At 44.4% G+C, this 72,089-nt stretch overlaps 12 non-coding genes and 1 pseudogene across 12 annotated transcripts; 2 read left to right on the top strand and 11 right to left on the bottom strand.

The window, feature by feature from the left end:
• Positions 1–40,230: 40,230 nt before the first annotated feature.
• On the top strand, positions 40,231–40,394 carry LOC134950952 (U1 spliceosomal RNA). Its single transcript, XR_010183781.1, has one exon. It is a non-coding gene; the product is annotated as a U1 spliceosomal RNA (small nuclear RNA).
• A 152-nt stretch (positions 40,395–40,546) lies between these two features.
• On the top strand, positions 40,547–40,709 carry LOC134951998 (U1 spliceosomal RNA). Its single transcript, XR_010184626.1, has one exon. It is a non-coding gene; the product is annotated as a U1 spliceosomal RNA (small nuclear RNA).
• Positions 40,710–42,741: 2,032 nt separating this feature from the next.
• On the bottom strand, positions 42,742–42,905 carry LOC134950894 (U1 spliceosomal RNA). Its single transcript, XR_010183732.1, has one exon. It is a non-coding gene; the product is annotated as a U1 spliceosomal RNA (small nuclear RNA).
• Positions 42,906–43,576: 671 nt separating this feature from the next.
• Positions 43,577–43,738, bottom strand: LOC134952090 (U1 spliceosomal RNA). Its single transcript, XR_010184701.1, has one exon. It is a non-coding gene; the product is annotated as a U1 spliceosomal RNA (small nuclear RNA).
• Positions 43,739–43,890: 152 nt separating this feature from the next.
• Positions 43,891–44,054, bottom strand: LOC134951228 (U1 spliceosomal RNA). The gene has a single exon (XR_010184007.1). It is a non-coding gene; the product is annotated as a U1 spliceosomal RNA (small nuclear RNA).
• Positions 44,055–44,725: 671 nt separating this feature from the next.
• Positions 44,726–44,888, bottom strand: LOC134953001 (U1 spliceosomal RNA). The gene has a single exon (XR_010185352.1). It is a non-coding gene; the product is annotated as a U1 spliceosomal RNA (small nuclear RNA).
• Positions 44,889–45,040: 152 nt separating this feature from the next.
• On the bottom strand, positions 45,041–45,204 carry LOC134951606 (U1 spliceosomal RNA). Its single transcript, XR_010184315.1, has one exon. It is a non-coding gene; the product is annotated as a U1 spliceosomal RNA (small nuclear RNA).
• Positions 45,205–45,896: 692 nt separating this feature from the next.
• LOC134952707 (U1 spliceosomal RNA) lies at positions 45,897–46,038 on the bottom strand (annotated as a pseudogene).
• A 152-nt stretch (positions 46,039–46,190) lies between these two features.
• LOC134951518 (U1 spliceosomal RNA) lies at positions 46,191–46,354 on the bottom strand. Its single transcript, XR_010184244.1, has one exon. It is a non-coding gene; the product is annotated as a U1 spliceosomal RNA (small nuclear RNA).
• Positions 46,355–47,025: 671 nt separating this feature from the next.
• On the bottom strand, positions 47,026–47,188 carry LOC134952268 (U1 spliceosomal RNA). The gene has a single exon (XR_010184830.1). It is a non-coding gene; the product is annotated as a U1 spliceosomal RNA (small nuclear RNA).
• A 152-nt stretch (positions 47,189–47,340) lies between these two features.
• On the bottom strand, positions 47,341–47,505 carry LOC134952095 (U1 spliceosomal RNA). Its single transcript, XR_010184705.1, has one exon. It is a non-coding gene; the product is annotated as a U1 spliceosomal RNA (small nuclear RNA).
• Positions 47,506–48,178: 673 nt separating this feature from the next.
• LOC134952138 (U1 spliceosomal RNA) lies at positions 48,179–48,341 on the bottom strand. Its single transcript, XR_010184729.1, has one exon. It is a non-coding gene; the product is annotated as a U1 spliceosomal RNA (small nuclear RNA).
• Positions 48,342–48,494: 153 nt separating this feature from the next.
• Positions 48,495–48,658, bottom strand: LOC134950479 (U1 spliceosomal RNA). Its single transcript, XR_010183391.1, has one exon. It is a non-coding gene; the product is annotated as a U1 spliceosomal RNA (small nuclear RNA).
• Positions 48,659–72,089: the final 23,431 nt, after the last annotated feature.

The raw sequence follows: 72,089 nt of genomic DNA, 5'->3' as shown, positions 1-72,089 counted from the left end.
TCCATGCGGCGGGAAACCTAGTTTCCCACCCACCTGAGCAGTTGGAAATCGTCACAGCCCACCTGTATGAATCAACCTATGACCTTTTGTTATAATGCGAAGAGGAATTCCTGTGTCCAATGAACAATGAGATTGTAGGGACCATTGAATTGTATTGTGTGTGGGGCATAAATAGACAAGCCGATCACATCCAGCTCACTCTTCAACGGTTCTCATTGCTGATAATCGGGAGCTGGATGTCCAGAGGCGCATGCGATCGTTCCCCTTTGTGCGTAAGTTTTCTCCGCAATCATATTGTCTTTCTTGTTATTGTGAGCCATATCTCTCTCTCTCTCTCTTCTCCTCTTTCTCTCGTATTCTCTTAAACGTAATAGTATTGTATTGTATTTCCTGTGTAGTTACCTGGTTAGTTAGTCTGTGTTATATTGTAGTGTATGACTTGTACTGTATTATTCTTTTTGCAAGTATAAACATTCATATAAGGCGTTAGACCCTAAGCCCGGTAGTTGTGTATTTATTATAGTGTTAAGTATTCACAGAGCGTCGGTGACGCTCAAACAGCTTTTAAGTTAATAAGGTTACACTGTGTTGCATCTACACCCTATCTCTACACTAAGGTTTTACTGCATATTACATTGTTTATGGTTTAGAGATAAAGGTTTAACATTGTGAGCGTCTGCGCCGCTGGTGATCTCCTCGTGGTCCCGAGCGTCCGCTACGCTATAGCGAACCATTACGTTAGTCAGCAGCCAATAGCGTGCCTGCCTGTGATCTCTTGGCCGTGAGCGAACGTGACGCTTGAGCGTCTCGACCTCGGCTAAGCGATTGCTACGCAACGTGCGTACCCTTACGGTACTCCATACGTCAATAGCGTACAGTGGGGCAGATGTATTAAACTGGAGAAGGCATAAGGAAGTGATAAACCAGTGATATGTGCAAGGTGATAAAGGCAGCAGCCAATCAGATCCTAACTGTTAATTTACATATTGGAACTGATTGGCTGGTGCCTTTAACACCTTGCACATATCACTGGTTTATCACTTCCTTATGCCTCCTCCAGGTTAATACATCTGCCCCAGTGTTCTTAGGCCTCTTAAAGGGTTTTAAATAAGATAAATATTTAGCTTTATCAATTGGCGGCTCGTCCGTCCTTCACATATCTCTGCTAGGTAATTTCAGCAGACATTATCCAGCAGCAAAGGGCGGGAGGTCATATTCCTCGTAGTGCTGTTTGGATAAGCTTCTGCTTAGCTTAGTAAAGGGTGCTGAAGGAATCCGGAACCGGAGGTAAGAACAAAACGCTAGTGTCTTTTAAAACTGTTTATTTCTGTCTTGCGTACGCACGCACGCACATATCTGCATTTCTTTTTCATTCGTGTATTTTCATATCACTCTCCTGTTTGCCATTTTATAATTGATAAAACGTGCTAAGAGAGATTTGTCGCTATTTCATAGTTAAAGTGTAAAAGTAATATATAAAGGGATAAAGTGTAAAGCCCACACGCAACTCTACCTAAGGTATAAGGAGAGATTGGTGTGTTGCGCGGTAGACGATCGAGGATCATCTACATTGATAAACGTGTTAGTTGTGTTACGGTGGATATTTGCTTTGCGTACACGTGTCTCTAACAAAGGGTGAGACTCGCGTACGCAACTCAAAGGCCGACGCACGCAGCGTAAATTACGCAACGGAGCGTCCGGGTACGCCCACGTAACTCAAATCACACGGTAGTATTATCGTAACAGGCGAAAAGGTGGCAACGCGATAAATAGCGCAAGTTTATTTTAGTGTCCGAAATTTAGACTAACAGATCCTTCTCCAAATTCACAACACATCTGGTTTAAAGAAAATTTCTGCGCAGAAATAGAAATAGAAACAAAAGTATATATGTGGTGAGTGAGTGTTTTGTATATATAAGTTTATACAATTTCCAGGTTGAACCACAAGAAGTCGAGTTCTCGCAGAGGTACATGCATGTAAGTGTCGTACATGGTGGCGAGGGAGGCATCCTTTGTTAAATATAAAATTTGAGCAGTAGAGTATAGTAGACCAGGAGGTCATACTACAGACCAGGAGGTCCAGGTACAGCAGACTAAGAAGTCTGCCATAAATAAGAGAAAAGGGCACAACCCAGGGGGTTGGTGAAAAACCCATATAGGCCAATAAAGCTCTGGCTGAAGGAATTCGCAGCCGAAATTTTCGATTCCACTGGTCGCTCAGTACATAAGATTAGTTGCTTATGTGCTGAACGATTGTACCGCACGTAATTGTGTGCATTAGTTAGTCTGACCAGTACCATTTGTGTACGAACCCGGTCATAAAACTATTTGTACAATCTGACGTGATTTGTGTAATTTTTTATTTTCTGAAGGGAAGTTCGCTGGTCACTCAGGAATTGTCCAACAACCAATAGTTACTGAAAAGAGTAAGTGTTCTGCGGATATCCCTCGCATGTTCCAGTAAATAGAGGTTCATAGGGGCCCTGGGTCGAGTACGCCAGCGCTAAGGCAGTGTGTAGGTCGTATTGGTCGGCGTGGGCGAGTGAGTGGGGTACTCGGTAAACCGCCACCATCAGCCTATCGTGAACATTTTGGTTTTTGTAAGGGTTCGCTGAAGACCCTGATTGAAGGTCAGAGGTGGTGAAAGCAACGCCTGCAAGTTATGGGGGCCAATTGTTCAGGAAAGGGGCGATCAACCTCGGTTCGGGTTGATTCAGTAAACCGACCAGTCGGGTCGGCAAGGTACGTAATGTGTGAAAAATATGGTTCACACACAGAGGTTTTATGTGATGAATGGGAGAGAATGACAGTGCATGACGGGGAGAAATTCCCAAGAGTAGGTAGCTTTAGCCCAGAAGTGTTGCAAAATTTAAGGAGGAGGATATGTCTCATTAAATCAACAAAGAGACGAATCCAACATTATGATTATTTGCAGTTATGGCAACAGGAGGGTGAAATACAGAGAGGATTGGCTCTGGCGGCGGGATCTAATCCTATCAAGAAATTGGTAGCCACGGCCCCGCCGCCACCATACATATCAGGAGAGAAATTGGTTGCGGAGAATGACGCATTAGGGTGTAACAAACAAACACTTAGCAACTGTGTAAATGTTAATAAGTTAACAAATGCAAGTATTAACCCGTGCAAGTTGTACCCTGTTTTGAACTTTCCCCAGGAGTGTGATCAAGAGGACGAATCGGCAACAATATCGGCGCTCTCTCTAGCAGCCACCATAGCAGAGACAACAGTAGGCACGGCTCCACCCACGAGATTAGTAACAAAAGCCCCTAGCGGAGGGATAGGTGAGGTCGTATCTACAGGTAAGTACGGCACCATACACTATGCTGAAACCATTTCACCACAGGCTGTAGAACCTACACAGAATGATGTTAGTAGACTTAATCCTGTTAGGGTAATAGCAGTGCCAAATGGGAAAACTGACACGACAGGAATCACACCTGTTAGGAACATTGCCATGTACAGCCCATTTTCCCGAATGGAATTAAGAACCATAGTGTCAGAATTCCCTGACCCTAGGAAAGACTTAGTTGCTAGCCAGAAATACATCAGAGACCTAGGAAACACTTTAGAGCCCAATAACAAAGACTGGCAGATATTGCTGAGGGCATGTTTACCCTCCAATGTCGACGCAGCTCAATTTTTAGCTGACTGTGGATTGGATCAGGATGTACCTCTTACAGATGTGTACAACAAAGATAACGTAAAAAGAATAAGTTTACAGTTAAAGGAGTATTTTCCAGCGGTAGTTAAATGGAACAAGATTTTCTCCATTAAACAGAAAGAGTCAGAAACTGCTGCAGAATATTTTCACAGGGCATTACTAGAAATGGCAAAATACACAGGTATAGAGGACATTAAAACAAACATAAACCATCGAGAAGTAGCAGTATCTGTACTAATGGATGGTTTAAAAGAGACATTAAAGACAAGGGTACAGACCACGCAACCATGTTGGCGAGGTCTGTCGGTGGCTACTTTGAGAGAGGCTGCTATTGATCACGACCGGAATATCACCCGACACAGGGAGTCACAAGGTGATAAGTTAATGGCCGTAAGTATACAGGCCCTGACCACAAGGCAGCCTTTGTATAAATCACCAAACCCTGTGGGTAAGTCAAATGTGGTAACTTGTTTTTCTTGTCATAGACAGGGACACATGGCACGAGACTGTAGAGTGAAAAATTCACAAAACTCATATCAACCCCCTAGACAACGACACGACACACGACATTGGGAGCAGGGTCCGCAGAAACGGAGTTATGAGCCACATGCAGGGGAAACAAAAAGATACCCCCCGAACAGAGACTGGCAAGCCTCTGGCAGTTCCCATTTAACCCCTTCACAAGTAGTTGCTGCCAGCGGGATTCAGGGAGGTCACCATACCCAATAGGGGTGTGGCCATACCTGTAATCTGCAGCCAGTAAAATTGATTGCAAGTCTTGGGAGTGAACCCGAAATTGCAATAAATGTAGCTGGTAAATCATTAAACTTTCTTGTAGATACGGGGGCGGCCAAATCAGTGATAAATTCGACAGTGGGCATGAGAACCACTGGTAAGACAATTCCAGCCACGGGAGTAACGGGAGTAGTCCAGCACTACCCTGTTAGCAAACCAGCCGAGATTACAGTAGGGCCTTTACATACCAAGCATTCCTTTTTGCTGGCTGCATCGGCACCGACTAATCTCCTGGGAAGAGACTTATTGTGTAAAATGGGGTGCGTCATTTATTGTACTCCTGAAGGTGTATTCTTGGACATACCTGAGAATCACGCTCAGGAAGTGCAAGACATGTTAGACTCCCCATCAAAATTAATGTCACATACCATTATGACAAATAGGACTCCATCCCAAGTAGAAGAAATGACATCCCAGATACCAGAGTCACTGTGGACTAAAGACGGACAAGACACTGGATTGATGGCAAACGTAGCTCCAGTAGTTGTGCAAGTAAAAGATGGTAGGATAGCTCCAAAAATCCCACAGTACCCTCTGAAGCCAGAGGTGGAGTTAGGAGTTTACCCAGTAATAGAGCGCTTGCTACAACAGGGCATACTGGTAAGAACATCCAGCACTGCCAATAGTCCCATCTTCCCTGTTAAAAAGAGTGGGGGGAGGGGTTACAGGCTAGTGCAGGATCTAAGGGGGATTAACAAAATAGTTGAGAGTCAGTTCCCCGTAGTGCCAAATCCAGCTGTCATCCTTATGCAAATCCCTCCCACTGCGAAATTTTTCACTGTTATTGACCTCTGCTCCGCTTTCTTTTCGGTACCTCTGCACCCTGACAGCCAATATTTGTTTGCATTTACATACAGAGGAGTCCAATACACATGGACTCGATTACCACCAGGTTATATAGACAGTCCAAGTATATTTTCCCAGGCTTTGCATGATTGTTTACAGTCTTTCCAACCAGAGAGTGGATCAGTATTAATACAGTACGTGGATGATCTACTACTGTGTTCTGATTCATTGGAAGCATCCCTGAAGGATACGAAACAGCTCCTGTTTCATCTTTCAGACACTGGACACAAGGTTTCCAAAGACAAGTTGCAATTATGCCAAACTAAGGTAAAATATTTGGTACACTGTCTAACACAAGGACTGAGACACCTGACCGCTGATAGAATTCAAGCAATTAGAGACATGACTCTGCCACAAACCCAGCAACAGATCAGAACGTTTTTAGGAATGTGTGGGTATTGCCGTAACTGGATCCCAGGATTTTCCATTCTAGCATTACCTTTGCAGGAGATGGTTTCCTCAAACAAGCCTGATCGGATTTCGCACACAGACGAGTCCGAGATGGCATTTGAGAGACTTAAACAGTGCCTAACGCAGGCACCAGCATTAGGTATGCCAGACTATGGGAAACCCTTTGAGCTGTACGGAACAGAAAGTGCTGGTTGAGCGGCAGGCGTCCTAACCCAAAAACACGGTGATGCCAGCAGGCCAGTAGCATACTATAGCGCTCAACTAGATACGGTAGCGCGATCCCTCCCCACATGCTTGCGAAGCGTTGCTGCGATAGCATTGCTAGTAACGAAAAGCGAAGATGTAGTGCTAGGTCACAACCTCACAATTCATACACCACATGCAGTGTCAGCCTTGCTAAATTCTGCCCAAACCAGACACGTCTCATCAGCGCGGTTTACAAGATGGGAATTGGCACTAATGGCCCCCGTAAACATCACCATAAGGAGATGCAGTGCATTAAATCCTGCAACATATCTCCCAGGTGTGCCTGGACAGGCACAAAGGGTGGAGGATGAGAGTGGTGGGGAAGGAGGATTTAATACAAAGGATGACACACATGATTGTATGGAATATTTAACCCAAAATTTTACCGCAAGGCCTGACATCAGTGACAACCCACTGGAAGATGTAGATCTAACTTTCTACACGGACGGTAGTTGTCACAGACAGTCAGACTCGGGAGACTTGTGTACTGGATACGCAGTCGTAGATGACCAAGGCACCATAGAAGCGGAACCGCTAGGCCCACCTCACTCAGCCCAGGTTGCTGAACTGGTCGCCCTAACCAGAGCATGTGAATTGGCTAAGGGCAAATCAGCCAATATCTACACCGACTCTAGATACGCATTCGGGGTAGTCCATGATTTCGGAGCCCTATGGCGCCTCAGAAATTTCATGACGGCAGCTGGTACACCGGTAGCGCATGCAGCTCACATCAAAAGGCTTCTAACAGCGATACAGGAACCCGACAGAGTGGCTGTTATCAAGTGTAAAGCACACACATATAGCCAGGACCCAGTATCACTTGGTAACAGCCGAGCAGACGAAGCTGCTAAGTTAGCAGCTGGTACCCCCAGACAGACAGACACCACACAACTGATGGTATTTAATACCATCAACACACAGAAGCTGTGTGAAATGCAAAATTTGTGTTCCACACAGGAAAAGGCAGTCTGGAAGGCAAAGGGATATGGCCAGGAGTCCTCAGGACTCTGGACGGATGGACAAGGTAAACCAGTGGCCCCCAGAGCATATCTCCCATGTTTAGCTGAGGCAGCTCACGGGCTGACTCATCTGGGCAAGGAAGGAATGTGCAAGTTGGTAAGAGCATATTGGTGCGCCCCAGGATTTTCATCTCATGCAAGTAAGAGAGCAATGTCATGCCTTACATGCTTGAGAAAGAATATCGGAAAGGCAATACCAACAGAACCATCTCATATCCCACCTACAGGCGGTCCTTTTCAGGTAATACAGATTGACTTTATTCAATTACCCCCTTGTCGAAATTTGAAATATGTACTTGTTTGTATAGATGTGTTCTCAAATTGGGTCGAAGCATTTCCTGCGGCCACAAATACCGCTATGTTCACTGCTAAGAAAATTGTGCAGGAATTTGTATGTAGATATGGTATCCCTAGAATAATTGAAAGTGATAGGGGTACCCATTTTACAGGTGATGTCTTTCAAGGAATGTGTAAGTTGATGGGAATTGATAGCAAGCTGCACACTCCATACCGTCCACAGGCGAGTGCGAAGGTGGAAAGAGTGAACAGCACTATTAAAAATAAACTGAGCAAAGTCATGGCAGAAACAGGATTGACATGGCCAGAAGCTTTACCCATTGTACTATACAGCATCAGAACCACTCCCAGGTCCCCTCTTAATCTGTCTCCCTTTGAAATCTTGTTTGGCCGACAACCGCATGTTATGATTAACCCTCAGGATGATTTGAAGTGTAACAATGAAGTGACTGTAAAGTACCTGGTTAATATGAGTAAACAGCTAAGGAATCAAAATGACAATCTGAAGCTAGTGATTCCTGATTTACCAGATAGTAATTGTCATGACATTGGACCTGGGGATTATGTAATGATACGGAATTTTCTACGCTCAGGTTGCCTTATTGACAGATGGGAAGGACCATACCAAGGGGTATATTTACTAAGCTCCCGATTTTGACCGAGATGCCGTTTTTTCTTCAAAGTGTCATCTCGGTCATTTACTAAACACTAATCACGGCAGTGATGAGGGCATTCGTAATTTTTTGCAAGTTCAGGTAAAAAATTACGAATGAATACACCATCGGTCAAAACGCGGCTGTTTAAGTATGAATCTCGGTCATTTACTAAGAAGTGCAAAGCCAAAAAAGAACAAACACTGCCGTGAAAAATTACAACTCGTAAAAAAGTGCTAAAAAAAAACAGACCTTTTTTTTTTATTCGTGATTGGATAGGCATGCAGGGATCCATGAGATCCGTGCATGTATATCAGTGGGAAGGGGTGGGAAAGTGCTTATTTTTTCAAAAAAAATTGCGTGGGGTCCCCCCTCCTAAGCATAACCAGCCTCGGGCTCTTTGAGCCGATCCTGGTTGCAGAAATATGGTGAAAAAAATGACAGGGGTTCCCCCATATTTAAGCAACCAGCATCGGGCTCTGCGCCTGGTCCTGGTCCCAAAAATACGGGGGACAAAAAGAGTAGGGGTCCCCCGTATTTTTAAAACCAGCACCGGGCTCCACTAGCTGGACAGATAATGCCACAGCCGGGGGTCACTTTTATATAGTGCCCTGCGGCCGTGGCATCAAAAATCCAACTAGTCACCCCTGGCCGGGGTACCCTGGGGGAGTGGGGACCCCTTCAATCAAGGGGTCCCCCCCCCCAGCCACCCAAGGGCCAGGGGTGAAGCCCGAGGCTGTCCCCCCCCATCCAATGGGCTGCGGATGGGAGGGCTGATAGCCTTTGTTGTAAAATAAAAGATATTGTTTTTAGTAGCAGTACTACAAGTCCCAGCAAGCCTCCCCCGCATGCTGGTACTTGGAGAACCACAAGTACCAGCATGCGGCGGAAAAACGGGCCCGCTGGTACCTGTAGTACTACCACTAAAAAAATACCCAAAAAAACACAAGACACACACACCGTGAAAGTATAATTTTATTACATACATACACACATACATACATACTTACCTTATGTTCCCACGCAGGTCGGTCCTCTTCTCCAGTAGAATCCAAGGGGTACCTGTTGAATAAATTCTACTCACGAGATCCAGGGGTCCAGGCTCCTCGGCAAATCCAGGGATAATCCACGTACTTGAATAAAACAAAAAAACGGTTGCCCGACCACGAACTGAAAGGTGACCCATGTTTGCACATGGGTCACCTTCCCACGAATGCCAGAAACCCACTTTGCCTTCTGGCTAAGTGGGTTTCTTCAGCCAATCAGGGAGTGCCACGTTGTAGCACTCTCCTGATCAGCTGTGTGCTCCTGTCCTCACTGACAGGCGGCACACGGCAGTGTTACAATGTAGCGCCTATGCGCTACATTGTAACCAATGATGGGAACTTTCTGCCCTGCGGTTGACCTAAAGTGACGTCACCGCTGAGCAGAAAGTTCCCATCATTGGTTACAATGTAGCGCATAGGCGCTACATTGTAACACTGCCGCGTGCTGCCTGTCAGTGAGGACAGCAGCACACAGCTGATCAGGAGAGTGCTACAACGTGGCACTCCCTGATTGGCTGAAGAAACCCACTTAGCCAGAAGGCAAAGTGGGTTTCTGGCATTCGTGGGAAGGTGACCCATGTGCAAACATGGGTCACCTTTCAGTTCGTGGTCGGGCAACCGTTTTTTTGTTTTATTCAAGTACGTGGATTATCCCTGGATTTGCCGAGGAGCCTGGACCCCTGGATCTCGTGAGTAGAATTTATTCAACAGGTACCCCTTGGATTCTACTGGAGAAGAGGACCGACCTGCGTGGGAACATAAGGTAAGTATGTATGTATGTGTGTATGTATGTAATAAAATTATACTTTCACGGTGTGTGTGTCTTGTGTTTTTTTGGGTATTTTTTTAGTGGTAGTACTACAGGTACCAGCGGGCCCGTTTTTCCGCCGCATGCTGGTACTTGTGGTTCTCCAAGTACCAGCATGCGGGGGAGGCTTGCTGGGACTTGTAGTACTGCTACTAAAAACAATATCTTTTATTTTACAACAAAGGCTATCAGCCCTCCCATCCGCAGCCCATTGGATGGGGGGGGACAGCCTCGGGCTTCACCCCTGGCCCTTGGGTGGCTGGGGGGGGGGGGACCCCTTGATTGAAGGGGTTCCCACTCCCCCAGGGTACCCCGGCCAGGGGTGACTAGTTGGATTTTTGATGCCACGGCCGCAGGGCGCTGTATAAAAGTGACCCCCGGCTGTGGCATTATCTGTCCAGCTAGTGGAGCCCGGTGCTGGTTTTAAAAATACGGGGGACCCCTACTCTTTTTGTCCCCCGTATTTTTGGGACCAGGACCAGGCGCAGAGCCCGATGCTGGTTGCTTAAATATGGGGGAACCCCTGTCATTTTTTTGCCCATATTTCTGCAACCAGGATCGGCTCAAAGAGCCCGAGGCTGGTTATGCTTAGGAGGGGGGACCCCACGCATTTTTTTGGGGGATTTTACATTGTTTAATTAAAAATAAAATAAAAAAAGAACCCCAGCACGGATCACACAGATCCGGCCGAGATTGATTGTAAAAAAAAACGGCAGTGTTTTGCTAATCACTGCCGTAAAATTAGGTAAAAAAAAACGAATGACATCGACATCGGAAGAAAAGAAAAACACGAATACGACAGCTTAGTAAATCCATCGTAATAAATTCAAAAAGTTGCAGTTTTACACTGTCGATGTCATTCGTGATTGAACTTTGACCTATTTTCGGAAATTACGAATGTTAGTAAATGTACCCCTAAGTCTTATTGACTAGCACTACAGCATTGAAAGTTGCCGAGAGAGAGACTTGGGTTCATTCGTCCCATTGTAAGAAGGTTGCTGATCCAGGTTGCTGATCCAGTGATAAGGAACAGACGGTAGAGGAAGTTGTATCACTGGAGTGTCTGTTCCAGGAGGACTGAGGCGGCACCTGAGCATCGAGAATCACAAGATCAAAAGCAGTTGTCGATTCCCTGTTCCCTTTTATTGTTTTCCTCCACTTCCCATCCCCTCTCCCTCAAATTATTTTTCCCCCTTCTCATTCTTCTTCGTTTCCTCCTATAAGATGGACTTGCCCCAAGAGACTGTGATCCGGATTTTCCTGTTAACCATGATGTTGACCAGAGCAGTCTGTTCCGGCGAGAGTACCATGGAGGTCGAGAGAGGTTCTGGAATGGGTTCTGATGGCAGAGATGGAGGCGTAGTTTCCCAAGAACAACATAATCAACAAGCAAAGGCGAGTATCAGAAAACGATCCGATAGCATTGACCATAGAAGGAATTGTGAAGGATTGTTAGCTGAAGAAAACTGTATCTGTAGGCTCTGTGACAATGTAGTTGAGGATGGGTGCATCAAGAAATGCCAATCCAGTTTTAATATCCACATGGACCGGCATCCCTTGAGTGACTATCACTCCTTAGTGGGTAGTGTGTTAAATCAAACAGATTGTTGGGTATGCTCTCAAGTACCTCAAGGTCATAGCAAATCAGGACTAGTACCATTTCCTTTAACGATAGGGGAGGTACTTGAGCTAAGTGGTGGGAGGCCGGTGGACAGGAGGTTTAATATCTCCAGTCCTCCTAGTTTGAAGCTCCACCAATATCATGTGGATAGATCCCTAATATGTTTTAACATTTCCAATCCCCGAAAGCCGGGAAATTGGGAAGTGTCATGGAGTAACCAAACCATGACCTTTTCATATAGAGCAGATAGAATGCCGACAGATACAGAGCTTATACGCCACATAGCCAGTAGAGGAAAATCTTTCCGATATAGGTATACCCTAGGAAATAGGATTACGAGAGTTGGAGAGGTATCACCAGGATACTGTGCACATATCGTACAAGCTGATACGTGTACTAGACAGATGGGAGAATTAGGGTTAGGAGATTTCACATGGAAGATGTGTAATATGGTTATGTCCTACTCCGTCCCATATGTTCTCCCCGATGATGCATATTTCATATGCGGGAGGAAGGCGTATAAGTGGCTTGCCCCAAACTCTGAAGGATTGTGTTATATTGGAAAAGTACTGCCTGAAGTAATGACTGTATCACATGCCAAAATGAAAGATATTCACCGTGTTGCCCAAGCTCCTTATACTCATACTCATTACGAGCACGTAGTTAAACGGCACCTGATAGAAAGAACAGAGCATCCGGCCTCTGACATGATCCATGAATCCACCGGGATTCAGTTTCTAAGCGCGTTAGATATCACTCGCACCGCTAGAGGAGTGCTGAACTATAGATACATCTCTGCGCTTGCAAATTTGTTAGACAATATCACAGAAATGTATGATGACACGTTTAGGTATACTGGAAGAGAACTTCAAGCTTATAAAACAGAACTAGTTCAGCATAGAATGGTTCTTAATTATCTCACAGCAGTAACAGGTAGATATTGTGTCACACTGGCAACGCAGTACGGCGTGAAATGCTGCACATATATAACGAATAGTACCGAGGACCCGGTCGAGGTCATAGACCAAAAGATGGACGATATTCTCCAACTGAAGTGGGAATTTCGCAGGAGACACAATCTCACCCTTGCTGCTGTGAGTAATGAGCTGACTAGTTGGGTGTCATGGTTGAACCCGCGAAATTGGTTCTCTGGTTTAGGAGAATGGGCTCAAGGAGTCATAATGGATGTTGGGAAGTTTCTTCTATGTATCTTAGGTGTTGTCATAACGATTGGCTTGATATTTAGATGCGGTCAGGCTTTAATGAAGTGCAAACGTAGTACCAGGGTAATGAGTCTAAGGAGTGAGGAAATTGTAATTCCAATGGATTTGATTTATGACCCAACTATAGAAACAATGATGTGATGAAAATGCGATTTCTACGGTCCGTTTCTTTCACCTGTTTTTTTCCGGTTTCTCCAAGGTAACAAGACCGACGTTTGACGAGGAATTTGATGATCCTGTATACAGACAACGGATGGATTAAAGAAGAAGTTTTGACAACCTTATACACAGAGATTTGATGAACTATGCCATAGACCCCCAGTTTCCCTAGAAATTTTAAAATTACGCTAGCCCAACACTTTTGTAAGTCTATGGACATTGACAAAGCTTTTTGCCCACACGCCTTTTGGCAAAAGCACAAAGAAGACTGCATTCAACAGACACCGAACAAGACTTCAACCGACAAATGTTCATTAACCTGACATAGAATACCACTGCATTTTACCATAAGTGTTCTTTATCTTCATCTCTACAACCTTCAGGTAATTACTAGAGATGAGCGGGTTCGGTTTCTCTGAATCCGAACCCGCCAGAACTTCATGTTTTTTTTCACGGGTCCGAGCGACTCGGATCTTCCCGCCTTGCTCGGTTAACCCGAGCGCGCCCGAACGTCATCATGACGCTGTCGGATTCTCGCGAGGCTCGGATTCTATCGCGAGACTCGGATTCTATATAAGGAGCCGCGCGTCGCCGCCATTTTCACACGTGCATTGAGATTGATAGGGAGAGGACGTGGCTGGCGTCCTCTCCGTTTAGAATAGATTAGAGAGACACTTGATTTACTAATTTTGGGGAGCATTAGGAGTACTCAGTACAGTGCAGAGTTTTGCTGATAGTGACCAGTGACCACCAGTTTTATTTATAATCCGTTCTCTGCCTGAAAAAAGCGATACACAGCACACAGTGACTCAGTCACATACCATATCTGTGTGCACTGCTCAGGCTCAGGCCAGTGTGCTGCATCATCTATTATCTATATATAATATTATATATATCTGTCTGACTGCTCAGCTCACACAGCTTATAATTGTGGGGGAGACTGGGGAGCACTACTGCAGTGCCAGTTATAGGTTATAGCAGGAGCCAGGAGTACATAATATATTATATAGTGAGTGACCACCAGACACACAGTGCAGTTTATTTAATATATCCGTTCTCTGCCTGAAAAAAGCGATACACACAGTGACTCAGTCAGTCACATACCATATCTGTGTGCACTGCTCAGGCTCAGGCCAGTGTGCTGCATCATCTATATATATTATATATCTGTCTGACTGCTCAGCTCACACAGCTTATAATTGTGGGGGAGACTGGGGAGCACTACTGCAGTGCCAGTTATAGGTTATAGCAGGAGCCAGGAGTACATAATATTATATTAAAATTAAACAGTGCACACTTTTGCTGCAGGAGTGCCACTGCCAGTGTGACTAGTGACCAGTGACCTGACCACCAGTATATATAATATTAGTAGTATACTATCTCTTTATCAACCAGTCTATATTAGCAGCAGACACAGTACAGTGCGGTAGTTCACGGCTGTGGCTACCTCTGTGTCGGCACTCGGCAGCCCGTCCATAATTGTATATACCACCTAACCGTGGTTTTTTTTTCTTTCTTTATACATACATACTAGTTACGAGTATACTATCTCTTTATCAACCAGTCTATATATTAGCAGCAGACACAGTACAGTGCGGTAGTTCACGGCTGTGGCTACCTCTGTGTCGGCACTCGGCAGCCCGTCCATAATTGTATATACCACCTAACCGTGGTTTTTTTTTCTTTCTTTATACATACATACTAGTTACGAGTATACTATCTCTTTATCAACCAGTCTATATATTAGCAGCAGACACAGTACAGTGCGGTAGTTCACGGCTGTGGCTACCTCTGTGTCGGCACTCGGCAGCCCGTCCATAATTGTATATACCACCTAACCGTGGTTTTTTTTTCTTTCTTTATACATACATACTAGTTACGAGTATACTATCTCTTTATCAACCAGTCTATATATTAGCAGCAGACACAGTACAGTGCGGTAGTTCACGGCTGTGGCTACCTCTGTGTCGGCACTCGGCAGCCCGTCCATAATTGTATATACCACCTAACCGTGGTTTTTTTTTCTTTCTTTATACATACATACTAGTTACGAGTATACTATCTCTTTATCAACCAGTCTATATATTAGCAGCAGACACAGTACAGTGCGGTAGTTCACGGCTGTGGCTACCTCTGTGTCGGCACTCGGCAGCCCGTCCATAATTGTATATACCACCTAACCGTGGTTTTTTTTTCTTTCTTTATACATACATACTAGTTACGAGTATACTATCTCTTTATCAACCAGTCTATATATTAGCAGCAGACACAGTACAGTGCGGTAGTTCACGGCTGTGGCTACCTCTGTGTCGGCACTCGGCAGCCCGTCCATAATTGTATATACCACCTAACCGTGGTTTTTTTTTCTTTCTTTATACATACATACTAGTTACGAGTATACTATCTCTTTATCAACCAGTCTATATATTAGCAGCAGACACAGTACAGTGCGGTAGTTCACGGCTGTGGCTACCTCTGTGTCGGCACTCGGCAGCCCGTCCATAATTGTATATACCACCTAACCGTGGTTTTTTTTTCTTTCTTTATACATACATACTAGTTACGAGTATACTATCTCTTTATCAACCAGTCTATATATTAGCAGCAGACACAGTACAGTGCGGTAGTTCACGGCTGTGGCTACCTCTGTGTCGGCACTCGGCAGCCCGTCCATAATTGTATATACCACCTAACCGTGGTTTTTTTTTCTTTCTTTATACATACATACTAGTTACGAATATACTATCTCTTTATCAACCAGTCTATATATTAGCAGCAGACACAGTACAGTGCGGTAGTTCACGGCTGTGGCTACCTCTGTGTCGGCACTCGGCAGCCCGTCCATAATTGTATATACCACCTAACCGTGGTTTTTTTTTCTTTCTTTATACATACATACTAGTTACGAGTATACTATCTCTTTATCAACCAGTCTATATATTAGCAGCAGACACAGTACAGTGCGGTAGTTCACGGCTGTGGCTACCTCTGTGTCGGCACTCGGCAGCCCATCCATAATTGTATACTAGTATCCAATCCATCCATCTCCATTGTTTACCTGAGGTGCCTTTTAGTTGTGCCTATTAAAATATGGAGAACAAAAATGTTGAGGTTCCAAAATTAGGGAAAGATCAAGATCCACTTCCACCTCGTGCTGAAGCTGCTGCCACTAGTCATGGCCGAGACGATGAAATGCCAGCAACGTCGTCTGCCAAGGCCGATGCCCAATGTCATAGTACAGAGCATGTCAAATCCAAAACACCAAATATCAGTAAAAAAAGGACTCCAAAACCTAAAATAAAATTGTCGGAGGAGAAGCGTAAACTTGCCAATATGCCATTTACCACACGGAGTGGCAAGGAACGGCTGAGGCCCTGGCCTATGTTCATGGCTAGTGGTTCAGCTTCACATGAGGATGGAAGCACTCAGCCTCTCGCTAGAAAAATGAAAAGACTCAAGCTGGCAAAAGCAGCACAGCAAAGAACTGTGCATTCTTCGAAATCCCAAATCCACAAGGAGAGTCCAATTGTGTCGGTTGCGATGCCTGACCTTCCCAACACTGGACGTGAAGAGCATGCGCCTTCCACCATTTGCACGCCCCCTGCAAGTGCTGGAAGGAGCACCCGCAGTCCAGTTCCTGATAGTCAGATTGAAGATGTCAGTGTTGAAGTACACCAGGATGAGGAGGATATGGGTGTTGCTGGCGCTGGGGAGGAAATTGACCAGGAGGATTCTGATGGTGAGGTGGTTTGTTTAAGTCAGGCACCCGGGGAGACACCTGTTGTCCGTGGGAGGAATATGGCCGTTGACATGCCAGGTGAAAATACCAAAAAAATCAGCTCTTCGGTGTGGAGGTATTTCACCAGAAATGCGGACAACAGGTGTCAAGCCGTGTGTTCCCTTTGTCAAGCTGTAATAAGTAGGGGTAAGGACGTTAACCACCTCGGAACATCCTCCCTTATACGTCACCTGCAGCGCATTCATAATAAGTCAGTGACAAGTTCAAAAACTTTGGGTGACAGCGGAAGCAGTCCACTGACCAGTAAATCCCTTCCTCTTGTAACCAAGCTCACGCAAACCACCCCACCAACTCCCTCAGTGTCAATTTCCTCCTTCCCCAGGAATGCCAATAGTCCTGCAGGCCATGTCACTGGCAATTCTGACGAGTCCTCTCCTGCCTGGGATTCCTCCGATGCATCCTTGCGTGTAACGCCTACTGCTGCTGGCGCTGCTGTTGTTGCCGCTGGGAGTCGATGGTCATCCCAGAGGGGAAGTCGTAAGCCCACTTGTACTACTTCCAGTAAGCAATTGACTGTTCAACAGTCCTTTGCGAGGAAGATGAAATATCACAGCAGTCATCCTACTGCAAAGCGGATAACTGAGTCCTTGACAACTATGTTGGTGTTAGACGTGCGTCCGGTATCCGCCGTTAGTTCACAGGGAACTAGACAATTTATTGAGGCAGTGTGCCCCCGTTACCAAATACCATCTAGGTTCCACTTCTCTAGGCAGGCGATACCGAGAATGTACACGGACGTCAGAAAAAGACTCACCAGTGTCCTAAAAAATGCAGTTGTACCCAATGTCCACTTAACCACGGACATGTGGACAAGTGGAGCAGGGCAGGGTCAGGACTATATGACTGTGACAGCCCACTGGGTAGATGTATGGACTCCCGCCGCAAGAACAGCAGCGGCGGCACCAGTAGCAGCATCTCGCAAACGCCAACTCTTTCCTAGGCAGGCTACGCTTTGTATCACCGCTTTCCAGAATACGCACACAGCTGAAAACCTCTTACGGCAACTGAGGAAGATCATCGCGGAATGGCTTACCCCAATTGGACTCTCCTGTGGATTTGTGGCATCGGACAACGCCAGCAATATTGTGTGTGCATTAAATATGGGCAAATTCCAGCACGTCCCATGTTTTGCACATACCTTGAATTTGGTGGTGCAGAATTTTTTAAAAAACGACAGGGGCGTGCAAGAGATGCTGTCGGTGGCCAGAAAAATTGCGGGACACTTTCGGCGTACAGGCACCACGTACAGAAGACTGGAGCACCACCAAAAACTACTGAACCTGCCCTGCCATCATCTGAAGCAAGAAGTGGTAACGAGGTGGAATTCAACCCTCTATATGCTTCAGAGGTTGGAGGAGCAGCAAAAGGCCATTCAAGCCTATACAATTGAGCACGATATAGTAGGTGGAATGCACCTGTCTCAAGTGCAGTGGAGAATGATTTCAACGTTGTGCAAGGTTCTGATGCCCTTTGAACTTGCCACACGTGAAGTCAGTTCAGACACTGCCAGCCTGAGTCAGGTCATTCCCCTCATCAGGCTTTTGCAGAAGAAGCTGGAGGCATTGAAGAAGGAGCTAAAAGGGAGCGATTCCGCTAGGCATGTGGGACTTGTGGATGCAGCCCTTAATTCGCTTAACAAGGATTCACGGGTGGTCAATCTGTTGAAATCAGAGCACTACATTTTGGCCACCGTGCTCGATCCTAGATTTAAAGCCTACCTTGGATCTCTCTTTCCGGCAGACACAGGTCTGCTGGGGTTGAAAGACCTGCTGGTGACAAAATTGTCAAGTCAAGCGGAACGCGACCTGTCAACATCTCCTCCTTCACATTCTCCCGCAACTGGGGGTGCGAGGAAAAGGCTCAGAATTCCGAGCCCACCCGCTGGCGGTGATGCAGGGCAGTCTGGAGCGACTGCTGATGCTGACATCTGGTCCGGACTGAAGGACCTGACAACGATTACGGACATGTCGTCTACTGTCACTGCATATGATTCTCTCAACATTGATAGAATGGTGGAGGATTATATGAGTGACCGCATCCAAGTAGGCACGTCACACAGTCCGTACTTATACTGGCAGGAAAAAGAGGCAATTTGGAGGCCCTTGCACAAACTGGCTTTATTCTACCTAAGTTGCCCTCCCACAAGTGTGTACTCCGAAAGAGTGTTTAGTGCCGCCGCTCACCTTGTCAGCAATCGGCGTACGAGGTTACATCCAGAAAATGTGGAGAAGATGATGTTCATTAAAATGAATTATAATCAATTCCTCCGCGGAGACATTGACCAGCAGCAATTGCCTCCACAAAGTACACAGGGAGCTGAGATGGTGGATTCCAGTGGGGACGAATTGATAATCTGTGAGGAGGGGGATGTACACGGTGATATATCGGAGGGTGAAGATGAGGTGGACATCTTGCCTCTGTAGAGCCAGTTTGTGCAAGGAGAGATTAATTGCTTCTTTTTTGGGGGGGGTCCAAACCAACCCGTCATATCAGTCACAGTCGTGTGGCAGACCCTGTCACTGAAATGATGGGTTGGTTAAAGTGTGCATGTCCTGTTTTGTTTATACAACATAAGGGTGGGTGGGAGGGCCCAAGGACAATTCCATCTTGCACCTCTTTTTTCTTTTCTTTTTCTTTGCATCATGTGCTGATTGGGGAGGGTTTTTTGGAAGGGACATCCTGCGTGACACTGCAGTGCCACTCCTAGATGGGCCCGGTGTTTGTGTCGGCCACTAGGGTCGCTAATCTTACTCACACAGTCAGCTACCTCATTGCGCCTCTTTTTTTCTTTGCGTCATGTGCTGTTTGGGGAGGGTTTTTTGGAAGGGACATCCTGCGTGACACTGCAGTGCCACTCCTAGATGGGCCCGGTGTTTGTGTCGGCCACTAGGGTCGCTAATCTTACTCACACAGCTACCTCATTGCGCCTCTTTTTTTCTTTGCGTCATGTGCTGTTTGGGGAGGGTTTTTTGGAAGGGACATCCTGCGTGACACTGCAGTGCCACTCCTAGATGGGCCCGGTGTTTGTGTCGGCCACTAGGGTCGCTAATCTTACTCACACAGCTACCTCATTGCGCCTCTTTTTTTCTTTGCGTCATGTGCTGTTTGGGGAGGGTTTTTTGGAAGGGCCATCCTGCGTGACACTGCAGTGCCACTCCTAGATGGGCCCGGTGTTTGTGTCGGCCACTAGGGTCGCTAATCTTACTCACACAGCTACCTCATTGCGCCTCTTTTTTTCTTTGCGTCATGTGCTGTTTGGGGAGGGTTTTTTGGAAGGGACATCCTGCGTGACACTGCAGTGCCACTCCTAGATGGGCCCGGTGTTTGTGTCGGCCACTAGGGTCGCTTATCTTACTCACACAGCGACCTCGGTGCAAATTTTAGGACTAAAAATAATATTGTGAGGTGTGAGGTATTCAGAATAGACTGAAAATGAGTGTAAATTATGGTTTTTGAGGTTAATAATACTTTGGGATCAAAATGACCCCCAAATTCTATGATTTAAGCTGTTTTTTAGTGTTTTTTGAAAAAAACACCCGAATCCAAAACACACCCGAATCCGACAAAAAAAATTCGGTGAGGTTTTGCCAAAACGCGTTCGAACCCAAAACACGGCCGCGGAACCGAACCCAAAACCAAAACACAAAACCCGAAAAATTTCAGGCGCTCATCTCTAGTAATTACACACATAGTCGATAGGGAATACAGGCACAGATATCAGCAATCACATATTCCCCCATTCATGTATCATCAACTAAAATGTGCTCCCCATTTTGTTACAACCACAGCCGAAGAGAGCTCGGTAAAGTTTGACAGCCTATCCACAGACCCGTACCACGGGATAAGAAGGAATTCCAATGTATACTTCGCAATACCTCGAAGCTTGATTTAAAACACGTACGGCACGATGATACATGACCCCCAAACATGGATTCATACACACATGCTTCTGCTATCTCACTAGGTCATACCCTTTTCCTACTTTCTCCTCTCCTCCCCTACCCAACCATGGAAATGTATTTACACTTGACATATATTTTTCTCTTTTTGAAATGTTTTAGGAAGTGGCAGTTATTGTTGACTGCCAAAGGGTGGACTGTCAAAGTCAGAAAAATATCACGATGCACACTGCCATATTTGCACCTCATATGTGTCCCTGCTGCGCATGCGTGCGCTCTCCCGTGCGTGCGCATACTCGCTGTTGCGGGCACCCGCAGGCGCACGGTGTGCGCATTTACGGTAGAGATTGTATGCGTCTAGCGGGCGACTCGTTCATAACATATTTTAACTATATAATGTATTTTGTAGATTATGGTCCCTTTGATAGATTCTGAAAGTTTGGTTAATGTAGCATGTTCATGGACAGAGAAATCCCTCTTTGTTTGATACGAAGGGTCAGACAGGAGTAATACAGTGGTGTTTAGTATCCATCGGAAGAGTATTTAATTAGCAATATTCCGGTGTTGGTTTGAAACAGATTAATCGCTCGTGCGAATAGTTATGGACATAAGAAGTTTATGTCCATTTACTATTATTTGCACTTACTTATCCATGCGGCGGGAAACCTAGTTTCCCACCCACCTGAGCAGTTGGAAATCGTCACAGCCCACCTGTATGAATCAACCTATGACCTTTTGTTATAATGCGAAGAGGAATTCCTGTGTCCAATGAACAATGAGATTGTAGGGACCATTGAATTGTATTGTGTGTGGGGCATAAATAGACAAGCCGATCACATCCAGCTCACTCTTCAACGGTTCTCATTGCTGATAATCGGGAGCTGGATGTCCAGAGGCGCATGCGATCGTTCCCCTTTGTGCGTAAGTTTTCTCCGCAATCATATTGTCTTTCTTGTTATTGTGAGCCATATCTCTCTCTCTCTCTCTTCTCCTCTTTCTCTCGTATTCTCTTAAACGTAATAGTATTGTATTGTATTTCCTGTGTAGTTACCTGGTTAGTTAGTCTGTGTTATATTGTAGTGTATGACTTGTACTGTATTATTCTTTTTGCAAGTATAAACATTCATATAAGGCGTTAGACCCTAAGCCCGGTAGTTGTGTATTTATTATAGTGTTAAGTATTCACAGAGCGTCGGTGACGCTCAAACAGCTTTTAAGTTAATAAGGTTACACTGTGTTGCATCTACACCCTATCTCTACACTAAGGTTTTACTGCATATTACATTGTTTATGGTTTAGAGATAAAGGTTTAACATTGTGAGCGTCTGCGCCGCTGGTGATCTCCTCGTGGTCCTGAGCGTCCGCTACGCTATAGCGAACCATTACGTTAGTCAGCAGCCAATAGCGTGCCTGCCTGTGATCTCTTGGCCGTGAGCGAACGTGACGCTTGAGCGTCTCGACCTCGGCTAAGCGATTGCTACGCAACGTGCGTACCCTTACGGTAATCCATACGTCAATAGCGTACAGTGTTCTTAGGCCTCTTAAAGGGTTTTAAATAAGATAAATATTTAGCTTTATCAAGGTTGAGGGAAAGTGGAAGTAGGAGAGGAGACTGTAAGGCAATCCGAGCAGAAGAATTGCAGAAATGCAGGTGAGAAAAGCAGTGTAGGCTCAAGGGGTGTAGATTTAGTATGAAATGAGTCAAAAGCGTAGATAAAGTGGGTGCAGAAAAGTATTTGGAGTGTAAGAAATGAAAGGATTGTGAGAGGTTTAAGAAGCAATGGTAATTATGTTAGATGTTTTAAGTGTTTGCAGGTAAAATTGCATTGGTGCAGCTGTGCTTAAAAAACAAAATTACAATAATACAGATACAGGCATTTGTAGGTGAAATGGATGGTTTATGAAATGTCCAAGTAAGGTAGTTCTGTGCTATGTAATCAGATGCAACAATCAGGAGGTGAGTGATCTGAGGAGTAAGTGACTCACATTTGTTATTAGTTCTTCAGTTTTCTTTGTTTTGTTAGATTGGTGTGTTTCTGTTTTCCTTCTTTTTCACTTCGATTGAACGCTGATTGAACACTGCTGTTATGTGTCAATTTTATCACGCTTTGATAAAAATGCACGCTTAGATCAATAAATGCACAGCCAAATGGCTTTGCACAGCCTACACCATTGGACTTAAGTAGAAGACTATTACAAGTGAAACCAATAATTGAAATCTGTAACCACACCCCACCCCCTCAAATGCCAGGCAATAAATTACCTTAAAAACAACAACCAGGCATTCCACAAAGATTAAACTGAGTCTATATCATTCAAAACTTTAAAAAAGTACTTCAAAATCACATACTATGCAATAATGTTTCAATTTGCATTACCCAGCAGAATTAGCTTTGCATATATAGATATAGTGCAGCAGAATATATTGGTGGTTGTAGTCAATTGTAATTACTCAGCAGAATTAGCTTTGCATATATAGATATAGTGCAGCAGAATATATTGGTGGTTGTAGTCAATTGTAATTACCCAGCAGAATTAGCTTTGCAAATATAGATATAGTGCAGCAGAATATATTGGTGGTTGTAGTCAGTTGTAATTACCCAGCAGAATTAGCTTTGCATATATATAGTGCAGCAGAATATATTGGTGGTTGTAGTCAATTGTAATTACCCAGCAGCAGCTCTACTGCACTCAACATCACCAGTGCTCACAATATATATAATGCTATATACTATGCCATAGTGGTGCTTACTATATTACACCTCCTACTGCGTTCCCCCTGGCAATGAGCATGACACCCAGCACGTGAAACTCTTGGCATTGAGCAGTTTTTGTAAAAGTAATTAGAAGCTTTACTGTAGGGCATAGTGTATCACAGATATTGTGGTGAGTGACATAATATGTTCCAAAGGGCATTAATGTGTGGGGCTTAACATGGTGGAAATTACTGTACTTTTTTCCCTGTGGTGGCCGAGGTCTGTTGGTGCAGGGTCAAGAACTGGGGTGTAAGGTAGTCTTTGCCTGCAAGGCTACGCCCATTTTATGGAGACCATACCCATTTTTGCGAGGTCACGCCCCCCCATCCCGTCCGGAGCGCTCACGCAAATATAGTTTTTTTTATATATATATATATGGGGGAGGGGCACAATTTTTAATGCCAATGGTGGCGGGGGGCACGCATTTGAAGCCAAATTGTTTAGAAACACCCCTGCAAGAAAATATCTGCAAATCCAATGTTACCATAAGTGTGGCATATACCTGCGCTTGCTCGCGGGGTGAGAACATCTCCCTAATTGAATTCAGCGATATAAATAGAGGATGTGCAGCAGCCACAGAAAGGGTTAATCTCTGCAGCTTGTCACTAAATTACATTGTTGCAATTTTAGCTGGGAGCTGCAATAATTACTCTAATACATAACACAGCCAACACTTCTATATTCACACAATATACTGCATGGTGAATATAGAAGTGGTGCTTACTAAACAGCACCTCCTACTGCATTCCACATCACCGCTGGTCACACTCATATCAGGCTCATAATGCTGTATACTATGCCATAGTGGTGCTTACTATATAACACCAGGTGCTGTGCAGTGGTCAAAACACACTAACTGGTCCCATGCTGTTGTTGAACTAAAGGCCTATACACACGATGAGATTCGGTCTATGCTAATAGGTTTAAAAAGGTTACATAAAAGCTACTTTATGTATTTATTCATTAAAGTTTTTAAGTTGTATTTTACAACCATACAATGATATGATATATAATGTATCGTATAATCATTACATAATGTTGATGGCATTGAATTGTCTCTGCCTTGACTAGTGGCAGCAGCTTCAGCACTAGGTGGAAGTGGATCTTGATCTTTCCCTATTTTACCCTCCACCTTTTTGTTCTCCATTTTTTAATGTGTGGAATTATATGCCAGTAATATATCTGGAATTAGACGGTGGTAATGTCTGGAATTAGATACCACTAGATAGATACCAGATATCACTGCATACCCTCCAACATTTTACACACAAAAATCGGTACAAATTAGAAAAAGGGGCGTGGTCACGGGTAAAGGGGGGCGTGGCCACGCCCCTTTTCCTATACTTTCAATGGAAGTTTGGAGAGCCAAAAATAGGTACAGACCATGAAAAAAAGGTACTGTACCTATTAAAAAGGTACAGTTGGAGGGTATGTCACTGTGACTGGAATGATGACATATGCACAGTGACAGGACACTACCACAGCACCCTACAGCAGCCATATGCGGCACAAGACACTGGAGTATTAGTAATGTACTGTAGTATACTGAGCACCACAAGACAATGAGCAGTGATACGGAGCACTGATGAGATTACTAGAACTGACACTGAGCAGCCAGATGCAGCACTGGACTATTAGTAATGTTCTGTAGTATACTGAGCACCACAATGCAGCACAAAACAATGAGCAGTGATACTGAGCACTGATGAGGATACTAGAACTGACACTGAGCAGCAAGATGCAGCACTGGACTATTAGTAATGTACTCTAGTATACTGAGCACCACAATGCAGCACAAGACAATGAGCAGTGATACTGAGCACTGATGAGGATACTACTGAGAACTGACACTGAGCAGGAGAGACACACTACAATTTCATCTTGCGCCTCTTTTTTTATTTATCTTTGCATCATGTGCTGTTTGGGGCTATTTTTTTAAGTGCCATCCTGTCTGACACTGCAGTGCCACTCCTAGATGGGCCAGGTGTTTGTGCTGCCCACTTGGGTCGCTTAGCTTAGTCATCCAGGGACCTTGGTGCAAATTTTAGGACTAAAAATAATATTGGGAGGTGTGAGGTGTTCAGAATAGACTGGAAAGGAGTAGAAATTATGGTTATTGAGCTTAATACTATAGGATCAAAATTACCCCCAAATTCTATGATTTTAGCTGTTTGAGGTTTTAAAAAAAAATCACCCGAATCCAAAACCCGAAAGGGTGGTTTTGCCAAAACGCGTCCGTATCTAAAACACAACTGCGGATCCGAAACCAAAACCAAAACATGAAACACGAAAAATGCCCGCTGCACATCTCTAGTTAGGGGAGAAGCATGTAGCCTTGTAGACTATGCACAGCTATATCTAGAAAAATATACGATCTAATCTTTAACCAACCAATGCAAGAAAGTATTTAATGTGAAAATACGAAACACTAGACTAATTGGAGGTGCGCCCTAAAGCAAATTACAATGTTAGGATTAGGGGGTTCGGAAAGACCTCTAGTGTATACACTACTATATACATTTTAAGATAGGAAGGTACAAATTACATATTCACATTGCATCTATGGGCTGGATTCAAATGTCCCTTTCCTCCCTCAATCGTGCCCGTCAGCAGCTATTCTAATGTTGCTGCCAACGGGTGCGACATGTTTATTTCAGCTCGCTACCCCCAGGGGAAACAAGCTGAAATGTGTGCAAAGAGACCCATTTGGGCAACCAAACGGTGTCTTTTCACGATCGCGCCCATTACTTTATTCAGGTTTAGGTGCTTTGTGCACCTAAACCAGAGTGTAATGGGCGCAATAATTGAGGGCATTTGAATTTCCCTTATATGTGTGTGTGTGATATACACACAGACACACATACTGTATTTCTTTATATAATGGAGACCTCAGTTTCTATTCATTCATGTCCTGCCCCCTACTCTGTCAGACCCCTTCCCCTCTACTTTTCTGACCCCAAACGCCACTCATTCTTGTTGAGTGCTGGTGGGCCCATTCAGATTTTTGCTATGGGGCCCACAAAGGTCTAGTTACGCCACTGGGCAGGGTTATAGAGGAGGCGGTGCAAGGCATCCTGGGAACAGTCAAAGCTTTAGCCTGTTGGTGCCTTGGATCAACATCCAACTCTACACCCCGATGTTAGTGTAGTGCCTTTTGGGGTTAAGGTTTTACAGAAAGTTACAGGTTTTTTTAATTTAGTAAAATATGCCCCATTTTAAAGATAGGGCATTTAAATTTGTTGCACCTGTGCAGTACATAACAGCCTGCAGGGCATGTACAGTGGCTTCATTTGGGTGCACATACATTGCCGGCTCCTGGTCGCAAACTGAAATTATTGTGTGTAAGTGGAATTAGCGGTGTTTATGTCATACAGGGGGGTGGGGGAGGTTTGTGGTTGGCGGGGGGCACGCTGTGCGATTATTATCCTGCATCTATACATACATGCGCTAACACCTGGACATACACTGATGTACCCACACCTAATATCCATACATACACGCCCTGACACCTGGACATACACCAACATTCCCACACCTGCATCTATACATACACATGCTGACACCTGGACATACACCAACATACAAGCACCTGCATCTATATATACACGCGCTGACAAATGGACATACACCGACGTACCCACACTTGCATCTATACATACATGCACTGACATCTGGACATACAAGCACCTGCATCTATACATACACGCGCTGACACCTGAACCTACACTGACGTTCCCACACCTGCATCTATACATACACATTCTGACACCTGGACATACACAGACGTACCCACACCTGCATCTATACATACACGCGTTGACACCTGGACGTACACTGACGTACACACACCTACATCTATATATGCATGGATGCAAATGTGGGTACGTCTGTATACGTCCAGTTGTTAGCATGTGTATGTATAGATGTTAGGTGTGGGTACATCAGTGTATGTCCAGGTGTCAGCACATGTATGTATAGATTCACATGTGGGTACGTTGGTGTACGTTTAGGGGTCAGCGTGTTTATGTATAGATGTTGGTGTGTGTATGTCAGTGTACGTACAGATATAGGTGTGTGTATGTATGTATGTATGTATGTATGTATGTATATGTATAGAGGAAGGTGTGATACATACATATAACACATACATGATAGATACATACATATATCACACACACGATAGATAGATAGATAGATAGATAGATAGAACACATACATACAAGATAGATACATACATACATACATACATACATACATGATAGATACATATATACACACACACATACGATAGATAGATAGATAGATAGATAGATAGATAGATAGATAGATAGATAGATATCACAAACATATATGATTCATACATATATCACACACACATACATGATACATACATGAGAAAGACCTGGGATGGTGATGAGGCCCGGGCCCCCTGCTGATGTTGCGTTGAGGAAGGCAGTGTTCCAGGGCGGATGCCAGTCGGGGAGAGCGCCGCGCAGCCCGGGAAAAATACTGCTGAGGAGCTACATCTGGAAGAGCCCCAGGGAGGGAGAGTGTCACATGCCCCATACTTCGCGGCACACTCTGCAGGCCTGCACATGGGAAGGGAGGTCTCTGGCCACACATACTCACCCTGCTGCTGAAGCCCCGCTGCTGTCCTCATCAGCGCTCTCCAGCGGGGAGCGGGGCCAGGATGAACCTCAACCTGTGAGAACTATCTTCATGATCAAGAGATCTCATATGCAAGATAAGTATGTGTTGGGAAAGGGCTGGGGAGGGCGGCTGCTCGGGCACACCCTCGTCAAGTTAAGGAGATTTAACTGAGGAAGCACAAGGGAACTCTCGTCTGGGGACAACAACTGCAGGGAGACCACATCTTTTCAGATGAACATGGGAGGGCGGAAGGCTGCCGAATACTGAAGCACCCTCAGACATTAAACCATATGCAACAACTATTGCAAGCATTCCTGGGGGAAGGTCTGCAGCAGACGGATTTGCATTCGGTGATGTCATCCAAGCAGTGGGCCAAAGTTGGCTGGAACCCTCATCTGTATATGAAAAGAGAAAAGGGGCATGCGGGGCATGGCGGTCTTTTGCGGCGCTTGGATAACCCCAAGTTTGCATTAAACACCCCCACCCTCCTTCGGTGTGGGGCTCATGTTGGCCATGCCCAAGCCCCTGAAGCATTCAAGCTGATTTCTTGCAGCAGCTGGGCACTGTAACAGCTTCAGAGCTGCTCTACAAGACAAGTAAAGGGGTGTGGGCCCTGCAGCACCACCGGTAGTTTGCATACACACATATATAGGACAGCATCTCTTATATGCCCCAGGGTCAATAAAATAGTATCCTTGTCTAGGCTATCCATCCCCTCAGATAAGGCATTTGTCCATGCCGCAACAGCACTACACACCCAGGTCGACGCAATTGCCGGTCTGAGTAAGGTACCTGAATGTGTATAAATGGACTTCAGGGTAATCTCCTGTTTGCGGTCAGCACACTCTTTGAGGGTAGCCGTATCCTGGGACGGGAGGGCTACCTTCTTGGATAAGCGTGTTAATGCTTTGTCCACCCTAGGGGAGGATTCCCATCGTAACCTATCCGTTGATGGGAAAGGATACGCCATAAGATTCCTTTTGGAAATCTGCAGTCTTTTATCTGGAGATTTCCAAGCTTTTTTACATAACTCGTTCAGCTCGTGTGAGGGGGGAAAGGTTACCTCAGGCTTCTTTCCCTTGTACATATGTACCCTCTTGTCAGCGACAGGGGGTTACTCTGTGATGTGCAAAACATCTTTTATTGCCATAATCATAAATCGAATGGATTTTGCCAATTTTGGCTGTAACTTTGCATCATCGTAATCGACACTGGAGTCAGAATCCGTGTCGGTATCTGTGTCAACAAACTGGGATAGTGGGCGCTTATGAGACCCTGACAGTCCCTGCAACATAGGATCAGGCATGGGTTGAGACCCTGACTGTCCCAAAGCTTCTGCCTTGTCTAATCTTTTGTGCAATGAGTTTACACTAGCATTTAAAACATTCCACATATCCATCCAATCAGCTGTCGGCAGAGAAACCACATTCATTTGCTCCCGCTCCTCTCTAATATAGCCTTCTTCCTCAGACATGTCGACACACGTGTACCGACACACCACACACACAGGGAATGCTTTTTCTGAAGACAGTTTCCCCACAAGGCCCTTTGGAGAGACAGAGAGGGAGTATGCCAGCACACACCCCAGCGCTATATAACCCAGGAATAAAACAGTAACTTAATGTTTGCCCAGTAGTGCTGCTGTATGTAATTTGCGAATTATGTGCCCCCCCCCCCCCCCCTCTTTTCAACCCTCTTGTCTAACGTGGTATAAGCAGGGTAGAGTCCGGGGAGCTTCCTCTCAGCGGTGCTGTGGAGAAAAAATGGCGCTGGTGAGTGCTGAGGGAGAAGCCCCGCCCCCTCGGAGGCGGGCTTCTGTCCCGCTTAAACTGTAAAATTGGTGGGGGCTCATACATTTATACAGTGCCCAGCTGTATATATGTTATATTTTTGCGAAAGAGGTTTATATTGCTGCCCAGGGCGCCCCCCCTGCGCCCTGCACCCTTACAGTGACCGGAGTATGTGAGGTGTATGGGAGCAAAGGCACACAGCTGCAGTGCTGTGCGTTACCTCAGTGAAGATCATGAAGTCTTCTGCCGCCTCTGAAGTCTTCTTTTCTTCTCATACTCACCCGGCTATTATCTTCCGGCTCTGCGAGGGGGACGGCGGCGCGGCTCTGGGACGGACGGCGAGGGTGAGATCCTGCGTACCAATCCCTCTGGAGCTAATGGTGTCCAGTAGCCTAAGAAGCAGGACCTTGCAACTCAGAGAGTAGGGCTGCTTCTCTCCCCTCAGTCCCTCGATGAGGGAGTCTGTTGCCAGCAGTGCTCCCTGAAAATTAAAAACCTAACAAAATACTTTCTGTCAGAAAGCTCAGGAGAGCTCCTGAAAAGCACCAAGTCTCCACTGGGCACAGTATCAAACTGAGGTCTGGAGGAGGGGCATAGAGGGAGGAGCCAGTGCACACCCAGAACTAAAGTCTTTCTTAAAGTGCCCATGTCTCCTGCGGAGCCCGTCTATCCCCATGGTCCTTACGGAGTCCCCAGCATCCTCTAGGACGTTAGAGAAAATAGGATTTTAATACCTACTGGTAAATCCTTTTCTCTTATTCCGTAGAGGATGCTGGGCACCCGTCCCAGTGCGTACTGTGTCTGCAGTTATTAAATGGCCCTTAACTCCAGAACATTTATGTGGAGACAACTTTCCTGACTTGACCATCTTCCTTGGATGTTTTCCCCCTGTGTGACTGCTCCCCAGCCTCGGAGGGTTGCATCCGTGGTCCCTAGGATCCCGTCCTGGATCCCAAACCATCGCCCCTCTAGGTGGTGAGAACTGTGCAGCCACCAATGGAGTGAGATTCTGGTCTTGGAAGACAGGATTATCCTCCGGTGCATGTGTAGGTGGGATCCGGACCACTTGTCCAACAGGTCCCACTGGAACACTCTGGCATGGAGCCTGCCAAACTGAATGGCCTCGTAGGCCGCAACCATCTTCCCCAGCAACCGAATGCATTGATGGATTAACACTCTTGCAGGTTTCAGAATTTGTTTGACCAGACTCTGGATCTCCAGAGCCATTCCACTAGAAGAAAACCTCTTCTGTGTCCAGTATCACTCCCAAAAACAACAACCGCGTCATTAGGACCAACTGCGATTTTGGCAAGTTTTGGAGCCAACCATGTTGTTAAAGAACTGTCAGGGAGAGTAGATGTTTTGCACCAACTGGTACCGGGATCTCGCCTTTATCAGGAGATCATCCAAGTACGGGATAATTGTGACTCCTTGCTTGCGAAGGAGAACCATCATTTCCGCCATCACCCTGGTGAAAATCCTCGGAGCCGTGGACAGACCAAACGGCAACGTCTGAAATTGGTAATGACAATCCTGAATTGCAAACCTCAGGTAGCTTGATGCAGTGGCTAAATGGGAACATGTAAGTAGGCATCCTTTATGTCTACCAAAACCATGAAATCTCCTTTATCCCCCGGACTGGAGATCACTACCCTGAGAGATTCCATCTTGAAATTGAATTTCTTTAGGTAGAAATTAAGGGATTTCAGATTTAAGATTGGTCTGACTGAGCCGTCCGGCTTCGGGACCACGAAGAGGCTTGAATAAAAACCTTCTCCCTGCTGACTAAGGCTGATTTGAACAATCGGTGAGGGGGAACTTCTTGAAACCCCAGTTTGTACCCTTGGGACACTATTTGTAAAACCCACGAGTCCAGGTCCGAATGAATCCAGAACTGACTGAAGAGTTTTAGACGTGCCCCCCAGTGGCTGAACTAGCGAGCAGTGGGCCCATGTGCGACAAAATGGCTTGGGCCCCCCCCCCCCCATCCCATCCCATCCAAGTCCACCCCCTCACCCCTGGAGAGGATCTGGTGAGGGGGGCCTGCTCAGGGAAGTGGATACCTAGCAACAGTGCCGTAACTAGACATTTTAGCAGTGTGTGCAAGAAACGGCATTGGAGCCCCACCCCTGCATGCAAAACAGGGGCAGTGCGCGCCGTAGGCGCGCGCAAAAAAACATAGTGGCGTGGCTTCGTGGTTAAGGGGTGTGGCCACAAAATAATACCAATTCATAAAACGGTGCACAGTAGTCTCCATTATTCAAATTACGCCGCACAGTAGCACCACTACACCAGGTAGAGACCCTTTTACACCTTACGGCGGACAGATTCCTCTTTTTACACATTACAGCAGACAGCGTCCTCTTTTTACACATTACAGCAGACAGCGTCCCCTTTTTACACATTACGGCAGACAGCATCCCCCTTTTTTACACAACGGCAGACAGTGTGCCCTTGTTACACATAGCGGCAGACAGCGTACATTTTTTTCACATAACGGCAGACAGCCTGCCCTTGTTAAACATAGCGGCAGACAGCGTACACTTTTTACACATAACGGCAGACAGCCTGCCCTTGTTAAACATAGCGGCAGACAGCGTACACTTTTTTCACATAACAGCAGTCAGCCTGCCCTTGTTACACATAATGGCAGACATCGTACACTTTTTACACATTACAGCAGACAGCTTGCCCTTGTTACACATTACAGCAGACAGCTTGCCCTTGTTACACATTATGGCAGACAGCGTGCCCTTGTTACACATTACGGCAGACAGCATCCCCCTTGTTACACATTACGGCAGGCAGATTCCCCCTTGTTACACATTGCGGCAAGCAGATTCCCCCTTTTTACACATTGCGGCAAGCAGCTTCCCCCTTTTTACACATTGCGGCAGGCAGATTCCCCCTTTTTACACATTGCGGCAGGCAGTCCCCCTTTTTACACATAGCTGCAGGCAGATTCACCCTTTTTACACATAGCGGCAGGCAGATTCCCCCTTTTTACACATTGCGGCAGGCAGTCCCCCTTTTTACACATAGCTGCAGGCAGATTCCCCCTTTTAACACATAGCTGCAGGCAGATTCCCCCCTTTTACACATAGCTGCAGGCAGATTCCCCCTTTTTACACATAGCGGCAGGCAGATTCCCCCTTTTTACACATAGCGGCAGGCAGATTCCCCCTTTTTACACATAGCGGCAGGCAGATTCCCCCTTTTTACACATAGCGGCAGGCAGTCCCAAGAAAGAAAGAGAAGAAAGAAAGAAAGAAAGAAAGAAAGAAAGAAAGAAAGAAAGAAAGAAAGAAAGAAAGAAAGAAAGAAAGAAAGAAAGAAGAATTATACTTACCCTCTCCGCTGGCTCAGGCTCCTCGTGCAGCTTGACGATTCCCGGGCAGTAGAGAAGGAGGAGGAGGGAGGTGGAGGAGGGAGCCGCAGCAGCGCTGTGTTATTGGTGGAGGCGCTGCTGCTGCTGCCCCTCTGCTTCACTATAGGCTGTTCTCGGAAGACAGCCTAGAGTGAAGCAGAGGGGCAGCAGCAGCGCCTCCACCAGTAACAAAGCGCTGCTGCGGCTCCTTCCTTCACCTCCCTCCTCCTCCTCCTCCCCCCCGTGCCGCTGCTCCTCTCATCTCCAAGCGACCCTCCTCCCTCTTCGTGTGTTACAGAGGTGGCAGCGTGTCTGGTGCTGCGGCTGCTGCCCGTAGTGCCCTGGCCTGATCTGTTCGTTACGACGGGCGGGCGGCGGGAGTCGCAGGACGCAGACCCGACGGGAGCGCTGGTGTGCGGCTGCGGCATGATACAATGAGTCATTGTGACTCATTGTAATGCCGGCGGCTGTGGGCCCTTGAGTGCGGCGGGGCCCCAGTGCAATGCACTGCCTGCCCTGCCAGTAGTTCCGCCCCTGGTGCCCCCCACTGGTGTGGGCTCCTGCAAGAGAGCCCCAGCGTCATGCAGTGGATTTGGCAGAAGCAGAGGACTCTGCTCCTGCGATCTTGAAGAGGCTTCTTGGAGTCAGCATCAGCATTCCCTTGGTGAATCCACAATGCCCTCCTATCCGAGACTGCCATGAAATTGGCCCGTGAGCACTTGTGCCCGGTGTAGGATTTTTAAATATGTGTAGTTTACTGTATGCAAGGGTTTAAAACCTTTTAGGAACTGATATCTAAGGTGTATTACATGTAGTTTAAAAAAAACAAAAAAGGTTTATTTTATGGCAGTAGTTTCCAAACTGGGGTTCTTGCACTGGTAGCATAGTTTGGTGGTCCAGGACCAATTAAAATTATTTATACTTTATTAAATTGGCAAAACCATTCCCTCACAACATAACTGAACCTGAGGATGACATGCTATAAACACAATTTACTTAATTTTATATTTTTTTCTGAATTTCTCAATAAAAAAAACTTTGGCCTAGGGGTGCCGTGAAACAAATTTTGATACTATTTATTTATATAGTGCTCTTTCTCCAACAGGACTCAAGGCGCTTGAGATATGGCTTCTGGAACTGAACACAGGATTCTAAATGTGGCTGTACCAAGGACCTATACAGTGGCATTACAGGTTGAGTATCCCTTATCCAAAATGCTTGGGACCAGAGCAGAGCCGGCCTTAGGCATAGGCAAACTAGGCAATTGCCTAGGGCATTTGGTATGCTTAGGGGCACCAGCAGCTTCTGCTGATTAAAATGATATGCGGCATGCCTATATTCTGTGTGTGACTGCGGCAGTATCTGCATACGAAATGCTACGTTGCAGTGTATTCCTGGAAATCACTGTAATGTAGCATTTCGTATGCAGATACAGCCGCAGTCGCACACAGAATATAGGCATGCTGCATATCATTTTAATCAGCAGAAGCTGCTTGTGCGACCTAGCCACATAGCAATGCAAATAAGATGCATTTTCATAAACAAAAGGCGCCCGACGTTAGCAGAGCTGCCAGCTGACTCATGCCAGGCATCTCCTGCAGAACTAGTGGCGGTGCTAGGGGGCACCAGCCAAAATCTTGCCTAGGGCATCATATTGGTTAGGGCCGGCTCTGGACCAGAGGAATTTTGGATATCGGATTTTTCTGTATTTTGGAATAATTGCATACCATAACGAGATATTATGGTGATGGGACCTAAATCTAAGCACAGAATGCATTTATGTTTCATATATACCATATACACACAGCCTGAAGGTCATTTTAGCCAATATTTTTTATAACTTTGTGCATTAAACAAAGTGTGTGTACATTCACAGAATTCATTTATGTGTCATATACACCTTATACACACAGTCTGAAGTTCATTTAATACAATATTTTTAATAACTTTGAGTATTAAACAAAGTTTGTGTACACTGAGCCATCAAAAAACAAAGGTTTCACTATCTCAGTCTCACTCAAAAAAGTCCGTATTTCGGAATATTCCGTATTTCGGAATATTTGGATATGGGATACTCAACCTGTATTACTTTTTTCTGCTACTGGTTCTTTACCTATGCAAACAAGCATCTGACTTGCCTTTCCTATTGCTTTGTTACATTGCTCACCTGAAATAGTAATACTTAGATAGCTTTCCTCTTGCCATTATAATGCCCTTAATATTATAGTTAGCCTTTGTATTTTTGAGACGTGTATGATTTTGCATTTTTTGGCATTAAATGTTGCCATGTTCTTGACCATTCCTCTAGTCCAGGGGCGGAACTGCCAGAGACAACGGAGTCAGTTGCCGCCGGGCTCCAGCCCTAAAGGGGCTTCCTCCATTGCCCTCCGGCTGTTACGTGCCCTTCCTACTAAATAGACAAAGGCGCTACCAGCAGGGTCTCGCAGTTTGTACATTCCATGCCGTAACACCCTTCTTTCCACCTTTTTAAAGACCCAGCCCAGCAGCCTCGCCGATGCCACCACCGCTAGCTGCAGCACTGCCAGCGGTGGGGTGCCCCTGCTTCTTCTCACACCACAGATAGCTGGGCAGCACTGCAACTGCCTGCCTGATTGCTCCGCCCCCTTCCGGCTCCCAAGCACCTCTGCTGCCCAGTGATCCAGGAGCCTGCTGCTAGGAAGAAGTGGCCGAGCTTCAGCAAGCGAGTCTGGACACTGGCGGAGGAAGCCATGATAACCAGATAATGGGGAGTGGAGAGCCAGTTCCAAGGTAATACTTTATACAGCTGGTTGAGATCCTGGTCGGTGGATATGGATTCCAAGAAAACCCTGGAGGTGCTTCCTTTCAAGGGAGACACTCTCTTTGGAGAAGACCTCAATAAGATTGTAGCTGATCTGGCTACTGCTAAAACAGCTTGCCTACCTAGTATGACTCCTACCACGCAGAAGGCTAAAAGTACTTTCCCTTGGCCCATTCATCCTCAAGGTAAAGCATACCCAAGGTCAGGCATACCCAAAGCAAGCTCATGCTTCCAGACCTGCCAAGCCCAGACTGAAGCAAGCCTGGGCTGCCCATCAGCCTGCTTCCAAAACGGACAAGCCTGCCGCATGACGGTGCAGGCCTCCCTCTGGGGGATCCCAGGGTGGGGGGCCCGACTTCTAGGTTTGGCATAATTCTAAGCTAGAGAATTCTGTTTGGAGCTCACCTTGTACTTTGTGAAGAAATAATCAGCATTGTGGCTGAGCAGATACATGTAGTGTGTGGCTGCAAACTGCATGGATCTGCTGCGTTGTAATGCTGATACTTTTTTTTTCAAAGTACCAATAGCTTCATATAATGTTCACAATTTTTATGCAGGATCAAATAGCTCAATAGGTAGGGTGTTTGATTAGAATTCAACAGGTTATAGGTTTGAATCCTGGGTATGGTAGTTTGAGATGTGTTATTTAATAAAGTATGTTGTTCTGACTGCCGGCATCCTATCACCTGGGATATCATACTAAATAAATGGATTTGATTTTTTTTTTTATTTTTTTTTTAAACTAGGGACAATTTCCAGATACTTTTCTTTATAACTGAGATTGCCCCCTGGAACTTCACATCAGTTGACAACTATGCATGAGTGGGCAGTGCTTGCTCTGGATCTGCCCACCCATTTATGTGCCGTCATAAAAGAAAGCACAACTGACAGTTATCCTGGGCGTACACTACACAATTATCTGTCAGGCTATCTATCCAGTCTGGATGGATGGAATGAAAATCTGGTAATGTATAGGAGCAAATGTCAATTAACCATTTGCTCCCAAACACTAGAAAAGTGGTCAAAAATGGTCATTACACAAATTGGTTAAACCCAAAATTTAACCAATTTGTTTAGGGGACCATTTTTGTCCATTTTCTAGTGTTTGAGAGTAAATCGTTGATAGTCATTTGCTCACATAGATAACCGGATTTTTATTCCAACCAGCCAGTGTTGGAGATATGGTCTGCCAGATTACATAATGCATACCAGAGCCATAACTAGACTTTTTGGTGCCCTGTGACAGATAATTATATGCCCCCCCCCCCTCCCCATTTTTGCAATATGGACAAAAGGCGCATGCCTTGTGGGGAAGGGGCATAACAAGATTGGTCTCAGAGAAAGCACATGAGATATGAAGATATATCTAGTATACTTGACACTCAATGGTTTGTGGTATTGCCGGGGTGCCCTCCTTAAATGCATATACAGTCACACATGGCGTGTTTGTGCAAATGGCATATCAGCAGTCAGCACTAACTGGTGACATGCCATTTGTACAAGTAAGCCATGTGTGACTAGTATATAAACATACTTTATTAAATAACACCTCAAACTATCATACCCAGGATTCAAACCTATAACCTGTTGAATTCTAATCAAATACCCTACCCATTGAGCTACTTGATCCTGCATCTATTCTAACCTCCAAAAACAGATTCAGTTGCATTTTCCAGCGTGTTTTGTTTGCGCCTTTGCAAATGTCTTACATCGACAAACTTATTTAGTACTATTTTGCAAATAGGGTTACATTGTCGCAACATTGTGTTCCCAAATTGCTTGATTTTTTTAAATGCAACAATTGATAAAGACACCTGATAATTGCTCTGTGGAGTCTTATTTTGTGTCTACTTCTTATCTACATTTAATTCCCTACCTCTAATCAAGGCATTTTTAAATGCTGGGGGCTGCCAGGACGTGAGGCCTACCTAGACTTTAGATCTGAATTTGAATGTACTTGTGAACTAACTTAATTTCCTACTTCTAAATTCATTCCTAAATTCACTACTTACATTAATCCTGTAGTTGGGCATTTTGAGCCTTCAATTGTGGGCATTGTTTTGTGTCCAAACCAGCAGCTGGTGGTGTGCATTTGCTGGAAAGGCATCGAAGACCTCCGATATGCTGCATCTCCTGATGTGTGTCTCCCTCAAGTGGCTGTCAGCAAATGCATGCTAGACACCCCATGCCAAGCTGATTGTGACATCACGGAACATGCATCATAGAACAGGCATGCTAGAATATGGGTCTTCAACCTGCGACCCTCCAGCTGCTGTGGAACTACATATACCAGCATGCCCTGCCTCAGTTTTAGCATACCTTAATAGCAAAACTGTGGCAGGGCATGCTGGGATGTGTAGTTTCACAGCAGCTGGAGGGCCACAGGATGAAGACCCATGTGCTAGAGCCAAGCCGCAGGTACATTGAATGCTAGCAAGCTGAATGTTTAAATCATTTTTGTTCCGCAGCATTCCAATGCGGAAGATTCCATGGAACCAGAGATTATTCCATTGAGAAGGACATGCTGCCTGGATGACTGCACTGTGCAAATTAAATCACGGAGCCAGTTGGCTTGTGGGTGGCTCTGGTGACTGGGTGGTTGGGTGGGCGGTGTGTCGGAGGTGGAGCACATGCAAATGAATGTGTATCATCCAGCTAGTGAGAGTGAAAACTCATGCAGGAGTGTGCCTGCTTGTCAGTGGGTTATGCACCTTGCCAGGCGTCAAATCTACATGGAGCAGCTGGAGGGGACAAGAGCAGGTTTGCAAAATATAGATAGAAGAGCATATATGCTGGCGCATTCTCCATGATTGTGTCAGCTTATGTTTTGGTGCACTGCACTTTCCTTCACTAAGTTTTAGCCATTTTGGTTAAATGCAAGTGTAGTTGCTTCTCGCCCTTTTGGCTGTGATCTTGTATCGTGGTTGAAGAGTCTGCTGGAGGGATTGTTTTCTTCATTGGCGAGAGACTGAAGATATTCCAGGATGGAAGGCTTGGGAACACTATCCGTTTTTCAGTTGTGGAAGAGTTGAAAGACCGGATTGGACTACATTCTATAGTAAAGGATATCTTTGTATTTATTAATCCTCCCTTTATATGTGTCTGTCTTTCAATAAAGCTTCGGGCTTGTGATTCCCTCACCCTCTTACACTCCACACACATAGCCTTATTAACTGTTGTATTATTGTATTGTTTAAATGTATAGTGCAGTTCATGATTTATAGTGTAGGCTGGCCTGTGCTGTAGTTCTTGAACTGTACTATACCGACAGCATTTGTATTGTGTTTTGGCTGTGCTGCAAAACGGTACTTATGTGTGTAATGTTTATGTATGTTTTTTTGCTTCTTTATGTCAATAAAGACTGCTTTTTCAATCCAATATCTGAAAACAATCAATGTTTATCTTTGATGGCAATAGAAGTGGTATGATATTTGCTGCTTTTGAAAGGCAATATCTGATATGTCCCCTATCTGGGAACCATATATTAAATGGCTTTTCAGAAAAGGGAGATGGGAGAAGAGCTTTCAGTACTTGTAGGACCGATGCTCATTTCCTATTCTAGCCTCCAAAAACAGATTCAGTTGCATTTTCCAGCGTGTTTTGGATGCGCCTTTGCAAATGTCTTACATCGACAAACTTATTTAGTACTATTTTGCAAATAGGGTTACATTGTTGCAACATTGTGTTCCCTAATTGCTTGATTTTTTAAATGCAACAATTGATAAAGACACCTGATAACTGCTCTGTGGAGTCTTATTTTGCGTCTACTTCTTATCTCCACTATTCTGACTTCTCCTGTCTGCTTACTTTGTGCCTTCCAACGCACAATGCGAACTACAGGTAGTGCTGCAGGGCCCACACCCTTTTAGTTGCCTTACAGAGCAGCTCTGGAGCTATTACAGTGCCCAGCTGCTGCAAGTAATCAGCTTGAATGCTTCAGGGGCTGGGGCATAGCCAACATGAGCCCCACACCGAAGTAGGGTGGAGGTGTTTAATGCGAACTAGGGGTCATCCAAGCGCCGCAAAAGGCCGCCATGCCCTGCACGCCCCTTTTCTCTTTTCATATGCAGACGAGGGTTGAAGCCAACTTTGACCCACTGCTTGGATGACATCACCATAAGCAAATCCATCTGCTGCAGGCCTTCCCCCAGGAATGCTTGCACTAGTTGTTGCATTTTGTTTGTTGTTTGGGGGTGCTTCAGTATTAGGTAGCCTTCTGCCCTCCCATGTTCATCTGAAAATATGTGTTCTCCCTGCAGTTGTTGTCCCCAGATGAGAGTTCCCTTGTGCTGCCTCAGTTGAATCTCCTTTACTTGACAGAGATGTGCCTGAGCAGCGGCCCTCCCCAGCCCTATCCCAAATCATACTTATTTTGCATAGGAGATACCATGGTCATGAAGATTGTTCTCCCAGGGTGAGGTTCATTCATTGCATTCTGGGTATGCTGACCCCTGTGATTTCCCCAAATGTGGGAAACTTGACAGCATTATTTGTGGTAGTGGGGGACTGTGTTTGTGCTTTCCTCTGGTCAGCTCTGGTAAAAGTCAGATTTCTTTGTCTCAGATCTTCCTCTAGCCTTGTTCTTCTTTCGAGAGTTTCCTTGTGCTGCCTCAGTTGGATCTCCTTCACTTGACAGGGGGGTGCCCGAGCAACGACCCTCCCCAGCTCTAGCCCAACTCCTACTTACCTGCCAGGTGAGATACTATGATCATGAAGGTGCTTCTCCCAGGGCAAGGCTCACCCATTGCACTCTGGGTGTGCTGCTCCTGCGATTTCCCCAAATGTGGGAAACTTGACTGCATAATTTGTGTTTCCCCTGGTCGGCTCTCGTATAATTCAGATCTCTTTGTCTCAGGTCTCTCTCCAGCCTAGTTTGCTGTCTGTTTCCACTTCTCTTTTCTTGAGCCGCTCCCTTCTATGCCCTTGCGCACTATCCCAGGATAATTATTGTAGCTGGTCTGCGGGTAACAGCTCTCAGATCCACTTCTAGAAAAAATGCAACAATGTAATTTGAGTGACAAACTGCAGAGATGAACGCTTTCTGTGACTGCTGCACAGGGATCACACAAACTCTATTCATAGGGCTGACTTCACTTAGGGGAGATGTTCTCGCCCCGCAAAGAAGTGCGAGTATATACCGCACTTACGGTACCATTGGATTTACAGATATTTTTTTTGCAATACACTATGGGGGTCATTCTGAGTTGATTGCTCGCTATTTAAAACGGTGGAGTTAACATATCTCACGTGGAAGGTGATCATGTTATTAGCCTTGGCTTCGGCTAGGCGAGTGTCGGAATTAGCGGCTTTGTCACATAAAAGCCCATATTTGGTGTTCCATGTGGATAGAGCGGAATTGCGGACCCATCCTCAATTCCTACCAAAAGTGGTCTCATCTTTTCATATGAACCAACCTATTGTGGTGCCTTTGGCTACGCGTGACTTGGAGGATTCCGAGTTACTTGATGTGGTCAGGGCTTTGAAAATTTACGTGGCCAGGACGGCTAGAGTCAGGAAAACTGAAGCGCTGTTTGTCCTGTATGCAACCAACAAGATTGGTGCCCCTGCTTCAAAGCAGGCTATTGCTCGCTGGATTTGTAACACGATTCAGCAAGCGCATTCTATGGCTGGATTGCAGTTACCGAAATCGGTCTAGGCCCATTCCACGAGGAAAGTGGGCTCTTCTTGGGCGGCTGCCCGAGGGGTCTCGGCACTACAGCTGTGTCGAGCTGCTACTTGGTCAGGTTCAAACACCTTTTCAAAATACTATAAGTTTGATACCCTGGCTGAGGAGGAACTCATGTTTGCTCAATCGGTGCTGCAGAGTCATCCGCACTCTCCCGCCCGTTTTGGAGCTTTGGTATAATCCCCATGGTCCTTACGGAGTCCCCAGCATCCTCTAGGACGTTAGAGAAAATAAGATTTTAAACCTACCGGTAAATCTTTTTCTCGTAGTCCGTAGAGGATGCTGGGCGCCCGTCCCAAGTGCGGACTACTTCTGCAATACTTGTATATAGTTATTGCTTCAATAAGGGTTATGTTAGAGTTGCATCGGTCCTGCACTGATGCTACAGTATGTTGTTTTTTCGTACTCATAACTGGGTAGTTTATCACAAGTTATACGGTGTGATTGGTGTGGCTGGTATGAATCTTGCCCTGGATTAACAAAATCCTTTCCTCATACTGTCAGTCTCCTCTGGCGCATAGAGGGAGGAGCCAGTGCACACCCAGAACTAAAGTCTTTCTTAAAGTGCCCATGTCTCCTGCGGAGCCCGTCTATCCCCATGGTCCTTTCGGAGTCCCCAACACCCTCTACGGACTACGAGAAAAAGATTTACCGGTAGGTTTAAAATCTTATTTTCTACTTTATTCTTTTCTATCCTAGTTTATTACGACCAACTCTCATCCAAGGAGTTTGATATTCTACTACCTGCATGCAATTTAAATTGCTTAAATTGTTTATATGGTTGATTTGTCCTTCACAACCCATAATCTGCAACTTGGATGTACTTGTGTCATTGAAAATCTTATAATAAAAATGTTTATATATTGAAAAAAAAAGTTATAAGACATATGCATTCAATATTTGAAGAAACAAAATAAAATAAAGCTATGTATTGGGTTTCACTAACAAGCACATTGGAAGACTTGACTACTGTTAAAAGACATGCATTACATGGTATAGAGCCACAAACCACAATGTAGTAAAATAAAAACAAACTTACATGTGCTAGAGCTGGGGAGGGTCGCTGCTCGGGCAGCCCCCTGTCAAGTGAAGGAGATCCAACTGAGGCAGCACAAGGGAACTCTCGAAAGAAGAACAAGGCTAGAGGAAAATCTGAGACAAAGAAATCTGACTTTTACCAGAGCTGTCCAGAGGAAAGCACAAACACAGCCCCCCACTACCACAAATAATGCAGTCGAGTTTCCCACATTTGTGGAAATCACAGGGGTCAGCATACCCAGAATGCAATGAATGAACCTCACCCTGGGAGAACAATCTTCATGACCATGGTATCTCCTATGCAAAATAAGTATGATTTGGGATAGGGCTGGGGAGGGCCGCTGCTCAGGCACATCTCTGTCAAGTAAAGGAGATTCAACTGAGGCAGCACAAGGGAACTCTCATCTGGGGACAACAACTGCAGGGAGAACACATATTTTCAGATGAACATGGGAGGGCAGAAGGCTACCTAATACTGAAGCACCCCCAAACAACAAACAAAATGCAACAACTAGTGCAAGCATTCCTGGGGGAAGGCCTGCAGCAGATGGATTTGCATATGGTGATGTCATCCAAGCAGTGGGTCAAAGTTGGCTTCAACCCTCGTCTGCATATGAAAAGAGAAAAGGGGCGTGCAGGGCATGGCAGCCTTTTGCGGCGCTTGGATGACCCCTAGCTCGCATTAAACACCTCCACCCTCCTTCGGTGTGGGGCTCATGTTGGCTATGCCCCAGCCCCTGAAGCATTCAAGCTGATTTCTTGCAGCAGCTGGGCACTGTAACAGCTCCAGAGCTGCTCTGTAAGGCAAATAAAAGGGTGTGGGACCTGCAGCACTACCTGTAGTTCGCATTGTGCGTTGGAAGGCAAAAAGTAAGCAGACGGGAGAAGTCAGGATAGTGCGCAAGGGCATAGAAGGGAGGGGCTCAAGAAAAGAGAAGTGGAAACAGACAGCAAACTAGGCTGGAGAGAGACCTGAGACAAAGAGACCTGAATTATACGAGAGCCGACCAGGGGAACACAAATTATGCAGTCAAGTTTCCCACATTTGGGGAAATCGCAGGAGCAGCACACCCAGAGTGCAATGGGTGAGCCTTGCCCTGGGAGAAGCACCTTCATGATCATAGTATCTCACCTGGCAGGTAAGTAGGAGTTGGGCTAGAGCTGGGGAGGGTCGCTGCTCGGGCACCCCCCTGTCAAGTGAAGGAGATCCAACTGAGGCAGCACAAGGGAACTCTCGAAAGAAGAACAAGGCTAGAGGAAGATCTGAGACAAAGAAATCTGACTTTTACCAGAGCTGACCAGAGGAAAGCACAAACACAGTCCCCCACTACCACAAATAATGCTGTCAAGTTTACCACATTTGGGGAAATAACAGGGGTCAGCATACCCAGAATGCAATGAATGAACCTCACCCTGGGAGAACAATCTTCATGACCATGGTATCTCCTATGCAAAATAAGTATGATTTGGGATAGGGCTGGAGAGGGCCGCTGCTCAGGCACATCTCTGTCAAGTAAAGGAGATTCAACTGAGGCAGCACAAGGGAACTCTCATCTGGGGACAACAACTGCAGGAGGTACACATATTTTCAGATGAACATGGGAGGGCAGAAGGCTGCCTAATACTGAAGCACCCCCAAACAACAAACCAAATGCAACAACTAGTGCAAGCATTCCTGGGGGAAGGCCTGCAGCAGATGGATTTGCATATGGTGATGTCATCCAAGCAGTGGGTCAAAGTTGGCTTCAACCCTCGTCTGCATATGAAAAGATAAAATTGGCATGCAGGGCATGGCGGCCTTTTGCGGTGCTTGGATGACCCCTAGTTCGCATTAAACACCTCCACCCTCCTTCGGTGTGGGGCTCATGATGGCTATGCCCCAGCCCCTGAAGCATTCAAGCTGATTTCTTGCAGCAGCTGGGCACTGTAACAGCTCCAGAGCTGCTCTGTAAGGCAAGTAAAAGGGTGTGGGCCCTGCAGCACTACCTGTAGTTTGCATTGTGCGTTGGAAGGCACAAAGTAAGCAGACGGGAGAAGTCAGGATAGTGCGCAAGGGCATAGAAGGGAGCAACTCAAGAAAAGAGAAGTGGAAACAGACTGCAAATTAGGCTGGAGAGAGACCTGAGACAAAGAGATCTGAATTATACGAGAGCCGACCAGGTGAAACACAAATTATGCAGTCAAGTGTCCAACATTTGGGGAAACCGCAGGAGTAGCACACCCAGAGTGCAATGGGTGAGCCTTGCCCTGGGAGAAGCACCTTCATGATCATAGTATCTCACCTGGCAGGTAAGTAGGAGCTGGGCTAGAGCTGGGGAGGATCGCTGCTCGGGCACCCCCCTGTCAAGTGAAGGAGATCCAACTGAGGCAGCACAAGGGAACTCTCGAAAGAAGAACAAGGCTAGAGGAAGATCTGAGACAAATAAATCTGACTTTTACCAGAGCTGACCAGAGGAAAGCACAAACACAGTCCCTCACTACCACAAATAATGCAGTCCAGTTTCCCACATTTGGGGAAATCACAAGGGTCAGCATACCCAGAATGCAATGAATGAACCTCACCCTGGGAGAACAATCTTCATGACCATGGTATCTCCTATGCAAAATAAGTATGATTTGGGATAGAGCTGGGGAGGGCCGCTGCTCAGGCACATCTCTGTCAAGTAAAGGAGATTCAACTGAGGCAGCACAAGGGAACTCTCATCTGGGGACAACAACTGCAGGGAGAACACATATTTTCAGATGAACATGGGAGGGCAGAAGGCTGCCTAATACTGAAGCACCCCCAAACAACAAACCAAATGCAACAACTAGTGCAAGCATTCCTGGGGGAAGGCCTGCAGTAGATGGATTTGCATATGGTGATGTCATCCAAGCAGTGGGTCAAAGTTGGCTTCTACACTCATCTGCATATGAATAGAGAAGAGGGGAGTGCAGGGCATGGCGGCCTTTTGCGGCGCTTGGATGACCCCTAATTCGCATTAAACATCTCCACCCTCCTTCGGTGTGGGGCTCATGTTGGCTATGCCCCAGCCCCTGAAGCATTCAAGCTGATTTCTTGCAGCAGCTGGGCACTGTAACAGCTCCAGAGCTGCTCTGTAAAGCATGTAAAAGGGTGTGGGCCCTGCAGCACTACCTGTAGTTTGCATTGTGCGTTGGAAGGCACAAAGTAAGCAGACAGGAGAGGTCAGAATAGTGCGCAAGGGCATAGAAGGGAGCGGCTCAAGAAAAGAGAAGTGGAAACAGACAGCAAACTAGGCTGGAGAGAGACCTGAGACAAAGAGATCTGAATTATATGAGAGCCGACCAGGGGAAACACAAATTATGCAGTCAAGTTTCCCACATTTGGGGAAATCACAGGGGCAGCACACCCAGAGTGCAATGGGTGAGCCTTGCCCTGGGAGAAGCACCTACATGATCATAGTATCTCACCTGGCAGGTAAGTAGGAGTTGGGCTAGAGCTGGGGAGGGTCGCAGCTCGGGCACCCCCCTGTCAAGTGAAGGAGATCCAACTGAGGCAGCACAAGGGAACTCTCGAAAGAAGAACAAGGCTAGAGGAAGATCTGAGACAAAGAAATCTGACTTTTACCAGAGCTGACCAGAGGAAAGCACAAACACAGTCCCCCACTACCACAAATAATGCAGTCAAGTTTCCCACATTTGGGGAAATCACAGGGGTCAGCATACCCAGAATGCAATGAATGATCCTCAACCTGGGAGAACAATCTTCATGACCATGGTATCTCCTATGCAAAATAAGTATGATTTGGGATAGAGCTGGGGAGGGCCGCTGCTCAGGCACATCTCTGTCAAGTAAAGGAGATTCAACTGAGGCAGCACAAGGGAACTCTCATCTGGGGACAACAACTGCAGGGAGAACACATATTTTCAGATGAACATGGGAGGGCAGAAGGCTGCCTAATACTGAAGCACCCCCAAACAACAAACCAAATGCAACAACTAGTGCAAGCATTCCTGGGGGAAGGCCTGCAGCAGATGGATTTGCATATGGTGATGTCATCCAAGCAGTGGGTCAAAGTTGGCTTCAACCCTCGTCTGCATATGAAAAGAAAAAAGGGATGTGCAGGGCATGGCGGCCTTTTGCGGCGCTTGGATGACCCCTAATTCACATTAAACACCTCCACCCTCCTTCGGTGTGGGGCCCATGTTGGCTATGCCCCAGCCCCTGAAGCATTCAAGCTGATTTCTTGCAGCAGCTGGGCACTGTAACAGCTCCAGAGCTGCTCTGTAAAGCATGCAAAAGGGCGTGGGCCCTGCAGCACTACCTGTAGTTTGCATTGTGCGTTGGAAGGCACAAAGTAAGCAGACGGGAGAAGTCAGGATAGTGCGCAAGGGCATAGAAGGGAGCGGCTCAAGAAAAGAGAAGTGGAAACAGACAGCAAACTAGGCTGGAGAGAGACCTGAGACAAAGAGATCTGAATTATACGAGAGCCGACCAGGGGAAACACAAATTATGCAGTCAAGTTTCCCACATTTGGGGAAATCGCAAGAGCAGCACACCCAGAGTGCAATGGGTGAGCCTTGCCCTGGGAGAAGCACCTTCATGATCATAGTATCTCACCTGGCAGGTAAGTAGGAGTTGGGCTAGAGCTGGGTAGGGTCGCTGCTCGGGCACTTCCCTGTCAAGTGAAGGAGATCCAACTGAGTCAGCACAAGGGAACTCTCGAAAGAAGAACAAGGCTAGAGGAAGATCTGAGACAAATAAATCTGACTTTTACCAGAGCTGACCAGAGGAAAGCACAAACACAGTCCCCCACTACCACAAATAATGAAGTCGAGTTTCCCACATTTGGGGAAATCACAGGGGGTCAGCATACCCAGAATGCAATGAATGAACCTCACCCTGGGATAACAGTCTTCATTACCATGATATCTCCTATGCAAAATAAGTATGATTTGGGATAGGGCTGGGGAGGGCCGCTGCTCAGGCACATCTCTGTCAAGTAAAGGAGATTCAACTGAGGCAGCACAAGGGAACTCTCATCTGGGGACAACAACTGCAGGGAGAACACATATTTTCAGATGAACATGGGAGGGCAGAAGGCTGCCTAATACTGAAGCACCCCCAAACAACAAACCAAATGCAACAACTAGTACAAGCATTCCTGGGGGAAGGTCTGCAGAAGACGGATTTGCATACAGTGATGTCATCCAAGCAGTGGGCCAAAGTTGGCTGGAACCCTCATCTGCATATGAAAAGAGAAAAGGGGTATGCAGGGAATGGCGGCCTTTTGCGGCGCTTGGATGACCCTTAGTTCGCATTAAACACCCCACCCTCCTTCGGTGTGGGGCTCATGTTGGCAATGCCCCAGCCCCTGAAGCATTCAAGCTGATTTCTTGCAGCAGCTTGGCACTGTAACAGCTCCAGAGCTGCTCTGTAATGCAAGTAAAAGTTTGTGGGCCCTGCAGCACTACCTGTAGTTTGCATTGTGCATTGGAAGGCACAAAGTAAGCAGACAGGAGGAGAAATCAGGATAGTGCACAAGGGTATAGAAGGGAGGGGCTCAAAAAAAAAGAAGTGGAAACAGACTGCAAACTAGGCTGGAGAGAGACCTGAGACAAAGAGATCTGAATTATATGAAAGCCGACCAGTGGAAACACAAATTATGCAGTCAAGTTTCCCACATTTGGGGAAATCACAGGGGCAGCACACCCAGAGTGCAATGGGTGAGCCTTGCCCTGGGAGAAGCACCTTCATGATCATAGTATCTCACCTGGCAGGTAAGTAAGAGTTAGGGCTAGAGCTGGGGAGGGTCGCTGCTTGGGCACCCCCCTGTCAAGTGAAGGAGATCCAACTGAGGCAGCACAAGGGAACTCTCGAAAGAAGAACAAGGCTAGAGGAAGATCTGAGACAAAGAAATCTGACTTTTACCAGAGCTGACCAGAGGAAAGCACAAACACAGTCCCCCACTACCACAAATAATGCAGTCAAGTTTCCCACATTTGGGGAAATCACAGGGGTCAGCATACCCAGAATGCAATGAATGAACCTCACCCTGGGAGAACAATCTTCATGACCATGGTATCTCCTATGCAAAATAAGTATGATTTGGGATAGGGCTGGGGAGGGCCGCTGCTCAGGCACATCTCTGTCAAGTTAAGAAGATTCAACTGAGGCAGCACAAGGGAACTCTCATCTGGGGACAACAACTGCAGGGAGAACACATATTTTCAGATGAACATGGGAGGGCAGAAGGCTGCCTAATACTGAAGCACCCCCAAACAACAAACCAAATGCAACAACTAGTGCAAGCATTCCTGGGGGAAGGCCTGCAGCAGATGGATTTGCATATGGTGATGTCATCCAAGCAGTGGGTCAAAGTTGGCTTCAACCCTCGTCTGCATATGAAAAGAGAAAAGGGGCGTGCAGGGCATGGCGGCCTTTTGCGGCGCTTGGATGACCCCTAGTTCGCATTAAACACCTCCACCCTCCTTCGGTGTGGGGCTCATGTTGGCTATGCCCCAGCCCCTGAAGCATTCAAGCTGATTTCTTGCAGAAGCTGGGCACTGTAACAGCTCCAGAGCTGCTCTGTATGGCAAGTAAAAGGGTGTGGGCCCTGCAGCACTACCTGTAGTTTGCATTGTGCGTTGGAAGGCACAAAGTAAGCAGATGGGAGAAGTCAGGATAGTGCGCAAGGGCATAGAAGGGAGCGGCTCAAGAAAAGAGAAGTGGAAACAGACAGCAAACTAGGCTGGAGAGCTCTTCTGTCTATATTTTGCAAACCTGCTCTTGTCCTCTCCAGCTGCTCCATGTAGATTTGACGTCTGGAAAGGTGCATAACCCACTGACAAGCAGGCACACTCCTGCATGAGTTTTCTCTCTCACTAGCTGGATGATACACAATCATTTGCATGTGCTCCACCTCTGACACACCACCCACCCAACCACCCAGTGACCAGAGCCACCCACAAGCCAAATGGCTCCGTGATTTAATTTGCACAGTGTAGTCATCCAGGCAGCATGTCCTTCTCAATGGAAGGATCTCTGGTTCCATGGAATCTTCCACATTGGAATGCTGCGGAATAAAAAGGATTTAAATATTCAGCTTGCTAGCATTCAATGTACCTGCGGCTTGGCTTTAGCACATGGGTCTTCATCCTGTGGCCCTCCAGCTGCTGTGAAACTACACATCCCAGCATGCCCTGCCACAGTTTTGCTATTAAGGTATGCTTAAACTGAGGCAGGGCATGCTGGGATGTGTAGTTCCACAGCAGCTGGAGGGTCGCAGGTTGAAGACCCATGTTCTAGCATGCCTGTTCTATGATGCATGTACCGTGATGTCACAATCAGCTTGGAATGGGGTGTCTAGCAGGCATTTGCTGACAGCCACTTGAGGGAGACACACATCAGGAGATGCAGCATATCGGAGGTCTTCGATGCCTTTCCAGCAAATGCACACCACCTGCTGCTGGTCTGGACACAAAACAATGCCCACAATTGAAGTCCCAAAATGCCCAACTACAGGATTCATGTAAGTAGTGAATTTAGGAATGAATTTAGAAGTAGGAAATTAAGTTAGTTCACAAGTACATTCAAATTCAGATCTAAAGTCTAGGTAGGCCTCACATCCTGGCAGCCCCCAGCACTTAAAAATGCCTTGATTAGAGGTAGAGAATTAAATGTAGATAAAAAGTAGACACAAAATAAGACTCCACAGAGCAGTTATCAGGTGTCTTTATCAATTGTTGCATTTAAAAAATCAAGCAATTAGGGAACACAATGTTGCAACAATGTAACCCTATTTGCAAAAAAGTACTAAATAAGTTTGTCGATGTAAGACATTTGCAAAGGCGCATCCAAAACACGCTGGAAAATGCAACTGAATCTGTTTTTGGAGGCTAGAATAGGAAATGAGCATTGGTCCTACAAGTACTGAAAGCTCTTCTCCCATCTCCCTTTTCTGAAAAGCCATTTAATATATGGTTCCCAGATAGGGGACATATCAGATATTGCCTTTCAAAAGCAGCAAATATCATACCACTTCTATTGCCATCAAAGATAAACATTGATTGTTTTCAGATATTGGATTGAAAAAGCAGTCTTTATTGACATAAAGAAGCAAAAAAACATACATAAACATTACACACATAAGTACCGTGTTGCAGCACAGCCAAAACACAATACAAATGCTGTCGGTATAGTACAGTTCAAGAACTACAGCACAGGCCAGCCTACACTATAAATCATGAACTGCACTATACATTTAAACAATACAATAATACAACAGTTAATAAGGCTATGGGTGTGGAGTGTAAGAGGGTGAAGGAATCACAAGCCCGAAGCTTTATTGAAAGACAGACACATATAAAGGGAGGATTAATAAATACAAAGATATCCTTTACTATAGAATGTAGTCCAATCCGGTCTTTCAACTCTTCCACAACTGAAAAACGGATAGTGTTCCCAAGCCTTCCATCCTGGAATATCTTCAGTCTCTCGCCAATGAAGAAAACAATCCCTCCAGCAGACTCTTCAACCACGATACAAGATCACAGCCAAAAGGGCGAGAAGCAACTACACTTGCGTTTAACCAAAATGGCTAAAACTTAGTGAAGGAAAGTGCAGTGCACCAAAACATAAGCTGACACAATCATGGAGAATGCGCCAGCATATATGCTCTTCTATCTATATTTTGCAAACCTGCTCTTGTCCCCTCCAGCTGCTCCATGTAGATTTGACGCCTGGCAAGGTGCATAACCCACTGACAAGCAGGCACACTCCTGCATGAGTTTTCACTCTCACTAGCTGGATGATACACATTCATTTGCATGTTGTCACAAACTGAGGGCTGGTGCTGACCAGGGGGAAGCCTCAGTTGTAGGGGCTGAGGTATATGTGTACCTGGGAGGCAGTACAGGGTTCTTAGACAAGCAGGGAACCTTTAGAACAAATGCCCAAAGGCGTGACCAAGACAACGAAGGAAAGTTCAAAGGTTTATTAAACACAGTTCAGAGGAATACGGATGACTTGGTACAGGTAACAGGAATCACAGTTCAGAGAAATACTTGGGATCGATGGCGGAGCACCGATGGAGACTTGGGATCGATGGCGGAGCACCGATGGAGACTTGGGATCGATGGCGGAGCACCGATGGAGACTTGGGATCGATGGCGGAGCACCGATGGAGACTTGGGATCGATGGCGGAGCACCGATGGAGACTTGGGATCGATGGCGGAGCACCGATGGAGACTTGGGATCGATGGCGGAGCACCGATGGAGACTGGGGATCGATGGCGGGACACCGATGGTGACTGGGGATCGATGGCGGAACACCGATGGCTACTGGGGATCGATGGCGGAACACCGATGGTGACTTGGGATCGATGGCGGAACACCGATGGTGACTGGGTATCGATGGCGGAACACCGATGGTTACTGGGGATCGATGGCGGAACACCGATGGTTGCTGGCAGGGCAGAGCACCGCTGGAAGCTAGAAGCTGGAAGCCGGTCTCAGGTAACTGCCAGTCACAGGGAGCAATGTAGACACTGCAGAGTCAGGCTGTACAGCAGAGAAAGTCCATGGAAGGACTGCACACTGGAATCACTGAAGACAATTGAAGCACTGACAAATCTTTCCAGCCCAGGAACAAGATATTTATACCAGCTGGGAAACAGGGATTGGCTGGCTGATTAAGCAGAGTCCAGAGTGCAGCTGCTGGGTAATCAGGCCGAGAGCAGAGTACAGCTGATAGGCTGAAAAGTAACATGTGATGAAAACAAACATGGCTGCGCCCATGTTTGAACTTGGAGGGAAAGACTGTTTGTAACTTGCATGTGAAACTTAACCCTGATGCTGCCAGAATCACAGTAAAGAGATTAGAAACAATGAGATGCAGCGTGCTGCACACAGACAGTGCAGATGGAATCCAGGCTTGGAACACTGGGACAGTCTCAGGAGACATTTGGAAGGTAAATACTGATAAGGAATTACCTGGATCGTGACAGCACCCTCTCCTTTAGGAGTGGCCCCAGGACACTTCTTATAAATTCTTTACCTGAACAAACGGAAGGATCTAGATTGAATCCTGATGAACTTGAACTGGCTGGAACCAGATGAGACTGTACTGGACCTATGGACGAGACCAGATTGAGTCCAGACAAACTTGAACCAGCTGAGACCGGCGGAGACTTTGGGCCGACGGATAGGACAGGATTGAGTTTGGAGACCGTTGAATCAGCTGGAACTGAAGGAGTCTTTGGACCTACGGATGGAACCGGATTGGGTCCACAGATATCGGAATCGGCTGGAACTGAAGGAGTCAGAATCCGGTTAGAACCGGAATGAGTTGTATCAGAGTGTTCAGTTAGACCATCCTGGACATGGTCCATGCTGGATGCCAACAGGGTGGTGCTCTCTGAAGACGGCAAACTGGAGTTCATAACTGCATCTGTAGCACAAAAATTTCCATCTGGGAACTTGGCTCTGGATACTTCCCTTGGGGCTGAAACTTTGGTGACCCCTCCTGGGGTTGACGAATCAGACACCTCTCTCAGGGTTGTTTTCTCCAGCACCCCTCCTGGGGTTGACAGATCATAAACTCCTTTTTGAGAAGACTCATATGCCCCTACTAGAGCTTGAACATTGGATACCCCTCCTGGGGTTGTAGACACAGACGCCCCTGAACCACGGAGGGTTACTTGTATTCCATCCAGCCGAGAGGAGAGGTCCTGGAGACAGCGGATCACATGGCCCTGTGCAGTCTCCTGACGTTCAAGGCAGGCTGCAAGTTCTTGCATCGGCCTGGTCGCTTGGACCTGGTCTCCGGCCGGATCCATTGGGTCAGTGCTTACTGTCACAAACTGAGGGCTGGTGCTGACCAGGGGGAAGCCTCAGTTGTAGGGGCTGAGGTATATGTGTACCTGGGAGGCAGTACAGGGTTCTTAGACAAGCAGGGAACCTTTAGAACAAATGCCCGAAGGCGTGACCAAGACAACGAAGGAAAGTTCAAAGGTTTATTAAACACAGTTCAGAGGAATACGGATGACTTGGTACAGGTAACAGGAATCACAGTTCAGAGAAATACTTGGGATCGATGGCGGAGCACCGATGGAGACTTGGGATCGATGGCGGAGCACCGATGGAGACTTGGGATCGATGGCGGAGCACCGATGGAGACTTGGGATCGATGGCGGAGCACCGATGGAGACTTGGGATCGATGGCGGAGCACCGATGGAGACTTGGGATCGATGGCGGAGCACCGATGGAGACTTGGGATCGATGGCGGAGCACCGATGGAGACTGGGGATCGATGGCGGAGCACCGATGGAGACTGGGGATCGATGGCGGGACACCGATGGTGACTGGGGATCGATGGCGGAACACCGATGGCTACTGGGGATCGATGGCGGAACACCGATGGTGACTTGTGATCGATGGCGGAACACCGATGGTGACTGGGTATCGATGGCGGAACACCGATGGTTACTGGGGATCGATGGCGGAACACCGATGGTTGCTGGCAGGGCAGAGCACCGCTGGAAGCTAGAAGCTGGAAGCCGGTCTCAGGTAACTGCCAGTCACAGGGAGCAATGTAGACACTGCAGAGTCAGGCTGTACAGCAGAGAAAGTCCATGGAAGGACTGCACACTGGAATCACTGAAGACAATTGAAGCACTGACAAATCTTTCCAGCCCAGGAACCCAGGAACAAGATATTTATACCAGCTGGGAAACAGGGATTGGCTGGCTGATTAAGCAAAGTCCAGAGTGCAGCTGCTGGGTAATCAGGCCGAGAGCAGAGTACAGCTGATAGGCTGAAAAGTAACATGTGATGAAAACAAACATGGCTGCGCCCATGTTTGAACTTGGAGGGAAAGACTGTTTGTAACTTGCATGTGAAACTTAACCCTGATGCTGCCAGAATCACAGTAAAGAGATTAGAAACAATGAGATGCAGCGTGCTGCACACAGACAGTGCAGATGGAATCCAGGCTTGGAACACTGGGACAGTCTCAGGAGACATTTGGAAGGTAAATACTGATAAGGAATTACCTGGATCGTGACACATGTGCTCCACCTCCGACACACCGCCCACCCAACCACCCAGTCACCAGAGCCACCCACAAGCCAACTGGCTCCGTGATTTAATTTGCACAGTGCAGTCATCCAGGCAGCATGTCCTTCTCAATGGAATAATCTCTGGTTCCATGGAATCTTCCGCATTGGAATGCTGCGGAACAAAAATGATTTAAACATTCAGCTTGCTAGCATTCAATGTACCTGCGGCTTGGCTCTAGCACATGGGTCTTCATCCTGTGGCCCTCCAGCTGCTGTGAAACTACACATCCCAGCATGCCCTGCCACAGTTTTGCTATTAAGGTATGCTAAAACTGAGGCAGGGCATGCTGGTATATGTAGTTCCACAGCAGCTGGAGGGTCGCAGGTTGAAGACCCATATTCTAGCATGCCTGTTCTATGATGCATGTTCCGTGATGTCACAATCAGCTTGGAATGGGGTGTCTAGCATGCATTTGCTGACAGCCACTTGAGGGAGACACACATCAGGAGATGCAGCATATCGGAGGTCTTCGATGCCTTTCCAGCAAAATGCACACCACCAGCTGCTGGTCTGGACACAAAACAATGCCCACAATTGAAGGCTCAAAATGCCCAACTACAGGATTAATATAAGTAGTGAATTTAGGAATGAATTTAGAAGTAGGAAATTAAGTTAGTTCACAAGTACATTCAAATTCAGATCTAAAGTCTAGGTAGGCCTCACGTCCTGGCAGCCCCCAGCATTTAAAAATGCCTTGATTAGAGGTAGGGAATTAAATGTAGATAAGAAGTAGACACAAAATAAGACTCCACAGAGCAATTATCAGGTGTCTTTATCAATTGTTGCATTTAAAAAAATCAAGCAATTAGGGAACACAATGTTGCGACAATGTAACCCTATTTGCAAAATAGTACTAAATAAGTTTGTCGATGTAAGACATTTGCAAAGGCGCAAACAAAACACGCTGGAAAATGCAACTGAATCTGTTTTTGGAGGTTAGAATAGATGCAGGATCAAGTAGCTCAATGGGTAGGGTATTTGATTAGAATTCAACAGGTTATAGGTTTGAATCCTGGGTATGATAGTTTGAGGTGTTATTTAATAAAGTATGTTTATATATTAGTCACACATGGTTTACTTGTACAAATGGCATGTCACCAGTTAGTGCTGACTGCTGATATGCCATTTGCACAAACACGCCATGTGTGACTGTATATGCATTTAAGGAGGGCACCCCGGCAATACCACAAACCATTGAGTGTCAAGTATACTAGATATATCTTCATATCTCATGTGCTTTCTCTGAGACCAATCTTGTTATGCCCCTTCCCCACAAGGCATGCGCCTTTTGTCCATATTGCAAAAATGGGGAGGGGGGAGGGGGGCATATAATTATCTGTCACAGGGCACCAAAAAGTCTAGTTATGGCTCTGGTATGCATTATGCATTCTGGCTGACCATATCTCCAACACTGGCTGGTTGGAATAGAAATCCGGTTATCTATGTGAGCAAATGACCATCAACGATTTACTCTCAAACACTAGAAAATGGACAAAAATGGTCCCCTAAACAAATTGGTTAAATTTTGGGTTTAACCAATTTGTGTAATGACCATTTTTGACCACTTTTCTAGTGTTTGGGAGCAAATGGTTAATTGACATTTGCTCCTATACATTACCAGATTTTCATTCCATCCATCCAGACTGGATAGATAGCCTGACAGATAATTGTGTAGTGTACGCCCAGGATAACTGTCAGTTGTGCTTTCTTTTATGACGGCACATAAATGGGTGGGCAGATCCAGAGCAAGCACTGCCCACTCATGCATAGTTGTCAACTGATGTGAAGTTCCAGTGGGCAATCTCAGTTATAAAGAAAAGTATCTGGAAATTGTCCCTAGTTTAAAAAAAAAATAAAAAAAAATTGATCAACTCCATTTATTTAGTATGATATCCCAGGTGATAGGATGCCGGCAGTTAGAACAACATACTTTATTAAATAACACATCTCAAACTACCATACCCAGGATTCAAACCTATAACCTGTTGAATTCTAATCAAACACCCTACCTATTGAGCTATTTGATCCTGCATAAAAATTGTGAACATTATATGAAGCTATTGGTACTTTGAAAAAAAAAGTATCAGCATTACAACGCAGCAGATCCATGCAGTTTGCAGCCACACACTACATGTATCTGCTCAGCCACAATGCTGATTATTTCTTCACAAAGTACAAGGTGAGCTCCAAACAGAATTCTCTAGCTTAGAATTATGCCAAACCTAGAAGTCGGGCCCCCCACCCTGGGATCCCCCAGAGGGAGGCCTGCACCGTCATGCGGCAGGCTTGTCCGTTTTGGAAGCAGGCTGATGGGCAGCCCAGGCTTGCTTCAGTCTGGGCTTGGCAGGTCTGGAAGCATGAGCTTGCTTTGGGTATGCCTGACAGTAGTATAGTGAACCACTTTCCGTCAAACTCATTTTTGACAGGTGGGAACGCCTCTAATTATGCAAACCACACCCAGATCCTCCCCTAACCCCACCCAGATACACCCTTAACCACGCCCCTAACCACGCATCCTGATACGCCCACTTTTCATTCCCTTCTGCTGGTATTTTATATGAAATAAGCCTACAAAATCAGTTATAAGCGCTTTTTATACATTGTGTATTATCACTGATGATGCAACGATGTATATTATTTCAAAATGATTTATAAAATAAGTATTAACTCTTAATATTAATAATATTATATGAAGAAATCATTGTGTGTTTAAAGTATTTTTTTCTTCATACATTCACTGTGGTTCTGGGATCCTCTTACACGCTGAAAGTCCGGAGGGGGGATGATGAGTGGCCTGTTGTTTAAGATAAATGCTAATAATGAGGGCTACCAGCACCCAACATGACTTGTGTAATTAGATAAGAAATTGCTAACTTTAAAAAAAAAAAAAATGCATATTACAAATACTCAGCAAAACACAGTACACATTTTTTTTTTGATCAGAGTGCTGATGCTAATAATAAAAATACAATGTTTTACATGTCTATTTATAATATGCTGGTGCTTCATCTTTTTGACTTCGCCCTTGATATTTTAGGAACAATAGTATATATTGTATATGAATCAATGTTTTGGCTCATAGGACCGTTATCATGAGGTATACTGCAAATATGGCTTGTTTATAATCATTCTGATGTATAAGTGTATACTATTCCCAATTGATTTATCACTGATGATGGAGCGTTGTATATTATTACCAATTGATTTATAAAATAAACGTGCTGATTCGATCATGATATAATTTTGCATTTTAAAATGATTTTTAAAATGAGTCATTGCTGGAGGACGTATTTTTTTTTCTTCATACAGTCACTGATCTAAATATCTCACAGAAAATGGGGTGTATGATCTAACCATCATTTCAAAAAATATATACTTTATTCATGCTGGACATGCTCAGACATGTATATACATGTATTATTTTAAAAAAATATTTGCGTTATTTTTGCAAACATATGTAGAAACAGCATATTTGTGCTTAAGTCGTAGAATTTTTTTTTAAATATGTGCATTTTTGTTACATCAATAAGGTAAGTTTATTAAATATTAATTATATATTAAAGAAGCCTTGTTATCCATCACAAGAAGCAAATCAAAAGAAAATTCACTGATTCCGTAATTTTAACCAATTTAAATAAAGGTTGTATTTTATTTTAACTCAGTGTTTAAAATACCTTTTTTTCCCACCAAGTAATTGCTGGTGGGTTGCTCTAATGAAAGACCCTTACAAGACATGTACTGTGCCAGATAAGACTTTACTTACAATTCTGTTACAGGACATCTCTATTCTACAAAGTGATAACAACTGTTTAATATCACATTCATATCTTTCCTTGAAATGTAAGTGTACATTGTACTTATTGTATCCTCTTTTCATTTTCTGAACATGCTCTGCAAAATGATCTTTCACAGATTGCTGCAAGTACTGTTCACTAATTGTATACTGCAACTCTAGTAGTAGTATGACATCTTGTTCACTGGTGGTTAATACAGTATGTGCATTTTCGTAATAAAAAAAGTATATTTGCATTTTTGTTACATCAACAATACAAGTTTATTAAAGGTTTATGATATATTAAAGAAGCCTCCTTGTTATTCATCACAAGAAGCAAATCAAATAAATTATTTACACATATATTATATTACATTTTTCTTATGCCAGCACTGCTATTATATATTTGGTGCCACAGTAACTAAACAGGAAGGGAGAACAGTGTTATTGTGAGGCTGGACATGACAGGACAGGAAGCAGGCAGTGGTGATACAGTATGAAGTAGAGATGGTTCAATCTGCTGAAAAGCTCTTTGAGGTATGAATTTCAGAAGGCTGTGTATTTGGAATGGATGCATGTTTTTATGTAAAATGTGTGGTGTTATTGAGTGTAGATTGTGTTAGAAAGTGTTCAGTGAATGTACATGAACATTAATGTATCCACAGCAAGAAATCCACAGTTTCTAACATGTTGCTGCTTTGATGTAGCATATGGATAATCATTGATATATTTTTGTTACAGTACATATGATATAAAAAAATACTAAAAAAAATTCTAAAGTAAAAAATTAGGCTCCATTCAGAAATAGTAAAATGTAAAAATAAACAGTATGTAGGTTTGGTGCTTCCATTTTTGTAGATGTTGAATTGCCAGAAATAGGTGAACTTTTCTCAGTTGTCTGTTCATTGTAACATGTTTAACTTTTTTGAGTGGAGTCTATTTTATAAATATAGTACAATATTCTTGTATTAGAAAATAGCAGAACAGTGAACAAGGAGCAGCTAAGTTGTAAAAACAAAAGATTTCACTTTTGCATCTTTAAATGCTGCAAAAACAATTAGTATAATTCCACTTAATTCAGGAACAAATCATATTTTGCAGTTCTCTTTAAGGATACGTAAAAAAGACCAAAGCACATGCAACAGGACAACACCGTGTGACCAAGTATACGGAAACCTACTCACATGTATTAAATCCATTTAAAACATAATATAATAAGCCACCATACAGCAAGTTACCCCCCTTTTTGTGTAAGATTTCTACTTGATGTAAAGATGGCAATGAGCACTTCAAACCTACAATGCCCCAATCAAATTAGGTGCAGCTGGAAAATCCTACAGTCAGCAAAAATGACAAATACTTCTGATCCAAGGGAGCTGGTGCCGGTAGTAAACGTGATGTGTAAACAACTCTGCTAATTATCTAAAATATATGTGGAGTTTTCAGAAAACCAGAAGTAACATGGCCGCCAAACCAGTACTGCAAGTATTCCAGTAAGCGTTCCAAGTGCTCCAAACAGAAAGTAATGTGCCCATTCTTACACTGTATTCTAAAGACTTAAACAGGAAGTATATGCGTCCATTCATGCGGTCCACACCATCACTAGTGCAGGAGTTGCAGAGCACACGATATGATAATCATTAGGTATCTTCATTTTAAAGCTTTGAGTTCCATTGGCATCATAAGTTTTTCAAAGGATATTTGTTGCATTCAAAAAAAGATTTAAAAATATACAGTACATTAAAATAAACATAATACATAAATAGGTTTTTTTTCTCCAAGTCATAGGGCGATCACAAAAGTCTCTTACACGACATGTGTTGTTTTAGATAAGAGCTTAGATACAACACCACACCTTTGTGCAAAATTAACCCTTAGATGGTGCAACTTAGAGGAAGATTGATAAAGTCTCCATTTACATTATCCCAATATGGTATATTACTACTCTATACCAATATTCTTTACAAGCCAGCATACAACTAATATGGAATGGATCATGTTGTGCAGTAACTTAGAGGAAGAATTATGTATTTTATACCCAGAGAGGCACTGGTTACAGATACTCAATGCAGAGGAATGGCACATTAGGTGTAAAATGTCATATTTGTTTCTACACAGGGCAGTGGTATCTACAGCTCCCACACACCGCTGTGATTTAGTCTTCCGGGATATTACATGTTGATAGACCCATTTGAATTTGCTACCAGTATTAGCATTGGAAGACCTGAAAAAATACCAATTGTCACAGTAACAGGCTTATCTATAAATCTGGCATTGGAAAGGTATAGCGGATGAAATGTAGTTCAAAGGGGTTGTATTCTAATTCTACCTTTTCAGATTTTATACAGCATTAGTGGTTTATCTGAATGGGCATAACAATTTTTCTCCTTGTTATACAAGGCCTTGGGACTGTATAAGAGTTAAAATGACTCCAAGAAAAAATGGATTGATACTGCGTCCCACTGAGTGCCATCAGAAACAGCATTGCTGTAACAATTCCTGTCATTTGTAATAGTGGTTAAATAGACTTTAATCTGTGTTACCCATGGATATTTACATATGTATACATATGTATGGTTAATATTATTTATAGCACATTAATTGCCAGTTATTGATTTATAATTATTTGTATCTCTACATCTACTGTAATTTATATATGATAAATCCATGTTATCCATCTGGAAATAGTAAACTTTTCTTACAGTTGTTATCAAAGGATATATAATGTAAACTTCCTATCAAAATTTCCCTTAATATTTGCTTTTAGTAATAATACTGGACTTTGCTGTGGCAGTTTGCTAATATATCACCCCTAGACTATGAAAGCGGTGTTGAAACATTTATAAAATTAGATTACTTACATTTAAGAAGAAATAATTTGTGAATTAATCCTCTCAATCATGGACATATTGTGTTTCATTTTTGCATAATGTTATTTTACAGATTTTTCCAGTGAAACTTAATGTTAGTATTGTAAACGTGTGCTGTCCAATAGGCACACAGACATTTGCCCTCAAGGTTTACAGTCCCTGAGGCCCTCCACAGAGGGTTGTATGACTTTTTTTAATTATGCTGTGTGTATTTAGTACTTATTTTGTGCTTGTATAAATGAAATCCACATATGGAAATCCCTAAAACCTGGACTGTAGGGTGCCTTGAGGCCCGCGTTTGGGTACCACTTTACTAGTGAGTACAATTCAGACAAAACCAACTACAGAGGAGCAATGAAATTGTGCATGCAATCATCATTTCCAGGGATCTGCCAGTTTTTAATACAGAGTCACATGTGACAGTCATGCTCATTCTAATGGAAGCTGGAATCCAAGGGCGTAGCTACCATAGGTGCAGGCAGTGCAGCTGCTATGGGGACCAGAGCTGAGAGGGGCTCAACTTCCCTGTCACAGTTACATGTGTTATAACCATTTTTCGCCATTGGATGATACATAGGGGCTTTACAAACTTTTGCCTTGGGGCCTACAATATATCTAGTTATGCCCCAGTACCTGCTCATCATAATGTTGCTTAAAATAAACTGGAGGGCATTGGAATGTTACATAACATGAACCAGGGAACTGCAATGTGGCACAATATGAAGTGAAGGCACTATAATGTAGCATAATAGGTAGTATGTGCACTGTAATGTGGCATAATATGAACTGGGGACTCTATATGTCATAATGTGAATTGGGGATACTGTGTTATATAATATGAATTGGCAGCCCTACAAAGTGACATAATATGAACCACCAGAGCACTACTAATCATAAAATAAACTATTACACTTCCATAGGGAATACATTAACTAAGGCACTACTATGGATTAGATAATCAACTACTGTAGGGCACTATAATGGGGCATAAAATGAACAACTTCTGTGGTGAGGTGTCTCTCTAAAACCATTGGGACAGTGGCCTCTTCAAAATGTTGTTATGGGGCCCACAAAGTTCTGGCTACGCCCCTGCTGGAAGCCATGTGATTCACAGGTAATAGTATAAATGTCTGATAGGAGTTTCTGTGTGAACTTTGTGGGCCCCATAACAACATTTTGAAGAGGCCACTGTCCCAATGGTTTTAGAGAGACACCTCACCACAGAAGTTGTTCATTTTATGCCCCATTATAGTGCCCTACAGTAGTTGATTATCTAATCCATAGTAGTGCCTTAGTTAATGTATTCCCTATGGAAGTGTAATAGTTTATTTTATGATTAGTAGTGCTCTGGTGGTTCATATTATGTCACTTTGTAGGGCTGCCAATTCATATTATATAACACAGTATCCCCAATTCACATTATGACATATAGAGTCCCCAGTTCATATTATGCCACATTACAGTGCACATACTACCTATTATGCTACATTATAGTGCCTTCACTTCATATTGTGCCACATTGCAGTTCCCTGGTTCATGTTATGTAACATTCTAATGCCCTCCAGTTTATTTTAAGCAACATTATGATGAGCAGGTACTGGGGCATAACTAGATATATTGTAGGCCCCAAGGCAAAAGTTTGTAAAGCCCCTATGTATCATCCAATGGCGAAAAATGGTTATAACACATGTAACTGTGACAGGGAAGTTGAGCCCCTCTCAGCTCTGGTCCCCATAGCAGCTGCACTGCCTGCACCTATGGTAGCTACGCCCTTGGATTCCAGCTTCCATTAGAATGAGCATGACTGTCACATGTGACTCTGTATTAAAAACTGGCAGATCCCTGGAAACGATGATTGCATGCACAATTTCATTGCTCCTCTGTAGTTGGTTTTGTCTGAATTGTACTCACTAGTAAAGTGGTACCCAAACGCGGGCCTCAAGGCACCCTACAGTCCAGGTTTTAGGGATTTCCATATGTGGATTTCATTTATACAAGCACAAAATAAGTACTAAATACACACAGCATAATGAAAAAAAGTCATACAACCCTCTGTGGAGGGCCTCAGGGACTGTAAACCTTGAGGGCAAATGTCTGTGTGCCTATTGGACAGCACACGTTTACAATACTAACATTAAGTTTCACTGGAAAAATCTGTAAAATAACATTATGCAAAAATTAAACACAATATGTCCATGATTGAGAGGATTAATTCACAAATTATTTCTTCTTAAATGTAAGTAATCTAATTTTATAAATGTTTCAACACCGCTTTCATAGTCTAGGGGTGATATATTAGCAAACTGCCACAGCAAAGTCCAGTATTATTACTAAAAGCAAATATTAAGGGAAAATTTGATAGGAAGTTTACATTATATATCCTTTGATAACAACTGTAAGAAAAGTTTACTATTTCCAGATGGATAACATGGATTTATCATATATAAATTACAGTAGATGTAGAGATACAAATAATTATAAATCAATAACTGGCAATTAATGTGCTATAAATAATATTAACCATACATATGTATACATATGTAAATATCCATGGGTAGCACAGATTAAAGTCTATTTAACCACTATTACAAATGACAGGAATTGTTACAGCAATGCTGTTTCTGATGGCACTCAGTGGGACGCAGTATCAATCCATTTTTTCTTGGAGTCATTTTAACTCTTATACAGTCCCAAGGCCTTGTATAACAAGGAGAAAAATTGTTATGCCCATTCAGATAAACCACTAATGCTGTATAAAATCTGAAAAGGTAGAATTAGAATACAACCCCTTTGAACTACATTTCAACCCCTTTGAACTACATTTCATCCGCTATACCTTTCCAATGCCAGATTTATAGATAAGCCTGTTACTGTGACAATTGGTATTTTTTCAGGTCTTCCAATGCTAATACTGGTAGCAAATTCAAATGGGTCTATCAACATGTAATATCCCAGAAGACTAAATCACAGCGGTGTGTGGGAGCTGTAGATACCACTGCCCTGTGTAGAAACAAATATGACATTTTACACCTAATGTGCCATTCCTCTGCATTGAGTATCTGTAACCAGTGCCTCTCTGGGTATAAAATACATAATTCTTCCTCTAAGTTACTGCACAACATGATCCATTCCATATTAGTTGTATGCTGGCTTGTAAAGAATATTGGTATAGAGTAGTAATATACCATATTGGGATAATGTAAATGGAGACTTTATCAATCTTCCTCTAAGTTGCACCATCTAAGGGTTAATTTTGCACAAAGGTGTGGTGTTGTATCTAAGCTCTTATCTAAAACAACACATGTCGTGTAAGAGACTTTTGTGATCGCCCTATGACTTGGAGAAAAAAAACCTATTTATGTATTATGTTTATTTTAATGTACTGTATATTTTTAAATCTTTTTTTGAATGCAACAAATATCCTTTGAAAAACTTATGATGCCAATGGAACTCAAAGCTTTAAAATGAAGATACCTAATGATTATCATATCGTGTGCTCTGCAACTCCTGCACTAGTGATGGTGTGGACCGCATGAATGGACGCATATACTTCCTGTTTAAGTCTTTAGAATACAGTGTAAGAATGGGCACATTACTTTCTGTTTGGAGCACTTGGAACGCTTACTGGAATACTTGCAGTACTGGTTTGGCGGCCATGTTACTTCTGGTTTTCTGAAAACTCCACATATATTTTAGATAATTAGCAGAGTTGTTTACACATCACGTTTACTACCGGCACCAGCTCCCTTGGATCTGAAGTATTTGTCATTTTTGCTGACTGTAGGATTTTCCAGCTGCACCTAATTTGATTGGGGCATTGTAGGTTTGAAGTGCTCATTGCCATCTTTACATCAAGTAGAAATCTTACACAAAAAGGGGGGTAACTTGCTGTATGGTGGCTTATTATATTATGTTTTAAATGGATTTAATACATGTGAGTAGGTTTCCGTATACTTGGTCACACGGTGTTGTCCTGTTGCATGTGCTTTGGTCTTTTTTACGTATCCTTAAAGAGAACTGCAAAATATGATTTGTTCCTGAATTAAGTGGAATTATACTAATTGTTTTTGCAGCATTTAAAGATGCAAAAGTGAAATCTTTTGTTTTTACAACTTAGCTGCTCCTTGTTCACTGTTCTGCTATTTTCTAATACAAGAATATTGTACTATATTTATAAAATAGACTCCACTCAAAAAAGTTAAACATGTTACAATGAACAGACAACTGAGAAAAGTTCACCTATTTCTGGCAATTCAACATCTACAAAAATGGAAGCACCAAACCTACATACTGTTTATTTTTACATTTTACTATTTCTGAATGGAGCCTAATTTTTTACTTTAGAATTTTTTTTAGTATTTTTTTATATCATATGTACTGTAACAAAAATATATCAATGATTATCCATATGCTACATCAAAGCAGCAACATGTTAGAAACTGTGGATTTCTTGCTGTGGATACATTAATGTTCATGTACATTCACTGAACACTTTCTAACACAATCTACACTCAATAACACCACACATTTTACATAAAAACATGCATCCATTCCAAATACACAGCCTTCCGAAATTCATACCTCAAAGAGCTTTTCAGCAGATTGAACCATCTCTACTTCATACTGTATCACCACTGCCTGCTTCCTGTCCTGTCATGTCCAGCCTCACAATAACACTGTTCTCCCTTCCTGTTTAGTTACTGTGGCACCAAATATATAATAGCAGTGCTGGCATAAGAAAAATGTAATATAATATATGTGTAAATAACTTATTTGATTTGCTTCTTGTGATGAATAACAAGGAGGCTTCTTTAATATATCATAAACCTTTAATAAACTTGTATTGTTGATGTAACAAAAATGCAAATATACTTTTTTTATTACGAAAATGCACATACTGTATTAACCACCAGTGAACAAGATGTCATACTACTACTAGAGTTGCAGTATACAATTAGTGAACAGTACTTGCAGCAATCTGTGAAAGATCATTTTGCAGAGCATGTTCAGAAAATGAAAAGAGGATACAATAAGTACAATGTACACTTACATTTCAAGGAAAGATATGAATGTGATATTAAACAGTTGTTATCACTTTGTAGAATAGAGATGTCCTGTAACAGAATTGTAAGTAAAGTCTTATCTGGCACAGTACATGTCTTGTAAGGGTCTTTCATTAGAGCAACCCACCAGCAATTACTTGGTGGGAAAAAAAGGTATTTTAAACACTGAGTTAAAATAAAATACAACCTTTATTTAAATTGGTTAAAATTACGGAATCAGTGAATTTTCTTTTGATTTGCTTCTTGTGATGGATAACAAGGCTTCTTTAATATATAATTAACATTTAATAAACTTACCTTATTGATGTAACAAAAATGCACATATTTAAAAAAAAATTCTACGACTTAAGCACAAATATGCTGTTTCTACATATGTTTGCAAAAATAACGCAAATATTTTTTTAAAATAATACATGTATATACATGTCTGAGCATGTCCAGCATGAATAAAGTATATATATTTTTGAAATGATGGTTAGATCATACACCCCATTTTCTGTGAGATATTTAGATCAGTGACTGTATGAAGAAAAAAAAATACGTCCTCCAGCAATGACTCATTTTAAAAATCATTTTAAAATGCAAAATTATATCATGATCGAATCAGCACGTTTATTTTATAAATCAATTGGTAATAATATACAACGCTCCATCATCAGTGATAAATCAATTGGGAATAGTATACACTTATACATCAGAATGATTATAAACAAGCCATATTTGCAGTATACCTCATGATAACGGTCCTATGAGCCAAAACATTGATTCATATACAATATATACTATTGTTCCTAAAATATCAAGGGCGAAGTCAAAAAGATGAAGCACCAGCATATTATAAATAGACATGTAAAACATTGTATTTTTATTATTAGCATCAGCACTCTGATCAAAAAAAAAATGTGTACTGTGTTTTGCTGAGTATTTGTAATATGCATTTTTTTTTTTTTAAAGTTAGCAATTTCTTATCTAATTACACAAGTCATGTTGGGTGCTGGTAGCCCTCATTATTAGCATTTATCTTAAACAACAGGCCACTCATCATCCCCCCTCCGGACTTTCAGCGTGTAAGAGGATCCCAGAACCACAGTGAATGTATGAAGAAAAAAATACTTTAAACACACAATGATTTCTTCATATAATATTATTAATATTAAGAGTTAATACTTATTTTATAAATCATTTTGAAATAATATACATCGTTGCATCATCAGTGATAATACACAATGTATAAAAAGCGCTTATAACTGATTTTGTAGGCTTATTTCATATAAAATACCAGCAGAAGGGAATGAAAAGTGGGCGTATCAGGAGGCGTGGTTAGGGGCGTGGTTAAGGTTGTATCTGGGCGGGGTTAGGGGAGGATCTGGGTGTGGTTTGCATAATTAGAGGCGTTCCCACCTGTCAAAAATGAGTTTGACGGAAAGTGGTTCACTATACTACTCCTGACCTTGGGTACGCTTTACCTTGAGGATGAAAGGGCCAAGGGAAAGTACTTTTAGCCTTCTGCGTGGTAGGAGTCATACTAGGTAGGCAAGCTGTTTTAGCAGTAGCCAGATCAGCTACAATCTTATTGAGGTCTTCTCCAAAGAGAGTGTCTCCCTTGAAAGGAAGCACCTCCAGGGTTTTCTTGGAATCCATATCCACCGACCAGGATCTCAACCAGCTGTATAAAGTATTACCTTGGAACTGGCTCTCCACTCCCCATTATCTGGTTATCATGGCTTCCTCCGCCAGTGTCCAGACTCGCTTGCTGAAGCTCGGCCACTTCTTCCTAGCAGCAGGCTCCTGGATCACTGGGCAGCAGAGGTGCTTGGGAGCCAGAAGGGGGCGGAGCAATCAGGCAGGCAGTTGCAGTGCTGCCCAGCTATCTGTGGTGTGAGAAGAAGCAGGGGCACCCCACCGCTTGCAGTGCTGCAGCTAGCGGTGGTGGCAGCGGCGAGGCTGCTGGGCTGGGTCTTGAAAAAGGTGGAAAGAAGGGTGTTACGGCATGGAATGTACAAACTGCGAGACCCTGCTGGTAGCGCCTTTGTCTATTTAGTAGGAAGGGCACGTAACAGCCGGAGGGCAATGGAGGAAGCCCCTTTAGGGCTGGAGCCCGGCGGCAACTGACTCCGTTGTCTCTGGCAGTTCCGCCCCTGGACTAGAGGAATGGTCAAGAACATGGCAACATTTAATGCCAAAAAATGCAAAATCATACACGTCTCAAAAATACAAAGGCTAACTATAATATTAAGGGCATTATAATGGCAAGAGGAAAGCTATCTAAGTATTACTATTTCAGGTGAGCAATGTAACAAAGCAATAGGAAAGGCAAGTCAGATGCTTGTTTGCATAGGTAAAGAACCAGTAGCAGAAAAAAGTAATACAGGTTGAGTATCCCATATCCAAATATTCCGAAATACGGAATATTCCGAAATACGGACTTTTTTGAGTGAGACTGAGATAGTGAAACCTTTGTTTTTTGATGGCTCAGTGTACACAAACTTTGTTTAATACTCAAAGTTATTAAAAATATTGTATTAAATGAACTTCAGACTGTGTGTATAAGGTGTATATGACACATAAATGAATTCTGTGAATGTACACACACTTTGTTTAATGCACAAAGTTATAAAAAATATTGGCTAAAATGACCTTCAGGCTGTGTGTATATGGTATATATGAAACATAAATGCATTCTGTGCTTAGATTTAGGTCCCATCACCATAATATCTCGCTATGGTATGCAATTATTCCAAAATACAGAAAAATCCGATATCCAAAATTCCTCTGGTCCCAAGCATTTTGGATAAGGGATACTCAACCTGTAATGCCACTGTATAGGTCCTTGGTACAGCCACATTTAGAATCCTGTGTTCAGTTCCAGAAGCCATATCTCAAGCGCCTTGAGTCCTGTTGGAGAAAGAGCACTATATAAATAATTAGTATCAAAATTTGTTTCACGGCACCCCTAGGCCAAAGTTTTTTTTATTGAGAAATTCAGAAAAAAATATAAAATTAAGTAAATTGTGTTTATAGCATGTCATCCTCAGGTTCAGTTATGTTGTGAGGGAATGGTTTTGCCAATTTAATAAAGTATAAATAATTTTAATTGGTCCTGGACCACCAAACTTTGCTACCAGTGCAAGAACCCCAGTTTGGAAACTACTGCCATAAAATAAACCTTTTTTGTTTTTTTTAAACTACATGTAATACACCTTAGATCTCAGTTCCTAAAAGGTTTTAAACCCTTGCATACAGTAAACTACACATATTTAAAAATCCTACACCGGGCACAAGTGCTCACGGGCCAATTTCATGGCAGTCTCGGATAGGAGGGCATTGTGGATTCATCAAGGGAATGCTGATGCTGACTCCAAGAAGCCTCTTCAAGATCGCAGGAGCAGAGTCCTCTGCTTCTGCCAAATCCACTGCATGACGCTGGGGCTCTCTTGCAGGAGCCCACACCAGTGGGGGGCACCAGGGGTGGAACTACTGGCAGGGCAGGCAGTGCATTGCACTGGGGCCCCGCCGCACTCAAGGGCCCACAGCCGCCGGCATTACAATGAGTCACAATGACTCATTGTATCATGCCGCAGCCGCACACCAGCGCTCCCGTCGGGTCTGCGTCCTGCGACTCCCGCCGCCCGTCGTAACGAACAGATCAGGCCAGGGCACTACGGGCAGCAGCCGCAGCACCAGACAGGCTGCCGCCTCTGTAACACACGAAGAGGGAGGAGGGTTGCTTGGAGATGAGAGGAGCAGCGGCACGGGGGGGAGGAGGAGGAGGAGGGAGGTGAAGGAAGGAGCCGCAGCAGCGCTTTGTTACTGGTGGAGGCGCTGCTGCTGCTGCCCCTCTGCTTCACTATAGGCTGTCTTCCGAGAACAGCCTATAGTGAAGCAGAGGGGCAGCAGCAGCAGCGCCTCCACCAATAACACAGCGCTGCTGCGGCTCCCTCCTCCACCTCCCTCCTCCTCCTTCTCTACTGCCCGGGAATCGTCAAGCTGCACGAGGAGCCTGAGCCAGCGGAGAGGGTAAGTATAATTCTTCTTTCTTTCTTTCTTTCTTTCTTTCTTTCTTTCTTTCTTTCTTTCTTTCTTTCTTTCTTTCTTTCTTTCTTTCTTTCTTTCTTTCTTTCTTCTCTTCTTTCTTGGGACTGCCTGCCGCTATGTGTAAAAAGGGGGAATCTGCCTGCCGCTATGTGTAAAAAGGGGGAATCTGCCTGCCGCTATGTGTATAAAGGGGGAATCTGCCTGCCGCTATGTGTAAAAAGGGGGAATCTGCCTGCAGCTATGTGTAAAAGGGGGGAATCTGCCTGCAGCTATGTGTTAAAAGGGGGAATCTGCCTGCAGCTATGTGTAAAAAGGGGGACTGCCTGCCGCAATGTGTAAAAAGGGGGAATCTGCCTGCCGCTATGTGTAAAAAGGGGGAATCTGCCTGCAGCTATGTGTAAAAAGGGGGACTGCCTGCCGCAATGTGTAAAAAGGGGGAATCTGCCTGCCGCAATGTGTAAAAAGGGGGAAGCTGCTTGCCGCAATGTGTAAAAAGGGGGAATCTGCTTGCCGCAATGTGTAACAAGGGGGAATCTGCCTGCCGTAATGTGTAACAAGGGGGATGCTGTCTGCCGTAATGTGTAACAAGGGCACGCTGTCTGCCATAATGTGTAACAAGGGCAAGCTGTCTGCTGTAATGTGTAACAAGGGCAAGCTGTCTGCTGTAATGTGTAAAAAGTGTACGATGTCTGCCATTATGTGTAACAAGGGCAGGCTGACTGCTGTTATGTGAAAAAAGTGTACGCTGTCTGCCGCTATGTTTAACAAGGGCAGGCTGTCTGCCGTTATGTGTAAAAAGTGTACGCTGTCTGCCGCTATGTTTAACAAGGGCAGGCTGTCTGCCGTTATGTGAAAAAAATGTACGCTGTCTGCCGCTATGTGTAACAAGGGCACGCTGTCTGCCGTTGTGTAAAAAAGGGGGATGCTGTCTGCCGTAATGTGTAAAAAGGGGACGCTGTCTGCTGTAATGTGTAAAAAGAGGACGCTGTCTGCTGTAATGTGTAAAAAGAGGAATCTGTCCGCCGTAAGGTGTAAAAGGGTCTCTAGAAAGGAAGGCTGCGCTTGAGAGGAAATGAGCAATATCCACTAAATGTACTCAATTAATAACAATTTATTAAAAACATATATTTACTTAAAAAACTGTGATATTATGTGCAATTACATTATACCATATGCATGCTATGGAGTTGTAAATTTTACCCAGGTGTTATTCCGGACATGTATCATAAGACTCTGGAGGATCTGTTCCAAATATTGCCCAAAGACGGTTTATAACCAGTAATTTTCCACTATATAAGTCCCATTCAAATGGTACCAGAAGAGTCCTTTGTAAATTCCTTTGAAAAAGCTGCAAGGCATATGCAGCGAAACGCGTCAGGTTATCTGGATACTGCATGCTTTGAGCACGACTATCTTCAACCGGATCTGAACCAGCCCACAACAATTTCCAGCTACCCAGAGGAACTCCAGAGAGGCACCATCCAAACACCGCATTGCATGAGGTACCCACAAACTTTGGGACATTTACATCTTTTAAAATCCTCTAGCGGTCCATGGAATTTACAAAGGACTCTTCTGGTACCATTTTTGCATGCAGGGGTGGGGCTCCAATGCCGTTTCTTGCACACACTGCTAAAATGTCTAGTTACGGCACTGTTGCTAGGTATCCACTTC

This window comes from Pseudophryne corroboree, chromosome 8, assembly GCF_028390025.1.
Source record: "Pseudophryne corroboree isolate aPseCor3 chromosome 8, aPseCor3.hap2, whole genome shotgun sequence".
Lineage (NCBI taxonomy): Eukaryota > Metazoa > Chordata > Amphibia > Anura > Myobatrachidae > Pseudophryne > Pseudophryne corroboree.
Note: the sequence above shows the minus strand (reverse complement) of the source record. Positions and strands in the feature narration are given on the sequence as shown.